The sequence below is a fragment of the Hydra vulgaris genome, chromosome 14 (assembly GCF_038396675.1).
Source record: "Hydra vulgaris chromosome 14, alternate assembly HydraT2T_AEP".
In the NCBI taxonomy this organism is placed as follows: Eukaryota; Metazoa; Cnidaria; class Hydrozoa; order Anthoathecata; family Hydridae; genus Hydra; species Hydra vulgaris.
In genome coordinates this window covers 6,219,924-6,292,012 of record NC_088933.1, presented here as the reverse complement: position 1 = coordinate 6,292,012, position 72,089 = coordinate 6,219,924, and the positions used below count along the sequence as shown (strand labels likewise).

The window sequence follows — 72,089 nt, the reverse complement described above, 5'->3', positions numbered from 1 at the left end:
AATCGCTAAATAAACAAATAAACTAACCTTGAACATTTTTTATGTTTATAAAAGTTAAATTATAAAACAAATCAAATTCATGCAGTTTAATTTCCTAATACATTTATACTAAATTATTTTTCATTATAATGAAAATTATTTACCAAATAATTGAAGTCATTAGCTTATTAACATTTATTAATTCAAAAGTACATCACATTGCTGTAAAAAGATTGCAAGAGAAAAGTGCATTTTTTAGATAGTAAAGCCGATTGCCCAAAGCAGCTAATCTTGCAAACATTCCAGAAGCTGCCAAAAACAAGAAGGATATGTCAAATCTAGCCAATAGTAAACAGCCATGAAAACAACCTCCATTTCACATGCACTGATCAAGGGTTGAACATCCATCTCGACACATCTACGACTCCTTACTCAATATTTCGTTTTATTATAGATAACTTGTAGACCATACAAGCTTGGCACTCTTAAGTATTCATGTATTGAAAAAATAGTATTAATACAAGATAAGTATTACAATCATAAAAGAAGAAACTTTTATTAATACATTAAATAAGTTTGAATCAATGTTAAGCCTATATTTTACAGAACTTAATACCAAATAAAAAAACGAGCAATACTGAACCCATACTGAAAGTCTAAGGAGCAGCCTTAGACTTTCAGTATGGGTTGCGAATCAGGAAAAATCCAACCCAACATCTTTTAAATCTTAAGAGACGAGTCCTTAAAAATAGGGTACAAACAAATCTTTTCTTCTGGCATCAATCTAGGAGTATTTGTAACTCTTTTCAGAAATACAATATAAGTCTCGTTATTAAAAAGATGTCTATTTAGTAGAGATGTGCCGGAGACCCAGTAATTCGGCGGTTTACACCGGGTGCCCGGAATCAACCATTTTGTAGATGTCCCCGGCACCTGGTATCTTTAAATATATTTTTAACAGACATAACTTTAAAGTTCTGTTACTAATAAATAATACAATAAATTTCGTTTTAGTGTCACTTTAAATTGTGTCAAAATATTATTAACCAGATAAAAAATAATGCTATAGCCAATAAACTTCTTCATAGTTTCAGAAGTTGATAATTCTTATGTAATATATTTTGACGAGTCTTACTTAAATTACGTTTTCGAATATATATTTTGCTATTTTATATTGCAAAACCTTGATAGCAAATAATATTGCAACAAAGAAACTAATTTATACTGATATAAAACTGTAAAATAAAACGAAATAATATGAGAGTACGAAAAAAATAAAATGAAAAAGAAGGAAAAAAAAACAACAAGTAATAGCTTCTTTTCATTGCTTAGAACGCAAGATAAGGGAAGATTTTTTGCTATTTTTGTTGCGAAAAATGAATGAAAGTTTAATACTTAACGTAAGTCATTTTTAAATAAAGTTTTTGCTAAATAATCGCTTACAATAAATAATAATATATAAATATAGACACGGTTTTCAAAGAGAGGGCAGGGGGGCGCACTACCTCATTTCAAAAATAGTTCTTCAATGCCTTATAAAAATCGTCAATTTCTTTAAAAAAAATAACGAAGTTTGACGCAAAAAAAAGTAAAGTTGGGCGTGGCCCTTTAAAAACGAGAGGGGACCTACTCCCCCTTGCATCTGAGGCGAGCAATCTACCACTGCCGAGATGGCGCATTGGTAGATTGCCCCAGATTCGAATCATTAAAAACAAAGAAATATTGCATAGTTTTAGGTGGTTTTAATTATTTTTAAAAATCCTACTTCTGTTCAAATAAAGTTTTTAATCAAATATTGTTGGAAAAACTACTTGATCATCTACTTTTTATTTATATTGAATGCTGGTAACGTTTTTCATTTATCACTAACAAAAAATCATAAAAGAAACTAAAACAAAAACCAGCAAAAAAGTTTTGTCTAAATTATTTTTAATTAGTTTAATTTTTTTTATTCTTACTCTTTTTAATAGACTCGGTGCCGGGTACCCGGTTTTACCACCGGGTACTCGAAATCAGGGACCTGGCATATACTGGTCCGGTACACTCTACCGTTTAGAATAGACAGTGTTGAAAGTGATAGCTTTTTCTTATTAAATTTATTTTAGGAGAAAGAAAGACTTATGCACATTCTTCATTTTATACCTATTTAATAAAATAAAATAATGAGCTGACACTTAATATTAGTTCTAGCATTTCTAAATTTTTTGCGTCTATGTTTACTTAATTAACTTATAATTTCTGATATTAGAATTAGAAACCATTTCTATCCAAAAATTGTTAAACACAGAAAAAATCTTACTGCAACATCTTGTAATATTTGTTCTTTATCTACAACTGATTCGAACAAAATTAGGTTTACTGCTCGGCTCCTATTATTGATGGAACTATTCTCAACAGAAAAATGAGGAAATCGCTTTACCTTTACCTTTAAACTATGACAACTACTAAATTGTCTTTATTGATAATCCTAATAGAAAACTAAAAACTTTAATTCAATAAGTCGAGTAAAACAATTTATGTATGCAGCAGCAAATTTGAAAATCTGAAGTAAAATATAAAAACGATGGAAAAGGAAAAAAGGTCAAAAAAGTATATTAAAATAATAAATATCACCAATTTTTATAAAAACAAATATTATAGTATCAAAGACACGATTCTTACCCATTTATGGCTGGAAGAAGGATATAAAGAAAATGCAAGTGGACTTTAACTTTGCAAAGAATATTTTCCGTAACAATACTCTATTTTTGATATTACAATGAATAGGCATATGCGAATAGCACAAAGCTAATAAATATGACATTAACTCTCTAGACATCACCTTCAATTGAAGAAATAGTTTGATGTGAGATGGAAAAAGATCAACGAGAGTTTGTTTAATTTCACCATAAAAAGAAATTCTGTTAATCTAAAAATTATTGTTAATGTAAATATTCAAAACATAAAAGGAATAATAAAAAACCTTTAGTTTCATCTAGTAAAAGTTGACAAAATAAAACATTTACAACTACCAAAGTTGACAAAATAAATAAAAGAAATCAGACTAAAGCAATCATATTTATTGCAAAAAATATAAAATTTTTATAAAATTAGTTTTTTTTCAATGCAACTATATGATAAGGACTGGCAATGCTGAGGGTACAACAAAGAAAATATCCCCTTCTTTAAAATAAAATGCTGGCCAAGAAAAAGCTAATCCCTCAGCTGCAATAGTTTTAAAAGAAACTGTATTACCCTAAACGGCTGTAAAAAAACTTCGTAACACATTGTAAGCAAGGCACTGAAGCTATGAGGTAATAAATACTGTTTTTTCTCCTTTTACTTGTATTTCTTTAATAATATAAATAGAAGATTGAAAACTTTCATGAAACCATAAAGACGATTCAGGATAATACTTAATACCATTAATCCGGATGCAGCTAATAACATTTTATTTAAAAGTAACTTGATTTGATTCACAAAGAACTCCATCTATTTTCTCCAAAAGAATTATAAAAAGATGCAACCATACTCTTTATAGCCGTAAAAGGCATATTTTTGAAGTTAAAATGCCTATTGTTTTTTATTACTTGGTGTTTCCTCTTAAAAGCCATACACATGTGGTTTTGTAGTGGACCAAATTTTCTAGATTGCTGAGTATAATGAGTAAGAAAATGAAGCTTTGGTATAAACTTATCTGGATGTAAATTCATAAAAAGAGTATGATATCCTGAAATTGCTTTTTTTAAAGAGATGAAGTACTCCTCAGTGGTAACTAGGGAGACACATTTGAAGAATACGCAGCAACTTAATAGGACACGAGAAATGACAATCAGTAGTAATACTTTAAAAAAAAATTGGCAAAATACGACAAATAGGAAGAACTTGAGCACTACCAACTTTTCCTTAATAACCAAATCTACTTTTACAGGTAATTTTTCACTGTCTTTTGGGTGTTGAAACAATTTTACAAAGTCGTTCAAGCTATCTATTGTAAAAAACCCTTTCAAAACCCCATGATTCAAGTAAAGTTCTGTCTGCAAAGGTATTACATCTTTCAACAAATCATGCATTGGATCAAAAAGAACTTGCTTTGTCACATCAAAATCCTTAATTTCAGATAGAATACTGTTAGATTGAATGCTATTTAGTTTTGACCATTTTAAACGTTCAACTCGGGGAAGACAAGAGTTAACTAGTTCTTTAGCTCTCATCTTGTGTTTTTCTAAGTTCCTTACTTTATACTGAGAATGTTTATTATAAACTAACATTTCTGACCTGTTTGAATTACAAACTCTGTAGCACTTCACCACTCTCTTGCTAAAAACCTCTTTAAAACAAGCAGTCGCATTGCAAGTTAATGAATCACCAATAAAGTGTTTTAACTTTACAATAAACTTTTTACCATTAGCATTAGTTAAAATTTGACAAATAAATCAATGATAGTTCATTTAGAGAATGTACCAAGTTAAGAAGAAGAGATTTCATTAAGCTTTTTACCTTAACATTTTTAGAACCAGTTTTTACTATAAGAAATATTGAGAAAAGTTTTTTTTTAACAGCATTGCGGAATGTTTAACAACTAAAAATATGAAACCCATAGCTTGTGTTTTCTTCTAGATTTTTCTATTGGATTAGTTACACCTAAATCTCTAAATACAATGAGAAAGATATTTCTGAAGAATACTCTAAAAAACAATCATATTCATATGATTTAAAAATAAACTGAAGTATTTCTTTAATTGGAATAAAACATCCATGTAAACTATTTTTGGACACTAACTGAATTTATGGCATTTTAAAAGCAGTTTGAAAATATCTTGTTTTATAATACTCCGTTGATAGTTGTTTACAAATTGTAGAAACCTCTTCGTTTTGTGATTTATTATTAAAAATATTTTGCAATTTTGAAATAATAATGTTGGCCACATTTCCATTTTTCCATTTTTCTTGCAATTGAAGAGCTATCGCAGCAAGTTGATCTTTTTTATTCTCATTCAAAAATTGGAACTCGTCAGGTTTTTTAATATTAAAATCAATATTATTATTAATAAATACTTTAAATTAAGTATAAAAAATGAGCACAACAGTTTTTATTGTGAAGTTTAAAACATTTGACACTTTTAATTTTTGAAAAACAGATTACACATACAACTGAACCTTCGTGACCATGTAATTTAAGATGAGATATCATTACACATTGTTTACTTATTTGAAAACTACAATTAAAACAAGATAAAATTACTTTTTCAGATGCAGGTGGTTCAGCACTTGATTTTTGTATTTCAGCAAATTGTGAAGCAGTTGATAATAAACTTGAACTTGAACTTGATAATAAACTTTTGTGATTTTGAAGACACATCTAAATCCTCAAGCACATTTTCTTCATATTTGGAGTCTTGGTATAGTGTAGATTAGTTGGAATATTGCTATTACAAGCAAAAACAAATTTTATCTCACCAAGTTACTTGACAACAACAACATTTGTAGAAATAAGTAATGCAGTTATTATTACTTAAAAACTTAAATTATACAAATAATATATTTAACAATATTTAATATATACAATATAAAAAAAAATAATTTTAAGAATAGTAATAAGTAACAACAAGTAATTATTAAACAATTAGTAGTAAAAACATTATTAAGCAACATACAAATACAGTGAACTCCCAATATCTTGAACCTCCAAGGGATCAAGAAAATAGTTGAGTTAGCAATATTATCATAAATATTTAATAATTGAAATATAATATCTATATGTTCAAAAAAGTTGTTTTTTCATTAATTTATAACATTATTATAAATTAATGAAAAAACAACTTTTTGTTTTCCTATTATTGTTTGGACAATAATGGGAAAACAATAGGGACAATTGCAAAATGTGGGAATATTTTTTATTAGGTTCTATTATTATTAGGTTCTACGTGTAAATTATTTATTAAAATAAATTAAATTAATTAGATATCCCACAACATGAGAGTCAAATGTTATGGAACTATTTTAATAATTAAAATGAATTAAAATAATTAGATATTCCACAACATGAGAGTCACTTGTTATGGAACTATTTTAATAATTAAAATAAATTAAATTAATTAGATATTTCACAACATGTGGGTCACATGTTATGGAACTATTTTAATAATTAAAATAAATTAAATTAATTAGATATTCCACAACATGTGGGTCACATGTTATGAAACTTAATTTCTAAACTGACGCTACTACCTACATTCTTAGGATCACTCCAAAGTTATGAAAATATTGCAACAGTTTTTGATATTATAAAATACTCAAAACTATAAATTGTTGCAATATACTACAGGACCTCCTATAGAAGATTATTTTATTACATATTTTGTTATTTTTTTACAAATTGTAAGAAAATTGGTAGAGTTAGAAATGGCAGGTTGAAGGTTTGGTTTTATTGAAACAATTAAAGTTAAAATATTAGTTATAATATATCACAGTACTTTTCATTGGTCAAAATATGCTTACAATATCGGTTAAATTTAAACAATCTCTTACATCTGCAAAATAATAAATTGGGCCTTAAACTTCTAAAACAAACACTAGGAAGACTAAAAAGAATATGCCTAGAAATTAAAAGTTAAATTTTAAATAAAAGAATTGATTTATATTATATAATATAAATCAATTCTTGATATTATAATTTTATTACCATAATCAAATGTTTTTTTTTTTTAATGTCCTTATATAGTTAACTTTGAAGTTTAACCATGCCATTAGTTATATTTTATAAATAGTTTTATTATAAAACCAACAAATGAATTTATTCGGCTTTCGATAATTAAATATACTATACATTTACTTATATAATATATACAATGGTAAAGCTGCTAAAATCAAATCAAATAATAAAGAAAAAGGTAAATTATTGATAATTATTGAAGATTAAATATATATATATATATGTGTGTGTATATATATATATATATATATGTGTGTATATATATGTATACATATATATATGTATATATATATATATATATATTTATGTATATACATATATATATATATATATGTATATATATATATATATATATATATATATATATACATATATATATATATATATATATATATATATATATATATATATATATATATATATATAGGGTAGTTCACTTCTACATCTTTAACAAATCTAGACAATTACACTGCCTACCTTCAATATAGAATAATTCGTGGAGGTGGTGTAATCATATATGTTAGAAAAGATATACCTTCATTTGAATGCGAGTTCAGTGATAAACAAAAGGGTCAGCAAATATGGTGTCAAATTTCTATTGGAAGTGATATTTTGTTAATTGGATGTATTTATCGTCATCCGTTTACTCAAAATTAGTCTAATTTGCAAATTAATAAGTCAATCAAATGTGCTAAAGCTGTAATTGATGGTGGGAAATTTACAAGTGTTCTGATTGTTGGTGATTTTAATCATTGTGGTATCAGGTGGAGTGATTTGGGTGGCCAATGCTAAAGTAGAACACAGTCTTTAGATACTATCAATGATTAATTTCTACCACATTTTGTCACTGAATTAACTTTTATCAATAATACGCTTGACCTAGTGCCATCAGATAACCCTGATTGTATTCATAGTGTTACAATCGGTACAAAACTTGGATGTACTCAGAAAAATTATTTTTAAAATTCACTCCTATGGGATTACAGACTTGAATCATTGACTAAAACTTCCAGACTACACAAAGTAAATTATATCTATAACAAAGGTGACTATAATGCAATCGATAAGTGCCTGAAGACAATCACTGGCCAAACTAGTTCTCAAATAAATCAGCTGACGAAAGCTTTGAATTGTTTAAAGATGCACACATTTTTTTTATCGAACAGCACACTCCAAAGTTCAATGTGTCGTTTTGTTTGAAGTGATCCAAATTGGTTTAATTCTTCTATTAAAGCTGCGACAAAAGAAAAATTTAGACTATTAATGAAGACTGTATTTGAATCTTGTACAACAAACGAAATCGTCTGGTCAAAAAACTTGTGGCTGATGCGGTATTAAAGTTTGAGAGTAAAATCATCTTTGCTTGCAAATATTACCCAAAAAAGCTCTATTCTTATGTAAAAAACCACAAGTCTTGTAAAAGTGACATTCAAACTCTCTTTGACCACAATTGAACACAATTGTTTGATAAAAAGTCTATAAAAGACTGTCTAAATTATCAATTTTTTAAAGCCTTTTCATCACCTATAACTCACTCTCAATCCCCTATTTGTCCTCTAAGAACCAAAGCTGTTTGTTCTCTAGTCTCAAGCTTTTTGTTTAATTGTTCTAATATCGAAAAACATTTATCTGCCCTTGAAATTTCAAAAGCCGCCACTAATGATGGAACTCATCCTCGAATGCTCAAAACTTGCTCTAAAGTGTTCAGTGTGCCTCTTTCTCTAATATTTATCAAGTCCGTTGATTCTGGCCAAGTGCCATCTGGGCGAAACTTGCTAATTTAACGCCCATATTCTAAAAATATCATCAAACTGATCCAGGAAATTACAGGCCTATTTCAATCACCTCAGTAGTTGGAAAAATAATAGAAAGAATAATGCGTGATGTTAGATTGAACACCTAGTAAAACACAATTTGTTATCTTGGCATCAACATGGTTTTGTCAGATATAGATCCTGCATTACAAATCTTCTTGAAGTGCTGGATATAATTACTGAAGCTTTAAGCGATGATTGTGCAGCATTGCTTATTTTGCTAGACTTTGCTAAATCTTTTGATCGTGTGTCACATGTTTTGCTTCATCTCAAGTTGGCTGGGTATGGTTTTTGCAATAAAATTCTCAATTAGCTCAAAAAATTTTTTGAATGTAGAAAATAACGTCTTGTTTTTGGCAATTTCTTCTCTGAAGGATGGATGTTCTGAGTAGTGTTCCTCAAGGATCGGTCATAGGACCTCTTCTATTTTTGCTATTTATAAATGATATGCCAGAACTAGTTAAAAATACTTGCAAACTTTTCACCGATGATAGCCAATTGGTTGCAAAAATGAAGTCAGTTATGGATTTGGCTTATGTTCAGGAGGGCATTGATATTTGAGGTGATTGGTCAAGACTTTGACGCATAGAGTTTAGTATAAATAAATGCAAAGTTCTAAAGTTTCATAGTGGTTCCTCAGAATTTGACATTTTCCTGACAATGTTAGACGCAAATAGTATTCGCATTTCTCTTGAAGTTGCATTTGTCGAAAGAACATTGGGTGTTCTAGTTAATAATAAACTGAAATGGTCAGAACAGATTAATCAAGCTAATAATGATAATAGCAATAATAATAATATTATATATAAATATATATATATATATATATATATATATATATATATATATATATATATATATACATATATATATATATATATATATATATATATATATATATATATATATATATATATATATATATATATATGTATATATATATATATATATATATATATGTATATATATATATATATATATATATATATGTATATATATATATATATATATATATATATATAATATATATATATATATATATATATATATGTATATATATATATATATATATATATATATATATATATATATATATATATATATATATATAGAGAGATTTGCACAAACTCCGTTACTTTTTTAGAAAACACAAACCATCTTGCCATTATTTATATTTTTTCTAGTATAACAATGACTAGACGGAATAGTAAACATGTATGTATGTATACATATATATATATATATATATATATATATATATATATATATATATATATATATATATATATATATATATATATATATATATATATATGTATATATATATATATATATATATATATTTATGTATATACATGTATATTTATAATAAATATACATATATGATATATATGTGTGTATTTATATAATAGAGATAAAACCCTATTATCATAACTCCACGATATGTAAATATAAAAAAAAACTTCTAAAACTGAGCTAAATACGCTGAATATTACGATAATGATAATACACTTATAATACGTTGAATATGTAGAGTTATTTAAAAAGTAATATTAAGTCTAGATATCTCCACTTAATATTTGTTAAAATAACATTTAAACTTTAGTCACTGCCAGATGAAACTGTTTTAATATTACTTAAGAGAATATTTGCACTAAATCATTTTTTTTGCTTTTTACTTAAAGGTAAATTAGTGTTCTTCACATCAGGCTTTTGAAATTCGTCCTTTTGACCCTTGGTATTCGAACCAAAAACGCAAACCAAATTATCTCCAGCATTATTTAAACCAAGTGCATTGGAATTAAATTTAATTAACAACGGATTGTCATTACAACCAAATCGCATTTGTTGCTTACTAAAGTATTCCTCTAACATATCTTGAAGAACATTTTGCACAGAATCTATTTAGCTCCTTCTACAAGCAAAAACTTTCCAAGGGTTGTTAAACGAATTCACCAGAAAAGAAATCAATTTTTTATGAACTAATTGTGGTAACCAAGTTTTTCAAAAATACACTATTATAGAAACCTTAAATGAGGGCGGCTTCAAAATATGTATGAACAATATTTTAATATTTATATAACTGAAATATAATAAATATAAAATGATTTTATCGATAACGTTTTCTGCATATATAGAAAGCATCTAACTATTTATATTTAATTGATTAACGTGATACAGTAGAAGTCCTTTAACCAGTAATTCGAAGCCCCTCAAGAGTTTGTTTACTTTAGCAAAATCTGTTTTTTTCTGCTTGAGACAAAAAAGAAATATTTTGGCATTGTTCTTCTTGTATATTAGCATTGTTCCTCTTTTCAAGAGGAACAATGCCAATATACAATTCCAAGATCCCCTTCATACAATCTGATTATTTGATCTCAAGCAGGGGTATTAAATAATCAGATTGTATGGCTCAGGTTGTATGACCATCTATCTAAAATTTACCAAAAAATATTAGATTTAAAATAACAAATACCTAAGATAGTAGATGAAAAGCAGGGGCAAATTTATAATTTTTTTAAGTGTAACTAAAAATTTTTGAGCAGCGTCATAGTCAAAACTATTTTATAGGTCAACCTACGTCAAAAAGACGTCCTACAGTTACAATTAATTTTAGTATGCTTTTTACTAATTAAAAAACATTTCTCGCTTCAAATTATGCTTATTAAATTCCCATAGTTTTCCCTCACTTTCTACAATATATTCAGGTTAAACCGGAGATTTTACACTTATCCATTTAAATATATTTTTATATTTGACAGTGTAAAAGTTTTACATGAGTACCAAAGTTTTGCAAATTCATTATCATCTGTCTTGACAGTTCTTAAAAAAACAGGTTTTTCTGGAATTCATGGCAAGACTAAAAGAGTTGAAGAGCTTCTTTATCTTGAACCTAGATCAGTTTACACCTATTATATATTAAGTGCTAATACTAATACTTAATTTGCCTTGGCTAATCTGTTCATAAGTTATACATACAACATGAGTAACTTACTTAACGAATTGCACCAACTGGAAGCTAAGCTCTAGGACTTTGCACCCCATTGGTTGGTTGTAATGTTGCCTAAGACCTAGAAAACATTACAACCCTACTTTTTCTTGATAGGCAATAATATATAACTATTAGTAATATAGCATAGGCTTATACTAATTAAATTGAATTTTTTAATTATCGAAAATGAGTGCTCCTAAAATATATGGAACAAACTAAAATAGTAAAAATGCTAAAGCAATTCAAACATTCATCCTTGTTAATGACATTAAAGAAATTACATCCTTATTTAACAGAAATTTAACAGCAAAAATTGAATATGTTGTTTAAAAATACGTATTAGTGTAAAAACATATACATACCATAAGACTTCAACTTGAAGAGTTTCCATGTGACTTTTTGAGGTTGTTTCTAGTGGTTTTTATCAAGTGAGGTTTTCATCACAAATAAAAAACAACTTCCGGTCTAGGGAATAGTTTCAATAAAACTTTAAAAGATAAATTTTTTGAATAATATAATGTAGGTACTTTGATAAAAAAGTCAATATAATAATACAATTACAAAACTTATGCTGTTACATAGAGCTTAACCCTTTCGTGCCGAAGGCGCACATATGTGCGCCTTGGACATACCAATCAAAACACCTCTCTAAAAGTTAGTTCAACCCTTTTTAGTCTTAAATAATAACCTATCGTGCTTGTAGACATACAAATTGAGCTTAGGAAATTTGGAACTTTCAATTCACGGATAGTTTTCTTGTTTAAAACACTAAAGATAATTGACAAAAATATATGTAGTTGTTAGACGTTTTCAGCGCAGATGGCTTTGAGAAATAGGATTATAAATGATCCGAATGAAGCTCTTCGAATCCTTGATGAAATTGACAATGTTAGTGATTTGTCTTCTGAGTCTTCAGAGTCTGATGACAACGAATTCCAAGAGAATAAAACTGATATTTGCTCAACAACAGCTCCATTGACTATGGCATTGTCAGCAAGTCAGTCATCATCATCAGAAAGAATTTAATCTTCATCATCTGAAGAATATGTTTGTTCCAAAGATGATTCAACAGAAAAAATAGGTGCGGATTTTTCTATTATTAATTCAGGAGCTAATAATAAAGGACTCTATACAATAGCATTTGCTGATAACAATGGTACTGTAAATAACAAAAGAAAAATCCGTAAACAACAACAAGTAAACAACTTCATACCATTAAGACTAAGAAGCCTAATATTAGTAAAGATAATAGAGAATGGAAAAAAGTTAAAACTATTAGAACTATTATTCCATTTATAGCAACACCAGGACCAACATTTAGAAGATCTGCAATACCTAATTTTGATGGAAATATCAAACCAATCCATCTCTTTGAATTAATCTTTGATAATGATTTAATACAAAAACTTGTCGCTGAAGCAAATAACTACCATTCAAGAAGGTTACAATCTTCTCCGATAAAGCATAGAATGTTATGGGTTGATGTTACATCAAATGATATCAAAGTATTTATAGCAATCTGTTTAGCCATGGGAATATTAAAACTTCCTCGTATCCATGATTACTGGAGACAAAAGCAATGGTTTTTTGCTATTTCATCTTTTAGTGAAGTAATGTCTCGTGATCGATTTAGACAAATTCACCGTTACCTTCATTTTTGCAACAAGACAGCTGCAATACCAAGGGGTAATGAAGGTTACGACAAACTTTTCAAGGTACGTATGTTGCTAGATGACCTTTGTCCTAAATTCAGAAATCTTTATAAACCAAAGAGACATTTGCATTGATGAGAGTATGATACCTTTTAAAGGAAGAATCTCTTTCCGACAATTTATTCCAAGCAAACGTACAAGATTTGGAATAAAAGCTTGGGTAATGGCAGAGTCAGCTACTGGGTACATATCAAAATTCTTGATTTACACTGGAAAAGATATTGATAGACTAAAGGACCATTATCTTGCAGGAACTGTTGTCCGTCAACTAACCCAACATGTTTTAAAACAAAGATACCATCTATGTTTAGATAACTATTACACCAAAGTTGGTTTGCTTGACTATCTTTATGAGAATAAAGTTTATGCAACAGGTACTGCACGAGTTGATCGCAGCCAATTTCCCAAGGAGATTATAATGAAAACAAAAATGAAGTTGCAACGCGGGTATAGTGATTGGTGAATGTGTGGTACAGTTTTAGCGCAGGTCTGGATTGACAGCAAACCTGTTCATATACTTTTAACAATTCACTATCCAAATTATGATGATGAAGTTGCAAACAGTACGATATATGTAAAGCGGAAAAGAAAAAAAGAGGGCAGTTGGTGGAATAAATGTTCCATGCCCCCCTGGAATTAAAGATTACAATGCCAACATGGGTGGTGTAGATTCAGCAGACTAAATCATGAAGTATTATAATTGTGGAAGAAAACCAAGTAAATGGTATAGGCGAATCTTTTACCACCTATTGGAAATATGTGTTCATAATGCATTTGTATTAGAGTCTTGGTTTACTGACCAGCGTGCCCGCAGTCATCAAAGTTTTCGTGAGGAACTTATTGATCAATTAATAGGAAGTACTAGATCTAAGAATAGTGGGAGACCTAGTATTTTAAATGAACACATTACACTACGACATACAAATGTTGGAGTTCATAAACCTTTGGTGAACGATAAGCCAAGAGATTGCAAAAATTGTTCTGAAAATGTTCGAAAAACTACTTTAGTTGATCAGTCCCAGCGCCATTCAAAAGGTATTCGTAGATCACGTGTTTTTTGTTCATTATGCAATGTCCATTTATGCCTTGATTCAGTCTCTAATTGTTGGAATATGCGGCATTCATAGTTTATAATTAAGAGACATTGATTCGTGTCTCAGTAATATTGGTTTTTAAACTCTTTTTTTTGCTATGAAAATTGCTCCACCCTACTGCATAAGTAAAAAAACGACTGAGATAATGTAATAAAATTTAAAGCAGTGATTCATCATTAATAGATATTTAATTTATTACATTTTTTATGGATCAAATAGCTTATTTTCATCTTATCAGATACAAAAAACAAAGTGGAGTGGGGGTGAATTTTGACGAGGATGCAATTTAAAAATTATTAGCTCACAAACTAAATGCAAAGAAGACTTATTTTTCTAAGGTATATGACTCATTACATTAACTTTATGTTTAAGGTACAAATTACTAGTCTGCTGAAAGGAGGCTTATATAAATATTAATTATCAATATAATATTGAAAATCTTTTAAAATGGAGTAAAATTGACAACAACATAAAGTTAAACACAATTAATTATAAAAAATGATACATTCAAAAGAACAAAAAAATTAAAATACATAACTAAAATAAAATACTATTGTAAACATTTGTCTAATATTTAAATACCGGTAACTAAATGTAGAACCTGAATCAATGGAAAACTAAATCACCAAGAGCAACGTCAGCCAAGAGGCTATCTACTGGTATTTTAAAGTCTTCTGCGTTATCTTCTTCTTCATCCTCTTTCCAATATGCAATTCTAAAACTAACAACTTTTCCAGTAACAGGTGGTAACTTCATAACTATTATTAACTTCCCTTATAAGCTACTTCATTCCCCTCCTCATTCCATAAATGTTCAACTCTAGCTCCTTCAATTTTAACTGGATCCTCATTTAACATTTCTAATACTTTGACTCTTTGGTATTCTGAGAGCGAAGAGAAAATGGAATTATGTACAATATCTAAACTATTTTCTAAAATAAGTTTTTTTCTCTAGCTAATCTATTTCTCTGTTCCATTTCTCTCTTCTGACCTTTTTCTTTTACCCGTAACTTTGCCAACTCTTCTCCTCTCAACCTTCTCTCTTTACTTTATTTTCTTGAAACTGCCCCCCCTAGATATACAAAATTTAATTATTTTTTCTTGCTCTTTTTTTGTATTATCACACAGCCAGTCCAGAGATTTGTTCACCTTAACCTTTGTCTTGCCATCTAAAAATGAAGTTTCAGCATTGGGTGCCTGCGAGTAAAAAAGTCTATCATGCCAAGGGTTTTCTCAGCCCAAATATTATTAACAGGGGCACTAACTGCCTTATCTTGCATAAGCTGGGTCAGTGTAGAGAGTTCACCAGTCAAGTACCTTGACAGGTGCCTTTTTAAAATTGTCACTGTAGCATTAGCTATTATTTTTAAAACAGAAAGCAATTACTTCCCTTCAAAAATGCGTAATGCAACTAATGTCTCATCAGAAATCAGTGGGCGACCAAATGCATCTAACTGTGACGACAATAGAAATTCCGGCTCATCACAAAGTATTTCTACAACCGTAATTGCAGACTTGAGATACTCAGCCTAAAAAGAAGTTATTTTTTATTAGAAGTTATTTTTTTAAATCATAAATTAATACATGCATTAAATGTTTAAATTACATTGTAAGAATAAAAAAAATTGCATACCAATTCAAAATGGTTTCTTTGTTTTTCCTCTGCATAAAAAAGGGCCATCCAAGGTCCAGTTAAGAATTTGCCCCAGAGTCCAAGGGCTTGTAGATGGATCATTATCTCCTCATTCTTGAAATCTCATAGTAGAGATGTTCTCAGTAAAGTCGCGTTGTTGCAGTACTTCTCCAGATAGTTGACTAGTATTCTTCTGTGCCTAAAAACAGAATAAAACAAATTATGCATTTGCTATTGGAAAATCAAATGCATGGACTAAATAGTTGAATACCAATTGTCAGTACCTGCATACAATGCCAGCTGAACAAAACAGTAAGTGCAATCGGTTGCCAACATACCTTTGAAAAGTACTGCAAGATAATCCACTTTGCTTGAGAAAAGATTTAAATCCATGCGGATCTCCTTTGGCCTTGTATCTGAAATACAATAATGCAGACTTAAAATATAGCAAGCAATTAAACTCTGATTTTATAAAAAAAGTAGCAATATGCAGTTTGTTTTCATTATTTGGATCAAATACATAATTCAAAGATTGACCTTAACTTTGAAATGCTGTACAAAAGATTTGCAGCTCTGCAATCTTACCCATAAGTGGTACTGGGTATTGTATCATTCAGCTTTTGAAGTGCTTTCCTGGTCTCACTGGCTAATCCATCAAGTGGATGCAGATGACAGTTTAACTCTAACAGCTCTGTTTCAAGTATGCTGTTTAGCTTCACAACTGCTGCATGGTTAACCGAGGCCCTATCTGTCAACTTTGACATTATTTTGCCCATTAGTTTTTTCCTTACATCAGCAATCTCTAATTTATAATATGCTGCATATGTGTTGGCTAAATCCTCAATGGTATCAGTAATGTGTTTTACATAGTCCTCTGCCTTACCTCCTGGTAATTCAGTGATGCTGGCTGTAAGGATTTGTTGCTTAGTAGCAAAATGAATTTTATTTATGTGAATGCCCTTAATTGTTGTTGCATTAAATGCTAATGTCACAACATCAGCATTTATTATTGTTTCTGCCACTTGTAGCAGAGCAATTACTCCCATTTCTCTAGACATTTGCGCAATTGTTGACAGATTGGGGAGATCTTGAGGCTTCAAATTCAGGTTACCAAGGCTTGCACATGACTCAATCACTTTAGGTATGGCATCTACAGGCACGTTGCTTTCAAGACAATGGTAAACAACCAGACGCAATGAGGCATTGAAACTTTTCTTTTCTTTTGTAAAAATTGAACCCTTTTCAATTTGATTGATGTCGCAGTTTAACTGGTCTATGGTAATATCACTTTTTTTCAATGCTAGGTCTTGAGCTCTAAGTTTTTTTTCTAAATCTAAAATAGTATATTCTAATGTAAGGATCTTCTTCTTACAACTTTTGTTTTATTTAACCAAACTTTTACATTTGAGGTTCAACTTTTTCAAATATTTTGTTAAAGATATAACATCAGCTTCATATTTTTTGGCCTTCAACTGATATTTTGAGATCCGGCGTGAGGTTCTTTTAATTAGTTGGTTCACTCTCTTAACTTGAAAAGTCTTACTGATTGTTGTTTTCTCTTTTTTTACTGTTTTGATCACTGTCCTAAGCTTTTTGTTTTGAGTAAGTAAGGCTTTATTATAAAGTTTCCTTTTTTCACAGGAATGACATTCTCTGTTAATTCTTGTCTTTAATAGAGACACAGAAGGAGGTGTCTTTGGCTGAACTGGGAGAAGTGATGCCCTGGCTAGCGGAAACTTGAAATCTTCACTTAAAAAAACAACTATCCTATACCAGCTATAATGTATGTGTCTTTTAAAAAACTGGATTTTTTCGTTAACTCTCAGAATTGATTGTGTTAATGATGAAACTTTACATTCATTTTTATTAAATTGCTGAATTAAATATTTAGCTGTTTCTGTAGCATTTCTGTTCTGTTGTAAAAAAACATTGTACACAAAACCATTTCAAAGTAGTTTATATCTGTGGGAACCAAGAAGATCTTCAAAGTCTTTTGCCTTTTTAATTATTTGCTCCATGTCACAAAAAAAAGTTATTGTAAAAAACTGAAATAAAAAAAAAGGGATTTGTATATTTAGTAATTAACAAGGCAACTTAATAAAAACAAAGAAAAACTACTAAATATTTATTTTTAAATAAATCTTATTTATCGTAGATTAGCAACTAATCCACGATAAAAAAGACATTTCAATTATATTATTATTGATTTATTAATTATTATGCCATTTAAGCTAAGCACAATTTACTACACTTTATTATAATTATAACTAAGTAAAATAAAATGTCAAATTTTATGAAATTAGAATTCAACCATATTTGAAAAAATAACAATAGTAGTTTAAGAAACTTGTGTTTAAAACGTTTATTCTAAATTGGATTGTGCAACACCACAAATGCCCATTATCGGTATTAATAACCGGTTACTTGTGGGTAAGTTTGTTGGGAAGCATTTATTTTCAAAATTGGTTAATTTATTTACATAAAAAATACACAAAAGTAAATTAGATACATACATCCTTATGCAAATTTAATAAAAAAATGACTATCTAGCACAAAAAGCAAAAAATTTCGAAAATAAAAACTTACCTTGTTTTGAAAATCAAACTTTTCACTAACAACACACTGGATGAAGGATTTCCAAGTTATTTATAAAAAGATTAAGTATTCAATGTTGAAATACAAACAAGCCTATTTTAAAATCAAGAGAATTTAAAGAGCAGTCTGGTTTTAAAAAAACACACTATCCAGAGATGACTAAAAATCGGGTTTATATAATCATATGAAAAGCCAAGTGTAATTTCCGACTCAAGTTACGGCCGATATTAAAGTATCTAATTTAAGTGGATGTTCTTAAATCAAATGTTTTCATATTTTATATCTTTATTACATTTATTATAAATGTTTTACTATAAGCATTTAATATGAATATTTATATCAAAAGTAAGTGTTTTAGTTTAAAGTATTTTTGATATAAGATTGTTATATTTTTACTTAACTGAATGTATAAAAAAGTATTAAATTGCTTCAGATTTCTAGGTGCTGTAAATTGAAGATTAGTTTACAGCACCTCAAAATGCTCAGCAATTTAACATTTTTATATACATTTAGTTTTTAAGTAAATATAACAATTTTACATAAAAGTTCAAATACAATAATAAGTCTTTTAGAGCTAAATAAGTTTTATATAACAACAAAAGTGTTGGTTATGTGTTTAAATAAATAAAATTATCAAGTTTTTGTTGAATTAGTATTAATTCACTGAGTTAAAAAGCCACGTTTTACTGTTTTACTGTTTACTGTTTACCACGTTTTACTCTTTTACTGTTTACCACGTTTTACTGTTTAACATCGATTTAGATGAAAGCTAAAATATGAATCGAAAGATATCTAAAGTGCAGGAATATTTTTACTAAAAGAGAAAAATGCATTCTCTGTGGCATTGAAGTTTATTGGTCGTCTGATAAATTACGCAGCCATAAAAGAGCTAATTGTGATGGTTTATCTGACGAAAAAAAACAGTTTTTTTTTGATAAACCCGTAAGTAATATAGTTGGTATAAGTAAACAACTTAGTGGTGCTAATTTAATATGTAAACAAAGTGGAAGATCTGATATTCCAAAAGAATTTAATAAAAATGCTACCATAATAAATTGGATGGACACTTTAAGCAAACCTGAGCAATTTCAACATTATGAATTATTGTCAAACTTTGTTTTTCGAACTGGAATTTTATTTAATGTTATAAACTCTTCAGCTTTTAAAAACTTTATAGGTGCTCTGAGACTGCCTTATTTAAACCATATGCCATCAGAAAAAGTTATTAGAACTACTCTTTTGAGGAATGAGTATGAAAAGTATTACAATATTGGCTTAAAAATGATAAGTGAAAGTCCTTATTTTTCAATTACAAGTGATGGTTGGTCAAATATATGAAATGATCACCTTGTAAACTATGTTATCATAATTCCTGGTAAACAACCTTTTTTTTTTAAATCTATAAACACTAGTAGTGTTTCTCAAACAGGGAAAACTATTGCTGAAGGTATTTTAAAGTTTGTACAAGAATTAGGAAGTGATAAATGTGTTTCAATTATAACTGATAGCACAAGTTCAATGAGAAGTGTATGGAGTATTATTGAATATAAGTTTCCTAAAATTTTTGCTAATGGATGTGCTGCTCACGTTATTAATCTACTCATAAAAGATATAATTTCTTGACATCTGCTTTACAAGTTGTCTTATTAAAAGAATACAATTGCTTTCATATAGGTTTAATGAATTAAAAAAACAGTATAAGATTCAAAATACCTTAGTGATTCCTGTTTACACTCGTTGGTATACTCATTATAATTGTTTATCAAAATTAATGAAGTGATAATTATGATTTAGCAAACATATACAATGATTTTAAAAGACTCCTCTGTCATTTTGAAAAACATGATTTAGATTCAGGAATAACTGTCAAGTTGTTAAATGAAAGGTGGGCCTTTCTCCATACAGAATCTATGGAATTTGCTTTTGTTTTATCACCAATATATGCTAGGGATGAAATGATTGGTTCAGATAAATTAGACAATTTGAAACAATTAAAATAATATTTTACAATATTTTATGATTCAAAAGAAGAAATCAGTTTAGCTATTTTTGAGTTGAATAAATATTTAACACAATTTGTTTTTGTGTCAGACAGTGTCAAAGAAGAAATTTTTAAAATGTCAAATTTTCAATACTGGGCAATTGTTGGAAAAAGCAAATTTCCAAATTTATCTAAAATTGCAATCAGGTTATTCACAGTTCCGACATCTTCTGCTTCTAGTGAAAGAGTTTGAAGCACATATAATTTCATTCATGAAAAGAGAAGAAACAGACTATTAAATGAAAATGTGGAAAAGTTAGCTTTTCTTTACATTAACTCATCTTTATTAGACAAGGAAGATAAACAAAATTGTTTATGCGATGAAAGCTATATTGAAGAAGATGAAGAAGAAATGACTTCATTAAGCTCTTTTCAAGATTTGACTTGGTGACCACCTTTTTTAGCAGAGAATATATATTCTTGAAGTTTCAAAAATTTTCTTATGTTTTATGCAACAAATTAATCTTTGTAACTATATTTAGTTTGAAAAACAGGAAAGTTTAGTTATTGAACAACAAAAAATTATAACATATTTTTTCACCCACTTTTGTTACTCATTTGTTATTACATTTGTTCATTGTTTATTACAACATTTTTTTCTTTATGATGTTATAAAACATTTATTGTTTAGTTTTTATATTATTGATAAATAAACATTTGTTATTTATTATTCATAATTAAAGTATGCGCTGGGGGAGAAAATGGAATTTACGAAACTTAGCGACAGATTTAAGAAAGGTGTTAAAATTTTGTGGCACAAAAACAAACAAAAATGGAACAGATGTTCTGGTCAGGGTTAGGTTTTTTCCATGTTTATTCCAAAATATGGAAACTAGACGGGAAAAAAGACGTTTTTGACCGTGATTTGACTTTTCCGATTATTATTGGAGAGATAATTTTTTTTTGCAGCATGGCACTAATGAAGATGATCATTTTTATATTGTAACCTGTTAAATAAATCTCACATCGAATAGTTAATACTTTAGTATAAAAAGATTTTTCAAAGAATCTGAGCTAGTTTTTAAAAGATTTATGTCCAAAGGAAAAATATAAAAACGAGGTTTAAATAAAATAATGAAATGAAATAATTGAATTACTTTGAACTAAACTCGGCGTTGAATGCTTAATTGGTACAACATTTTTAAAACTTGTTTGCATGAAATTTCGGAAACTAAACTAACTGAAATTGTATATATATATATATATATATATATATATATAAATTAGTATATATATATATATATATATATATATATATATATATATATATATATATATATATATATATATATATATATATATATATATATATATATATATATATATATATACTAATTTATATATATATATATATATATATATATATAAACTAATTTATATATATATATATATATATATATATATATATATATATATATATATATATATATATATATAAATTAGTAAAAACACTTATCTAATTTTTGTTTTCTTTAACACTGTGTTTCACCATCAGTAGGTTTATCAAGATGAACCTTCTAATGAACTACTGATGGTAAAACACAGTGCTAAATAAAACAAAAATTAGATAAATGTATTTACTAATTTATCATTGCTCTGTTCTTTAAGAACATTGAGCACTTTGTTTGTAAAATACACTAACATAATTTATCTAGCGAGGGACTAATTATGGACCTTTTTCTTCTTTTTTGTTACTGAAAATGTTTTTAAATATTTGTAGGCAACGACAAATGAAATCTGTGCGAGTGTTATTGGTAATGTCAATTCTTCACACAGTTTTATCAATAATAGTTGTAAATTATTTTAACTTACTTTTTTAAATTTTAAAAAAGTTACTCAATTATTTAATAAGTAGTTAAGTTACCTTAAATTACGTTCAAGTAACCTTAAGTTATGCTCAAGTTACCTTAAGTTACCCTAAAGTTACCGCAGTTACCGGTAACTAAAAGTAACTGTTTTGGAAGTTACCATTGCTCTTTTCTTTATTTTCTGTATACTTATTTTCAAAATTCAAGAGCATCTCATTAATTGATCCACTTTCTGAAAAACCCACCAACTTTCCAGTAGATGAGCTAAGACAAGCCCACTTTTTATTTTCATTTCGTCAACAAAGATTGAAACATACCTCTGGTGCTCTTTTATATTCGATAAATCAATTTTTTTAGTCAAGTTGTGCATTACATCTTTATTAAAACAGCCTGGGTCAGAAACGTTGATATATTTCTCAATAGTATTTTTGCAATGTAGAATTAAAAATGGTGTTGAACAAATACGACGATAAGCACTAGGAAGTTTCAAATATAAAATGATGCATCATCTTATAATTAAAGGATGCCACCTTATAGACCTTCTGTCCTAAAGTCCAGTTTGGACTTTTGTTGCAGCCAAAACAATGCTTGGGTGAGTCCACAGTAAATGGATTTTCTTCCCCATATTTTTTAAATGTTTCCTCAATAATTGAGTGTTCCTCCCCTTCAATCTTAATGTCTTATACTTTAAAGTTATCAACTGTATTGCCTTCTTCCATTTCAATTATTCCAAAATCCTCATTCGATGTGCTTTGGAATTTTTTAAAATCAGAAAATTTATTTCTTATTATATATGTATAAAAACTTCAATTTAACTATTAATAATTTTTATAACTTCTTTTTATTATCTCGAATGATAGCTTCGTATCATCTTCTAAAAATATGTACTTTGAAAGCTCATCTCTGACATATTGCAGACATCAAAAATTTTTGAAAACAATAAGAATGTTTGTTTAAACAAAATTCGTGAACTTATTTGTAGAACACGTTTGCTTAACCTCAGTTTATGCATTTATTTGCTGTATTAAAGAGACGCTATTTGAATGCTACTTTGTTGTGAGGTGTTTGAATTTTCTCTCCGACTTTTTATCATACACTGGTGGAAGTAAGTTTGATTAAAGCATTTCTATTTCCAATTTCAATAAAAAAAAAAATTAAAATTATTGATAAACTTATGCTTTCAAAAAAAAAAAATCTGATTCTAGATCTAATTTGAAATAATCGAAGCACTGCTCATCTGTTAAATTTGCCATTTTTTTAGATTTTTGTGCACTTATTGGTAGTCTGGGTACGATAAATAAACTAGTTTCAACATAAATTCAAAATTTTAACCTTTATTGTTTAAAAACAATAGAATCTTGCAAAAACGGCCCAACTGGCCAGAATATCTGTTATAAGACTATGGCTTCACAAATATACATTACCATACTAATGATTCAGACATCATCACGCGTTATAACACTTTCAATATAATTTTAACTTAATATAACGGTAAACATAACGCCAAAATTTTCATATACCGTTTTGTAACGGTTATTTTAGCGTTATGTTTTTTGCTATGTAAAGTAGATTACTACTTGAAGTTGAAGTAATCTCTAATAGAACTGGTGTAACTATGGCTAATACCAGGCATTCTCTTGTACTTCGGTGGAAGGTAGAATAAACTCCTAAGTTAAAAAAATTTAAGAAATCTTGCCAAACCATCGGAGATTAATTAAAACCCAAAATTTTGCCCTAAAAATTTGATTTTTGATCAATCTTTGATGCTTTAAAACTGCAGAAAGTCAAAGTTGTAAATTTTTTGCGAAAAATATTGACCTTTTCAGGGGGTGGCAACATGCCTCGTTATCGTTGCAGAAAATGTACAGAACTAACGCTAATAATTTAGGGAAAAAGGTCTTTTTGTGTGGTGCACTTCTTTAAACCTGGGGCATACCATTATGTCTACTGGATAGCAACTGTTATATTGAGTTATGATCAAGATAAAATGGAGAAACTGCGTCGTATTTGTATATTTAATGAACTCTTCTACGTATTGGGGTGGTAACCGCCCCTTTTTCAATCGATGCACCATCAAACGATCTTTAGTTATGCCATGATCTACACATGAAACCTGACCATAAGCTAGTGAAGAGACCTTTTTGCACTGAACAGGCATCTTTATTATTTAACCAAAAAACTGCAACTTTTTATCAATTTTCCAAGTTTGATGCCATAATTGGAAAAGAAATAAATAGCCAGACAACTGATTAAATTAAAAAAAGACATGCCACTGGATAAAGGAGTTCCATCTTTACCATAGTTGGTTTCATCAAAAAAATTAATGCATTTGATTGGCAAAAAATGTTGGCTCCTGTTCAACCTACTCGGAAATAAAACTGCATTGGCCGCTAATAGAGTGGGAAACAAGTGGTAATTTTCAAGAAGCAGATATGTTTATTTACAATGTCAAAGTTGTTAATAATCTTGCTAAAAGGGCCATGAAACTTATCACAGGCTTTACAAGCATTTTAAACAAAGTTGAATTACAGAATCAAGGTTTGTTACAAATTATTGAAAAACACAGACACAAAGTACCAGATTTAAAAAAAATAATATTGGGAAACAAATAAAATTACTAACTGTTTTTCTTTTTAGAGGCTCATCAGTGACAATTTAGCACATTTAAATTGTGTAATATTACTTTGTTTTACTTTTTTCATATTAAAATATTAACAGTTTTTCTTAATTTAAAAAATATTTTTTTGTTTTATTTTTAATTTTGCAATTTTTTCGTAGCATTTTTAATGTTAACCAATATGAAAAACATTTTTTTGTGATGACATTATAATATAACATTCATAGCTTATTTAGTAAACTTAGCTTAATATATTTTACAACTAAAAATACTTTATAGTTGCTATTGCTAAAATAAAAGCCTATATAGTATATTACACTCACAAGAGAAATATGCATTGTGGAACCAAAAATGTTTATAACCAAAAATGTTATTTAGTAGGAAAAAGCTTTTTTCTTTTTTCACAAATTTTTATCAAATCAAAAGCCAGACTTTTGAAAGCATTAAAAACTCACTGTGTAATCAGCATAAAATTACAAAAATATAGACTGCAAAATTATAGCACATGATAATACATTTTTACTTGTGAAAATATGACATGGAGGAAAACCATTTGGCAAATTTTTGGTAAGATGAAAAGTAACTATTATAATGCATTAAACCACGGTTAACTTTGAAGTTATAACTTAAAGACTAGCAGAGGCGATTCTTGGAAAAATACGACGGGGGAAGTGGCTGAAATATGTTAAAAATACCGACTCAAATATCCGTCACGTGATATTTTGAGAATTTGTTTTGTCCCTGTATCCATTATTCATAAGCACATTTTTTTGAACGATACATTAAGACAATAGGCTGATAAAATCTCACCAGCGAATCTTTCTAGTCGACTAAATATTTTGAAATTTGAATTTCGCAGTAAATTGTTCACTAGTCGACTTACCTTTTTGGGTTAAGTGCAAAAAATTTAGTTTTCAAAAAAAGTTAACTTACCAGGCTAAATTTAGGTTACCAGTTATTTAAATATTATTAGGGTACCTAATAATATTTAAAAGACTTTTCGAAAGAAAATTAAAATTACATTATAATGTTCATATAATAATATGAAAAAGTAAAGATCTAGAGTTTAATTTTTTCAAACTTTTATTCTTCTTTGCTTAGCAGAAGATCATTTCTTAACAACACAATCAATATCAATTTTGTCATTAATAACTTTTTCACAACTTAACATCATTAGTGAACTTAATCTTTCAGTAGTCATAGTAGAGCGCAAACTATTTTTAACCAAATTTAATTTACTAAACGTACGTTCATTTAATGCTGTAGATATTGAAGCTGTTTAAGCTAGGCGACATAACTGATTTGCCCAAGATAATAAATTCTTCCACTCGTGAGATTTCTCAATTAATTCCATTATTGTAGCTAAACTTGAACATTGATGACAAAATATCTTCCATTCAGCTGCAACTGCATCAAAGTCTAATAAATAGCCAGCTTGACTCTTAGGAGGAAAAAGTGAAAATGCTTTTTCAAAATTTTCTGGTGAAGCAGCTGTAAACTTTAGCGGAATATGAAAGATACTGAAAATCGGCTTAAGTTTCTCAATGAAGGCTTTAAGATTATGATTTGACAAACTTAAAAGAGTATCTAAAACTTGATTAAATTGTTTTCGATAAAAAGTTAACAAATCAATGTTTGCAGAATTATCAGAATTATCATCATTTTTTTTTGGCATACCTCTAACTCTGTGATATCGTTTATAATCTGCATCTGGATCAACTCCATACAATTGAGCAGTTTTTTTTGAGCTTATAATTAAGTTATTCCTACTATTAGAATCTGATCTTATATTTGTTAAGGAAGAAACAGTACTTTTTATTAGTACTATTGCATCACATATATTCAATTCTTTTGTTTCTAAATGTTCGGTTAAATATTTAAGTTAGTTCATGATGTTTTTCATGAACATTAACGATGCAAAGAAATCAAAACTTAATATCTTTTTTTTTAATCCAAGAGCTTTAGTTTTTGTTAAACTGTTAAATTTATCTGAAGTTGTTATGTCTTTTAATGTATTAACAATTGAATTTAGCGATGTCCACACAGATTTTATACTTTCTGCTCGAGCAGCACATCTTGTTTTCGATAGATTTCTTAGCTGTAAACTTCCTTCAATTTCTATCATACGGTCTGTTCAATCTTTGAACCTTTTTGTACTGGATAAAAATAATACATAAATATTTTCAAGTACATTTATAAAATCTCCAATTACAGGATTAGCATCAACTATGCTCAAGAAAGGTATTTAATCAATGTACTTGACATGGTATATATAGAACAGTGTGGCCGACAAATTCAGTAAAGCAATGCTGAGCTCCTTTAATATGTCCGCTCATATTGTTAGCAAAATCATACGATTGAAACGCTACATTATCAGTGTTAATTTTATGTCTTACTAGACAGTCATAAATATATTTAGCATTTTCATATCCAGTTTTTGTACTTAATTCAATAACATCAAGCAACCATTCATTAGCTTTGCCGTTTGAATCAATATATCTTATGCATACAGCCAATTGATCTTTGTTAGATATATTTGGTGTGGTATCAGTCATAACAGAAAATAGTTCTGATTTGGAAACTTCTTGAATTATAGTTTTTCGAGTTTCTGCAGCAAGAAGATCTATAAATTCATTTTGGGATTGACATCCAAAATATGTAACATGGTGAGTACGCATATTTTTATCACTAAGCCATCTTTTTATGATTGCATTGTGTCTAGAAAGTAAAAGAACTATTTGATAAAAGTTGCCATCTTGTGACTCATTTTCTTTATCTTTGTGGCTGCGAAAAGCCAACCCTTGTCTTCCTAAAGTGCGGGTCACATCAATCAAAATTCCGAATGCTTTTCTATTAAACTCTTGTTCATAGTTTTCACGCATTGCCAGTTCTCGACTTATTAAAAATAAAATCAACACCACTTGATTGGCTAGTAAATGCACAATAATCATAGCTCTTTTATGAGATACAGGTGAAAAATGTTGACTCAATTTTCCCTTTTATAATTTTCCTCTGCTTTTCATTTTCTGCCATTGGCTTAAACCACTATTAACCCAAGCATTGTTTTCATTTATTTGAGAAAATAATGAACAGACAAAACAAAATACAGAATCAGCTACAATGCTATACTCCAGCATTAATAATTCATTAAACCATATAGAGTAAAGTGTTGTTGTTTATTTACTGGAATGTTGCTTTCTTTAGGATATCTGGCCAGTTTAGGTTAATGGGGTCCTAATGATATTAAAAATTGTTGTTGTAATATTGTTAATTGTAAATACGTTTACCTGGATCATGTTCTACAAAACTATCTTTTGCACTAATGTTGTCATGTTCATTTCCAATCATTAAGTCATCTAATGCTTTTGTGGCGTAACTTATGTAATCACAAATACCATTTGTAATACTTGATATGTATTCTATACTATTGATCAAAAAGAGTACAGGGTTATGAAACTTTGAATTCTTAACATTCTTTAAAATTTCATTACATTGCTCAAATTCTTGACTTCAAATTCTTGTCCAATACAAGATATCCATGGGTGTTTTTTGTCTCCACATCATCAATAATTTGTTTTTCATTAACTAGTTGGCTTATATTTTTAACTTCAACTAGAAATTAAAAATGAAAGTTTATAGTTAAATAGTAATAATTTATATAAAAATAATATGCATATATATGTAATAATATACAAACAGTCAAACCATTTCTTGCATTCTTCGAACACTACTGAATAACACTATTACTAGATAATAAAAATAATATGTCAATAATTATTGAACGAATGAAAAATACCTTTTTAACTTTTCTCAATCTATTTTGTTAAATGCAACTTGTTGATTAATGACTTTTTTCCACAAAAGTTTAAAATCAATTGGATTTTTTGGTTTTAAATTCTGCATAACTAAAGATAAACGATAAAGTTAAAAAATCTAAAAAAATCAACATCAAAACAATCAAAACTCATTTAAAATCAACCTTTTATTATACAGACTCGTAAAAATTTACTTGTATAGTTCTGAGCTACATCATTTATATTTGAACATGTTACTTCCATATCAGAGTTCGATAAAAGATTGGTTTCTGCAAGTGACTCCTGTAAAACAATATATAACCTAAGTATATAGTTATCTCGACATAGATCTCTGTTATTCGATGGTTATACATAATATAACTGCTAATTATAGTAGTGATTTGACAATAAAATATATAAACTTCTGGAGTTAATTAAAAATTATTCAATAAATTATAAAGCTCAGGGACCAAAAGCTTGACTTTGTTTCTATTTTATTGATGTTGGTAATAGAGCATTGATATCAATAAAATAAAAATCAGGAAAATACTGAAATATTGTCATACATGTAAATATTAAAATATTAATGTAATATATTAATATTAAATTGCTCACTCTAAGACTTTTTTTAATAAATGGTCTTAGAGTGAGCAATTTAGATCTAACACCAAGACTTGATCTGAAAACACAAAGACTTGATGAAGACAAAATTTTTACACATATAATATCTTTTAACTTTATTTATGCAATATTATGCAAATTAAGAAAAAAACAACAGATACTTACAAAGCTGGGTGTTGGAGCTCTCAGCTTTTTGGCAACATCAAACGGATTTCTAGGGACTCCAAAATGTTTCGTCTTCATTTGTTTTCCATTATGAACGACACGTGGATGTTTTAACTTGTAGTCGTTATTAAAAACACTGCCACAATCAATGCATTCAAGCTTTATTGTTTTGCTTTTGGACGTTTTTGACATTATTTCAAAACTTTTATTAAGTAAACGCCAGTGATATAAACACAAATAATAACACTATTAAACGTAAGTAAGCAGTTAATGAAAAAAGTAATTTAAGATAAGTAGCTCCTTTCACTAGCTCCTTTGATTTATAATCGTGTATATAATTAAACTTTGACGCTAGGAAGTGGGAAACATTGTGTTAATTCAGCAAAGTTTAACCGACCGTGTTCAACCGAGTTCAAGTTTAGTCGGCAGTAAAATGTTCCGAAAAAATAGATATCGCCACTGTAAAAGGTAATTATATCGCAACTATCGTATATAAGCAAATTTTAAAAATACTCAAAAAACTTGTTGTTTTTAAATTTTATAAAAATCATGTTGAAAAATCGTCCATGAAATTTAACGACTATAACTTTTATTTAAAAAAATACCAACTTTAAGTCTTATTTTACACTTGCCAGGGGGTGTAACACCCCCCTACACACACACACCCACCGTAAAATCGCCCCTGAAGACTAGAAACGAATGTACCGTTCAGCATCCTTTTTTTTTTATACTTGTTTTTAATAAAACTTACTACAGATGACTTGATTTTGTGCCATGTTACTACAAAAGTAGCCAGAATATTATTTCACTTATAGATTTATTGCAGAAAAATTTTAGCCAATAAAAAACTAGCTACCTCTGTTGTAACGTGGTCCAATGAATCAATCTTTACAGACAAATTAAAAGAATTTAAAATAAACATTTTTTTATTAAATAAGATTAACTTGTTTTGGTTAAAAATTTTTTAAATCTTAGAATAGAGATTTTTTTCAGAATAGTAAATAAGATCCTAATTCCGCTTTTCGACGCATAGTTCGATGTGATATATTGCTTAAACAAAAAAGTCCATCAGCCAATTTTCGTAATCATAGAATAAAAAGACTTCAATAAACAAAAAGTCAAAGTCTTATTATAAGCTCTTTAATACCTTTAATCTTCATTCAAAGTTGAAATATTGCAATTCATTTCCATGTAAAGTAATTGTGAGATAAGATGAAATTTAATATTTAAAAAACATTTTATATATTTATGTAAAAAAAAAAATTCTGAAAAGTTTTACTCTTAATGAAAATAAAACTTTTTTTATATACATAAAATATTTTTGTTAAAAAATATTTATTTCATTCTAATAAACTATTACTTTCTAAGGAAAAAAATCACACAAAATACAAAATAAGAGTCTTAATCGGCAATAAAAGTCGTAAATCTCAACAAACGTCTTAAAATCTCAATAAATGTCCTAAAAGGTTTTTTAATGTTGATTTAAAAAATAATTTAATCATACAAGTTTGAAATTATTGCACTGAAATTCAAGCTCAACGTAAGTAACAATTCAATTGTAATTAATATAAAGTTTTTTTTATCTATCTCTCTATAAAATTAGGACCACACAAAACTATTAACATATATATACAGGGTGCGAAAAAAGGTTCCCCTACAAAAGCATAATTAAAAAAAAATTATCTGTATGGTGTTTTCTTTTAGAATATTGTGTGTTTTTAGTATTCTTTTGTATTCTTTCGTATTCTTTAAGTATCTTTAAGTATTATTTTGTTTTAAATTAAAGTGTAATTTGTTTCTCGTCTTGTACAGGAGCTTTTGTTGGTTTCGCTGTTTATATTTTTTTGCGGTAACTTTTACGCACCCTGTATATATAGTCGGAGGTTTAAACTAAGGCTTTCAATTCACAGTTTAGAAACAACTTTTAAAAAATGTTTCACTTAACTTAAGAATATCAAAACAAAGTTGTTTTCATAAGCTTTTAATTTCAATGGAATGCGCTGCGCTTTCACAATTGATTTTTGTTATAAGTAATGTAAATATAAATTACCAGAACTTAAAAAAATAAATCAAAACGACCTATCGAAGCAGAAGTCAAAGCTCCGAAGCATCTTTTTTTTAATTCACATTTTTTTATATAACAACTCGATTCTAATAAGGTAAACTTGAAACTTTTTTTACACCTCCTTATATATATATATATTTATATATATATATATATATATATATATATATATATATATATATATATATATATATATATATATATATGTATATATATATATATATATATATATATATATATATATATATATATATATATATATATATATATATGTATATGTATATATATATTTATATATATAATTATACGTTATCTTTATTAGGTTTACAAAAAAATTAATATAAAGTCCCATTAGATTAGTTTATAATTTACTTTAAATCTCTCTTAGCGACAATAATCACCAAACAGCTTTCTACTTAATGACTTATCCAATTTCTTGAAGTGAATTTTATGCAACTAACTAATAAGTCTTCTCCACATCTTGTATATCTTGACATTAGGTAAGGAGGCCCTACTCGATGCTAGTTTCCATGGAATTTGATTAGTTTGAAATTATTTTTAAATTGTACGATTATTTTTTTTACAGTCAATTTTATGCATCATTAGATCAATTGTGTGAAATTCAATAGGTTTGAGAAATATATATATATATATATATATATATATATATATATATATATATATATATATATATATATATATATATATATATATATATATATATATATATATATATATATATATATATATATATATATATATATATATATATATATATATATATATATATATATATATATGTTTATATATACATATTTTTTTTGAGAGTCGTCCGGTATTTATAATAAAGCTAAAAGCCTATATTTGTTTGCAGAAAAATTTATTTATTTTTGTAACGTTGGTGCTGCACCAAGCAATATTTGCATTGTTTAGGTAACAATGTATAAATGAAAACCAAATGTATTTCAAACAAGATTGGTTTAAAAACTGTTTAGCTTTATACAGTATACAAATTTTTATTACGCCCAAGAATTTTAATGATGTTTCCCTTTTTATTAAATTATGATCAATAAAAAGATTCGGTGGTTTCTGTGGAATATCTTTTTTTTTAGAAGCATGATGGAATAATGTGTATTTAGTTATATTAATGTTTAGAGATAGTCTATTGCATTTAAACCATTGGCTTAGTTTATCAAGTTCTTTGCTTACTATTAAAAATAAAATATTAATATCTTCATTGGAATAAAACAAGTTAGTATCATCGGCAAATAAAATTGAGTTTAAGATATTAAAAAAATTGTTTAAATCATTAATATAAACTAGAATTAAGAGGGTCCTAGTCATATAATTAAAATATTATTTTGTACTAATTATTGTACAAAAAAATATTTTTGCTTAAGAAGAATAGAGTCTATTATACATAATTCGTTCTAGAATTTTTGAAAAACATGCAAGAATTGAGATCAGCCAATTATTAGTAACGTCATAAGGATCACCTGATTTTAAAATTGGGATAACTCTAGCGATTTTTAACTTTTCCGGAAAAACTCCCTTTTTTAAAGATAAATTAAATATATACAAGAGTGGGATTGTAATGAGTTTTATTAAATTTATAATGATACTATTACTTATATAGTCACCTCCTATACCTTTATTTGGGCTTGATTAAAGCAACCGCGACTAATAATTCTTCTTCAGTAAGTTTTTCATTAGACATAATATTAGTGTTATTATAAACCAAGTATGCATTAAAGCTGGTTTGTGAGGATTAAATTTTTGATGCTAATGAAGGACCAACATTTAGAAAAAATTCATTGAGTGTTTCAGCTATTAGTTGTTTTTTTAAAACGTAGTATTATTAAATTTGAGTAATTTTGGAATAGTATTTCTGTCAGAATTATTTCTACAAATGACTTCTGTAATAATACGCCAAATACTTTGAAGATCATTTAAGTGCTTTTTTAACTGATCTGAATAATAATATTTTTTTGATTTTTTTCAATTGACTCAAAGAGTCGTTTTTAGTTTTTATAATTAGTTTTATTTCGAATGGTTTATTTTAAAGAAATTTGTTATATAGTCGCTGTTTTTTTTTAGAAGATATAAGAATTCCCTTAGTAAATATATAATATATAAGTAATAATATAAATAATATGTAAATAAATAATATATATATATATATATATATATATATATATATATATATATATATACATGTATATATATATATATATATATATATATATATATATATATATATATATATATATATATACATACATATATATATATATATATATATATATATATATATATATATATATATATATATATATATATATATATATATATATATTATAATTTAACATTCATCACTTATTTAGTAATAGCAACTTAATATATAAAATATATTATACTCACAAGAGATATTTGCATTGTTGAACCAAAAATGTTTATATTTCGCAGGAAACAACTTTTTTGTAATAAAACCTGTTTATTTTACTTATTCCAAACAAAATCAAAGTTAAAGTTGAATAACACCAACTTTTTTGAATTTTGAATCAATTTTTTCAAAAAATTTATTGGAACTTGTACTGAGTTAAATAACATCACACAATAAATATATAAATAATAAAAAAGTTGTTAAATTTGCATTTTAAAAACTAAAACTTTTTAGCTCTGAATTAACCCAAATTAAAGATTAAACCCTAAACAATAGCATTTAACTTAAAACTGTGACTAGTTGATGTTAAAGCATAGACTTAGTAGCCTAAGATCATAGAAGTAGAAACTAAAATATATTTTACATATTCGTTTAAAACATTTCATACATTGACGTAAATATGCGTCACTGCATTAGTACCGTATGTGCAATATGCATTTATAAATTGGTGTCGACCGATGTTCATTTTATTGCAAAAATTAAAAAATAACTCGCATGCTACTAAACTTAAAAAGAAATTCCTGTTAAGAGTAGCAAGTAGGTTGCTGCCTCAGCCAATGCTCCCTTCGTTAATGTAATTAGAGCTTGTAGTGTTTAAGCTTATAGTTCTTTTTAACAGTTTAGCAATGCATCTTTTTATCACAGGGTCATTTTAAATGGTAGCAATTCAAGAAACATTGTGCTGTATGGAAAAATATCTGTTACTCTTGGCCCACCAACACCAGGAACTTTTCTTTTTATTTGTAAAAAAATAACGTTGTTATAGGAATTTTATTGCGTAAAATGGCTTCTGATAAGAAAATTGCGTATTATTGATAGCTTATTAATTTTTCTTTGTCAGTCTTTGTTTTTTTTTTTAACTTCAATTATTATTCTATTAAAAAACGTAACCGTAGCCGTTTAAAACTATCATAAAATAAAACTAGCAAGTTTATAAGTTTTTATGTTAGTCGTTAGTTAGTTTTTAAGTAAGTCCTTAAAATTCTAGTACAATACTGTAAGTAAAAAATTGTTGATAAATAATTGGATGAAACAAAAACGAGTTTCGCAACTAATATTTGGCCTTGCAAATTCTATTTAGAATTTGAAACATTATAATTATGCAGAAAATTACAACATTTTAATTATCTGACAATAATTGTTTATTTTTATTTCAGAATAAAATTTCCATCGAATTGCTCATGAAACAGTGTATCATTTATTTTATTTTTATTCATTTAAGTCGGATGAAAAAGTGTTTAACTTGCAAACAAAAAACTTCATGGTTTTAATATATATTTTTAAAAGTTTTTTTCAATTCATATTAGATTTGTACTCCAATATGGAATATTATTATTATTGTAATTATTGTTTTCATTATTGTTATTGTTGTTATAATTGTTATTGCTACTATTATTATTATCATTATTATGCTAGACTATAAATGTATAAAAAAATATTCAAGAAATAATTAAATTTCTTTTTTTTTTTAAATAGTAAGTTTTCGAAAATTTTTTTTTTAAAATAAGGTAATTTGAAAAAAAATTTAGAGAACAAAATGAATAAAAAGTTGCAATTTATTATTCATTTTTTTATTTTAAAAACCGCACTGAAAAAGATTCAAGCAAGAACAGCAGCCGTATTTTTATCTCTTCGTTAAACCCTGCGATAACGCATCTCTGGTTAAAAGTAATACGCCATTTTTAACGCCAGCCAAAAAATAAACTCGTACAGTAATGTCTTTAAAAAACTAAACTAAGTTATCGGAAGACTAGGAATTAAGTTATCGGAAGACTAGGAATTAAGTTATCGGAAGACTAGGAATTAAGTTATCGGAAGACTAGAAACCTACTCTGAATGCAAAACTGTTATCGGAGGATTTTTCTGTAATATTAAGAAAAATAAAAAAAAGTGTCCAATCAAAACGACCGTTAACTTTTTTTACGACAAAAATTATTTTTACAAAACAAATTTTATTTTTACAATCAAATTTTATTTTTACAAACAAAATTTATTTTTATAAACAAATTTTAATTTTAAAAACAAATTTTATTTTTACAAAGCAAATAAGTAAAGTTTTATAAAAAATAAGCTATGATATATACAACATGTATATATATTTATATACATATACAGTCACGATCAAAAGTTTGGAACATTTTATAAAAAGCCACAATTTTTATTAAATTATTAGTTTGTTTTATCAAAATATATTAGTAACCATTACAATTGACAAAAATAATATCTTTGAAACAATAGTAAATGTTTGTGAATTGAATACTTGAAGTTAATACTTACTATGATGTCCTTTAGCATTTAAACAATTAGCTGGGCGGGTAAGCGTAGAGTGAATGAACTTTCTCAAATATTTAGGAGTCATAAGTTGAGTCCGTACCTGCCTAATTTTTTCTTGTAAATTATCAGAAGATGAGGGTCTTAGTTTCTGAACTACATTTTCAAAATGATTTCAGCATTTTTGAATAAGATTGAGGTTGGGTGAGTTACCAGGCCGGGGGCCAATGATCTCAACCCCATTCTCACGTAAACAACTGCATAGAAGCTTGGCCCTGTGAAAAGGGTGCTCCATCATGCTGAAAATTGTGGTTATTTGTGATATTAATGAAATTTTCAAGTTTTTTTTAAGTATTTGAAGATAAATATGGCTGTTAATTGTGGTGTTAAAAGGCATAAACCATAAACCACCACTTTGATTTGCTGTAATGGCACCCCATATCATAATTTTAGGACAATGTTTTACAGTAGAAAGCAAATACTCGGGGTTGTATCGTTGGCAAGGTGGGCGTCTAACACTTGTAGAATGACAACCAAATTGTTAGATTAGTGATTTGTTGCTAAATATTACATCCTCCCAAACTTCCGCTGACCAGTACTGTACTTTTGACAGAAGGCAATACGGTCTCTAATATTTTTTTGAGGAAGGCAAGGTTTTTTTTGTCGAAACATGGCTATTTAAGTTAAATTGTTTGCACAAATGTCTTCTAATTTTCACAACACTTGGTGCAACACCATTTGGGAATATCTAAGATAAAATTACAGAAGCACTGGCAAACGAATGTGCTTTTGCATAACAATGAATGCAGTTATTTGCCCTTTGAGTAGTCACCTTTGGTCATTCTAGCTTTTCTTATAAAATTACAAGTGTCTTGATATTGGTTTAATGTTTTTATAATGCAGCTATGTGTTACATTAAAACGTGCAGCAATAGAAGTCAGGGTCAATCTTTGTTCACATAGAATAAATGAGCACGTTTTTTTATAGTTAACTTATTAGTATTTTCCATAATTATTATTTGATTTTTTGCTAAAATAACAACAACCTATAACTAAAACAAATTTAGTGGTTTATAACATAACACTTTGCATGTATATAATAATAATACTCAAAATTTTCAATGTAAAAAAGTTTTTTAAACTAATATTTCAAATTTTCTGCAAATTTCTAAAATGTTCCAAACTTTTGATCGCGACTGTATATGTATATATATATATATATATATATATATATATATATATATATATATATATATATATATATATATATATATATATATATATATATATATATATATATATATATATATATATATATATATATATATAAATGTATATACAGTGCTTCCAGAAAGTATTAGCGCACTCGTTTGTTGTTATAATCAATTTTTTTATTATAGACAACTTTAATTTTGCAATATTTTTAATTTATTATGCAATTTTAATTTTGAACTTGTTTTTTTGTAAATTAAAGATAAAACCAGTTAAATTTGATTATAATATCTAATATTGTTTTATGAGTTAATGAGTTAATTAGAAGTTTAATGACTACTTGGAAAAATGTCTAAAGTTGAGCGTGCAAAAGTATTAGCTCACTCATTTAAAATGTGTTAGCACACTTCTTTAATTCCTTTGAGAAAAACTTTTTTGGTTAAATTTTGTTTCTCTGCTGAATAATAATTGTCAATAAAAAATATAAGAAGAATAAATTAAAGTGGCAGAAATATTATTTGAAATACAGTTAGTTAGAACTTTAAAATAACAGCAACAAAAATATGGGTTTAAGGAGCATTTCAATTGAAACAAAGTGGTAAGTTGTTGGCCTGAAAAGTGGTCTCAGCAATCGAGAAATTGTACGTCAACTTGAAATCAGTGAATGCCGCGTTAGAAACGCTCAAAAACTATAATGAGTCAGGAACAGTCAAAGACAAAAATCTCTCTGGTCGTCCTAAAAAATGTCAGAAAAGGACAAAAATAAAGCAATTACGCTCGCTAGACGCAACCCAAAAATGAGCATAACCAAAATCGCCTCAGACCTGAATACAGCGTTGGGTGCACATCAAGTTAGCCGATCAACAATTAGCAAGCTTATGAAGAAAAAACAACTCAATTCATACCTTGCAACAAGGAAGCCACTATTAAGTATCAAAGACTGCCTCAAGAGTAGAAAGTGGTGCAAAGAGAAAGCTGCATGGACTGTAGAGCAATGGAGAAAAGTAATTTTCTTGAACGAATCAAATTTTGAACTTATTAATTGCAAGAAAAGAGTTGTCATGAGAAGATACAAAAACAAACAACATAATCTTCGTTTTATCATGTCAATAGTTCAAAGAGGAGGAGGTTCAATTGGCATTTGGGGTTGCATTGCTCGATCTAGCAATGGACTGGCGAATCTTTACACTGATTGCCTTATTCAACTTTGATACAGAGAGATATTAAAAGATTATTTAAGGCCATCAATGGATGTTTTAAAGGCTGACTCCACCTGGCAATTTCAACAAGATAACGCTCCTTGCCACACCGCACGCTCAATGAAGCAATACATGGAAAAAACAGTTGAATCTAATGCCTTAGCCCGCTCGCTCACCTGATTTAAATCCTATTGAGAATCTTTGGACTTGGATGGAGTGCAAATTAAAAAAAAGCAAGCCCACTAACTTAATGAAGCTCAAAACGCAAATGCAAGAGTTGTAGAATACCGTGCCACAAGAATTAATCAGAAAACTTATAGAATCTATGTCGCGTAGAGTCTTGCTATGCCTTAAAAACAAAGGTGGTTTGATAAAACATTAAACTTTCTTAGAATCTTTGAAAAACTGTAAGTGCGCTAATACTATTGCACACTTTTTGATTATTATTTCTATCACTCTTATTGTATTCTAATTAAATTCAAGATAATAATAAAGAAATATCTTTTATATATTTGACAATTAGTATTTCTGCTTTATTTTATGAATAAGTTAAAAAAAAAGTTATCAATCAGCCTTTTACTGTTTTCGAATAACAGTCATTTGAAGTTCACCTAGGTAAAAAAACTTTCTGGAAGCACTCTATAGCACATTATAGCACATTATATTTTTACTGAAAAAAGCTTTTTATGGATACAAAATATTACGTAACTCGTTTGTATCAGCATAGTTCATATGTCATAGTTTATTATGTCTGAATGCGTCAAATTCTACATTTTCTCATGTTCCACTGACAAGAGAACACAATCCCCAACACGCTTTAATGTCAACCGATTTGCTAGACGAGTTTTGAGAAGTTTCAGTTTGCTGAAAACTCTCTCACACTCTGCTGAATTTGTTGGAATTGTACTGAATATCTTGTATAGAACTGAAACAGAGGGGAATACAGCATCTAACATAGTCTTCAGCATAAAATTATAAATGGTGAGGAAAGAAGGCAAAGTTTTGTTATCATTCTCAGCAGCCTTTCTGTAGACTTCCATAAAATCAACGATTTTAGCAGCTATTTCATTTAAACTGGCACCAATTTTGAATTTTTCAAGCACTGATTGAATTTTTTCTTGTGAATTAGAGTTATAAAAATTATGACTAATATTCTTCAATAAAAAGATGTCTATGCTTTCTAAAAATGTGCTGTGAAAAAAAATCCTGTCAAGAAAATTTGTCAACGAGAACTGCAGTTGCTGAATCCACTACAGTGTAAAACACTTCTGCTAGCCACTGATCTTTAGCCTGAGTAAGCCGCTCATCTTCGGTTTCATGGAAGTCCAGTCGTTTCTTTCTGGGAGTCCTTTTCTCAACAAATGTTTGCTGTTCAAGCTGAGCTTCAGTTGAAATTTTAACAGCAGATGTAATAGCATTTTGACCAGAACTATCCCTTAGTACTTAAAGCTTTTCCAGTGATACATCAACAGACATTATAGCAATGGAAAAATTAAGTCTTTCTCCTTGAAGAATTTTATAAAAGGAAAAGTAAAAATTTCTTTTAAGAGACATAAAGTCACAATTGTGTCATAGTATGAATTAGCTTGTTTTGTGTATAATTAGAAAGTTCTGTAATTCTAGCACCTCTTCCAGCAGAATGTTTTTGAGTACTGCGAACGTTTGAAAGTTTTTCATTCAGCACCTCATCATACTGAGTAAATATAATAAATTTAGAAATTTACCTATACCACATTAAAAGAATTCACTTTTTTCAGAGTCATTGTAAAAGTCGGCTTCCTCATTTCCACATAAAAAAATACTCTCTGCGATTAAATACCGAATAGCATCAAAAACTCGTATAAGGTATTGATGTAGTTTCTCCGCTTCTTTACGTTTTTCGTTCAGATGTCTCATGGTTTCAATATTTAATATTTTATCAATTGTGGAGTCTGATAATGCAAGAATCATAGCTTCAGCAGCATTTCGACGATTTTTCTGGGTGCAATGCCTTGTTATGCTGTGACTTTAGTTTGACCAATTATCAAACCCATCACGAATTTGTGTCCTCTCTTAATCCAAAGCATAAACAAACAATGCAAAAAAATGTTTCTAGTGATAGAGAAAGCCATGAACTTTTCTGCACAATTTCAATGTCATTAACTTTAACTGATTCAGTGTAATACTTAGATAACCTTGAATATTTTGTTGGCTGATTTGGCCCTAATACAATAAATTGTTTTTTATCAATCATCTTTGCATTTTTCAGCTCTAGAAATTTAGCTAGATAATTTTTATTGATATTTACAACGTTGTTTGGTTGCTTCTGATAATCTTTTCTGATAAAGTTAGGTCCGCTGCTGCAGTTACAGGCACTTCATAATTACCCATTTCTACAGTCACTCTCTCAGTTTCAGTAATGTTTCGGTTTCTGAATGTTTCTGAATATTGTAGTTCTGCTCTTTTATCAGCTGGAATTATGACATCTTGACTATTGTCTGTTTCTTGTACAGATGATTGGTCACTAATCTCTGTTATTGGCTCTGTTTCAATAATAGGCTTACTCGTGATATTCACAATTTATGTTGATGTTAATTCTACATTCCTTGTTGCTGTAAAAGATGTTCCAGCTTTTCTCTGTTTTTATGACACTTGCATTGACGCAAAACCTGCCGTTAACTTTAATTGTTTTGGATCATTACCAGCTGCTTTCAATTCATATTGTCGTTTTTGAACTTTTTTTGCAGCACCAGATTTGTATTTCCATGTTGCCTCTTTCTTTTTTTTTCCTTCATTTCACCTGAAACATAAATAAATATAAAATTAAAAATATATTCTATGATAGAAACCAGGGCATTGGTTTCTTTTGTTTGAGTTATAACTACTATTGGTCCATAGAACTTATAAATAGTAGTAATATTTATAAATTCCATGGACCGATAGGTAGTGGAGTGGAGCTATTGAGTATTAGTGAATAAAAGTAATAACAAAAATTCATTAAGCACACAATTATATTTATCAAACATATATTTATGAATATTTAACCATATTTATCAATGCAAAGTAAATGAATTCATGCATTTTATATATTTATTGTTTTGAACTTTCCAATAACAATTTTATCTTTTTTCTGTTGATGTGATGCTTAATTTCATCAGAAAAAGAGGAGAACATGGCTTAATTGTTGATCACTTCAATGCTTGTTTTCGGTATTCTTTTCGTTTAGCAATACGTCTGCGTCTACCTTCTTCTGTTTCAGCCGCCCTTGCCTTAATACATCGTTCTCTTCGTTTTTTTAGCCGAGATGCTCGTTGTTCAGCGAATTCTTTTGCTCTAGCTTGAAATTACTGTTCTCTTTCTCGAGCAAGAACTGCTAATCGATTAATTTCAGTTTCGAGCTTTTTTTATATTTATCTTTTTTCGTTATTTTTTTAAAATTTTTTTTTACTTATTTACTTTAAAAACTTTATTTATTATTTTCAATTACTATTTGTAAATAAAGTATTAAAGCATTACTTACTTTTTTACAGTATAAAATCTATCAATTTAAGATCAACAACGTTTTTTTTTTATTATTATTCAACAGTGATTTTATTTATTTACGGTAAACAAAGTTTGTTGTTTTTTGTTTGTTTTAATTACTTTTCTTAACAATTTTTTTTATTTACGCCAAACTAAAGTTTAGCGTATTTCTTTAATTATTAATGCTGACCTAGTTTTTGTTTTGCGTGAACACCAAACAAACAAACAAACAAACAGATGTGAAAGCAAGTTAAGTAAAATGATGTAAAAAATGCCCTAACAGAAACTTTTAGAACTAAAATAATTTTTTCTGTTTGAAGATTGGAGGCCCAGTTTCTTTTTAGGGGCCCTGTTTCCTGAGCCAGAATCAAGGACTAGTACAAGTCCTCGTACCCTCGTACTAGGCCACCACGTCCCTGATACATATATATATATATATATATATATATATATATATATATATATATATATATATATATATATATATATATATATATATATATATATATATATATATATATATATATATATATACATATATATATACACATATATATATATATATATATATATAATATATATATATATATATATATATATATATATATATAAATATATAAATATATATATATATATATATATATATATATATATATATATATATATATATATATATATATATATATATATATATATATATATATATATATATATATACATATATATATATATATACATATATATATATATATATATATATATATATATATATATATATCTTAAGATTAACGTGTAAAACAAACAGTCATAAAACGTCGAGTGTCAAACGTATTTTAGACGTCTATTAAAGGATTACTATATGTATATTAAGTGTTTAAATTTTCTCTAATTTACGTTTAAATTTAGTGTAGTTAACATATTTAAAGCGATTAGATTTAGTTTAAGTAAACTTGTATGTTAAACTTTTAGGTCTTGTCTAACAGTTACTTTGATTTAGTTAACGCAATTTCAATTTATATAGGTTTCATAACTTACATAAATTAAAATCATGTCATAATTTTTAACTTTATATAAGCGATAAGTGCTATATAGGTCTTGAAATTTATAAATAAGATATAGTTATAAAAGTAATGAAACTTATAATCAAAAGACCTGGTCTCGATTCTTATATTTTTTATAACTATTATAATATGTTTATAAACTTTTATACTATACTACTTATACTATACTTTATATTATAAAAATGTATATAAATCTATGAGCTCATACAAAACATTTTTATATAGTGGGGATTTAGAAAAAAATATTCATGTGCTATACTTGTTTATGCTTTAATAATTGAAAAAAATTAAATGATAAAGCATTTGGAAATTTTATAGTAATAATTTGTATCAAATATTTTTAAAATTAAATCTCATAAACAGAAAGTAAAAGTTTACATTAAAATTATGTTTATAGATTACTAATAAAATTACTAAACTCAAAAACATTTGTCCTTGGATTATTATTTTTTCTGATTTATGCATTATCTAAAACCTAATAGTATACCGTTTACCGCTTGCTTGTTATGGACCTGTTCTTAAGCAACATCATTTTCTACCTTCGTATCTTCATCGTCTAATTTCGTAACCTGGTTTGTAACCGCCAAACACTTGGATGATATAGTTAGCATTTTAAATGTACATTTAAAAATCAAAACTGGAATTACCCTTCAGAACTTTATATATAGAGGATATTCTGAATGGCAGTTTTCCAAAATTTCCTACACCATCCATGTTTATTTTTGGCATTAAAAAATTAGTAGCGCTGCGACATAATTTATGCAGTGGTTTTTACCAGCTGTGTTTAACCAATTTTCTTTAGCAAATGTAACTAAAATAAGCTAAAACGCATCTAAAACAAATAAATATTTAGTTATTTAGCCTGTTGATTATAGCAAAGATGAATACCTACTGTTTAACAATCGTACCTGCGTTTACAAAATGAATTTAAACTGCTCAGTTGTTCATAAAACTTACAAAAAAAGTTCTTACAGCAGGACTTTCATAACAAGAAACCAACTACTCGTATTTTTCAAGTGTGTCAATGCGTTATTTTAAAGTTCATTTTCAAGTAAAAACAAAAACAAAAAAATAAACAGTTAATAATGTTAAAAGTGTGACAAGCTATCCTGCTCTTCCTTATAGTAAAGAATTAGTTTATAAAAAAATATTTTACGGCACGTAGCGCGTGACATAAAATATAATTTGTATAATACACCGGTTTAATTTTCTTTTAAACTTATGCCAAGAAACTCCATTTCAGTTATGCTGTTATGCTGTTTTATTATAATTTTTTAGTTTATAAGCAACCTTATATTAAAGTTTTGTAAGAAGAAATTGTAAAATTTGTATCAGAATATCGGCATTAAAAGTGGTACAGCTAACAAATTAGCAAATAAAATCATTCTGAAAAACAGTTAATTACAGCAAACTAAAAAATTTGAATGCAAAAGCAATAGAACATGTTTCTATTAGCAATGTTGAAAGTATTATATACTTGAAGTATGGTCAACTAATAGATATTTTATCATTTGTCCTACATCAGTCTGTCAATTAATATTGCAGAACAATACTAATGTTTATTAAGTAAAATTTTTTATTTTTTCTATTGATTATTTTAGTTGTTTAAAAAACATAAGAAAAAACTAGTTTTCACACTGCTATAACTCTCGCTTACCTTAAACTTTTGCAGTCTAAGTCAAATTAAATTCAAGAATAAGGGAATTAGTTTTCGTTATAAAACGCACCTCTCTTAATTTAAAACAATAGATTTTTATAGATTAAAAAATATAATTATGTATATAATTGCATATATACATTATAGATAAAAATATTTTATGTGTAAAATTGCATATATACATAAAATAATAAAAACAAATAATAAAATAGAACTTTTTTGCAATTTTTTATTTATCCTTTATTTTAGTGAAAAGTTGCGCAACGTTTACAGACAAGATGTTTCGTGATTTTAGGAATAATCCGTTGTTTCTAAATGAAATATCTAAAATAATTGGTGAAGACTGGAAAATCCTAGGACGCCGCTTGTCAATAAGTGAGACCGATCTTGAAATAATAGATTATAAAAACGAAAAAGTTCGAATAAAAGCTTATGATATGTTTACAAAATTTTTAAACAAAAGAATTACTTTTGAGAACATCCGTAATGCCCTATTGAGTGAGAAAAAGGATGATTTGGTAAAAGAAATTGAATCGTTTACAAGTAAATTCATTTATGATTATATTTTCTCATTTTTCACTTTTTTTCTACAATCAGCTTAGGACTAATTATAAATTTAAAACTAAAAAAAAGGTTGTGTATATTTTTTTACTTTACATTATTTATTACTAACTAATATACAATATTTCCATAAAAAAAAAAAAAAAAGTATGACAATTTAATCACAAAATTATCTATGACAACTCATAAAGAAATATTGATGGCTTTAAAAAACTACATTTATTCCATTCGGTTTTAACACTTTTTATTTAATTCCACAAACTGATTTGTTGGAAAAAAACTGTTTTATCCCTATTTTAATTCATTCTTATCTTAAACTGTTATACCCCTATCCAACTGTTTTATCCTAATCTTAAAAAACCATATGTATTATCCTAATCTTGCGAAAACAAATGTTTCATCCTAATCGTACTGTAGAAGTATTAACTAAAGAAAAACTTCTACAAAATCTGTTGTTTATTTTGTCTTGCTCTTGTATACTTGATTGCAAATTTTTATACATGCACAATCACTTGCATACTTTTGTTAAAGTATGAATATTTTTGATATAATATATAAAGTTTTTTGATAAAATAAAAATTTTTTATAAAGTATATATATTTTTGATAAAATATAGACATTTTTGAAAAAATATAAACATTTTTGATAAAATATAAACATTTTTGATAAAATTTAAACATTTTTGATAAAATAAAAACAATTTTTATAAAATTTAAACATTTTTGATAAAATATAAACATTTTTAATAAAATTTAAACATTTTTGATAAAATATAAACAACTTTAATAAAATTTAAACATTTTTGATAAAATATAAACATTTTTGACAAAATTAAAACATTTTTGATAAAATAAAAACATTTTTTATAAAATAAAAACATTTTTTATAAAATTTAAACATTTTTGATAAAATATAAACATTTTTGATAAAATATAAACATTTTTAATAAAATTTAAACATTTTTGATAAAATATAAACATTTTTAATAAAATTTAAACATTTTTGATAAAATATAAACAACTTTAATAAAATTTAAACATTTTTGATAAAATATAAACATTTTCGATAAAATATAAACATTTTTGACAAAATTAAAACATTTTTGATAAAATATAAACATTTTTAATAAAATATAAACATTTTGGATAAAATATAAACATTTTTGACAAAATTTAAACATTTTTGATAAAATATAAACATTTTTAATAAAATATAAATATTTTTGATAAAATTTAAACATCTTTGATAAAATTTAAACATTTTTGTTAAAATTTAAATGTTTTTAAAAAATTTTAACATTTTTGATAAAATTTAAACATTTTTGTTATAATTTAAACATTTTTTAAAAATTTTAACATTTTTGATAAAATTTAAACATTTTTGATAAAATGTAAATATTTTTGATTATGTATATATTTTAATTATAAAACATATAGTACTAAAGAATTTTAGTCCCAATTCAACTATTATTACTATTATAATGATTGATTAACATCTTATAACTATAAGATGCTAATCAATCATTATAATAGTAAAAATAAATTAGTGTAATATTAAAATAGATGAAAACACAATTCTGTGCGTTTCAAATATGTTTAGCGATGGAATGAAAAGTATAAGTATTTAAATAGTTATGAAAAAACGAAATACTTTTACACTAAAAGCTTTTAAATAGCTAATCTTTGAATTGCATCCAATCATTTCAATTAACAAAATGGATTCATTATTTTCGCAAATACTATTTATCAAAAAAATTTCGGTTTTTTAAACCGTTCTACAGTTTTCAACATCTTATTTAATCAGTATTTTAATTTTTTTTTAAAGTATGATTCGAGTTTTAAAGGATCAGTCGTGTTTTAAAAGATTATTCGTGTTTCGAAGGATCATTCGTGTTTTAAAGGATCATTCGTGTTTTAAAGGAATACTCTAATAGCCATTATTGAAATTTTCTTAATTCAAATAAAATCAAAAGAAAAGCGGTTTAACTAAATACAATAAAAAGACTGTTTTTATGTTCATTTTACTATTCTAGGATCCCCGTATAATCGCACCTTTTACAAGTACTTGTAGAGCAATCTGACTCGTTTAACTACCGTCTTATTAGTCTTCTTCATATCATAAGCAAGGTTTTTGAGTCTTTTATTAACAAACAATAATTATCTCATCTTGAATCTAATAACTTACTTTCTAATCATCAATATGGATTTCAATCTTTACGTTCTGCTTCTGATTTGTTTATGGTATAAACTGATGGGTTTATTGTGAATTAGATAAATGTGGATAGGTAAAGGCTACCACTCTTGAAATTTTTAAAGCTTTTGAGTTTTAAAGTTTGGCATGCTGGTCTTTACCATAAGTTTTCTTATTACGGTATATCAGGTCACATCTTTAAGATTATTAAATTCTTCCTTAACAATAGTAGTAAAAGATTGTCTTCGATAGATAACACTCTTCTTCATTTCCTGTATCTTCAGAAGTTCCTCAAGACTCTATCCTTGGTCGTATACTCTTTTTAATTTAGTTTAATGATCTTTCTGAAATCCTCACATATAAGATTGCATTGTTTACTGATGATACTACAATTTATTCCTGTCTTATTAAGAAGCCAACGCTCTTTGATTGTTCGAAGAGGGCATTTGAGTTTGAAATAGATCCAACAACACCAGGAGAGGGAGGGGGCTGAGGCGCACGTGTGCCATCTGTTAAATTTCATTCTCATGTTGTTCGTCATTTAACTAAGTCGCATTCTATTACTGTGCCTGTTCCTAAGTGCAGTAAAAATTATTATTTATTTAGTTTTTTTCCCTCAAAAATCAATTCTTTGGAATTTTCTCGTTACTTCATGTTTTACTTGTTCATAAAACTTCTATTATTTGTTGTCTGTTAATCGTTATCTTGCTCTATAAATTTGATCTATTCTCTTTCAGTAACTTCCAACTCTAATAGTGTTTGCTTGTAGGCTTGTTGGAAGTGAAGATGTAAAAAAAAAAAAAGAAAAGTTGTTATTATCTACTTCAGATATTATGCTTTACCACTCAATAGTGATTTACAGAATAAAAATATTCCAATGATAGTAATTTACCGAATAAACTTAAATATATAATAATAATATTATTTTTTTTAACAGTAAGCATTTATTAAGATATTCACTTAGACAAAACTTTAAAAATAACTTGATTTAAGCTTACAGATAAAACCTTTTTTAAATTTACTTTACTACCCAACAGAGCCGGATTTACCTTTTTGCTGGGGCCCGGGCTGCATGTTTTGAAACTTAATAGAGGCATAGAATAAACAAAGAAACGCGCAATCTGATAGGCTGATTTTGGAAGATAGACATGAGCGTAAATGTTAAAAACAAAAACAAATGTAAAAAAAACGCATTGTATAATAAAAATGTGAATAACCAAATCAAAAAACCTTAAAAAATACTTAATAACAAAGAGTTATGCATTTTAGTACCTACACTTTTAAAAAATTTCATAACTCGAAACAATTGTGATTTTCAAAATAATTTTATAAAAATAAAGATTTAAGAAAAAAATATTGTTGTCCTAACGGTTTTTATAACTCGAAAACATTAAAAAGACAACAAGTTTAACAAACCATAAAACAGATGGTGAAACTTTACTATGCTATAATCCTATAATATATAATTCATGTAAATATAGTTAATGATTATTTTAAAGCTAACGATCAATTAGCTCGTTAGCCTTAAAATAATCATAAAGCTATTTTAAAATAATCTTAAAAAGCTAGTAGATTGATTAGTATAGTTCATTTATGCCAATCGATTTACTTGCTTTTAAAGCTAACAGATCGATTAGTATAAATGTTTTAAGTATTTGTATATAATTTAAAGACAATTTGTAAATATCAAGAGAATTAGTTTGAATATATATTATGTTGAATTGCATTAAGGTACATGAGACGTTTTACGCTTAACTTGTAAAGATCCTTTTAATGTGAAACCACATATACATTACTAAAACTTTTTAAGTTTAAGAACATTCTTTATTGGTTATTATAGGTAGCCCAGGTAATTTGCAACAATCTTGAATTAAAATTAAGGGTAAACAAGAGCTGATTTGGATTCCACTCGGTATTAGATTGTAATAAAAGATTACAAAACATTGTAGAATAATAAGCTTTAAAAAAAAACTATAACCTGATGTCCCCAGATTTGTTTTGACGCAGTAAATTAATTACCAAAAGGAATTACTCTTAACGTTTTACACCTTTATGAAGAAGTAAGTGTAAAGAGGTAGAAACAAGAAGAATTGCAAACATTCAAATGTTTAAATTCTTTTAGTTGTTCTTTTTAATTTCAAAATTCAATACACACAAATCATATGTTTGTTGGTATATAACTATTAACCTGCATAAGTTATTGGTTAATAACTTATGGTTAAAATAACTCACAACGTACCACACCTCAATGGTGAACTAACGGTAACAAAGTAGAAAAAATAAAAAAATACACAAATACAAATTCGCGTTGAATGGACTATTTCAAAAAGTTTATACATTCAAAACACTTGTTAGATAGATAAAATACTGGATATTGCGTTCTATAAGTAGTAAAAAAAGTTAACCACTTACAGCAGTTTATAGTTAATAATATTAAATAAACGAACAAACTGATAAATTTATACTTTTTACATTATCATATAAAATTTTTTACATTAAATACTTTTAAAGTACAAAAATAAAAACTTTTTAGCTCTGGAAAAATGAAAAAAAAAAAAAAAATTTAATACATAATGATTTTTTGTTCAAGTTGTTTTTTTGAACTTCAATCAATATCTCTTAGTTGGGTTTACTAAAATAAATATAACTTTTTGCAATTAACTAATTCATCAAGGCTACTAAATAATGGCATTTTAGGATAAACAAAAACGCAGAGCCCAAAAAATACAGTCAGACAACTGACTCTTTTTTTCTTGTTCTTCTTATGTTCTTTTTTCTAATAGTTTTATGGTTTTTTCTTTATTACTCTTTTTTCATTAAGTTGTTTAATTTTTACCATCTTATTTGGTTTTTAGAATCATTTTTTTTACAATTGTTCATATAAAAAAAAGTGCTACAATCATTTTATTCCATAATCTACTTCTTACTTCTTGCTTACTTTTTTACTTATTGCTTGTGATGTCAGTGTTTATATGTGTTATTATATGCAAAAAAACTGTTTAGTAGACCATCATAAACTTCACTTCTTTTGCTAAGTTTTTAAATAAATTATTAATATCTAATTGTCATCTTTTTAAATAAGTTATGCAGCCAGCCAAACGTTTTCTAAACCCTTGCAAAGTATTTAATGGTTTAAAAATAATGTTTTATTAGAATTATGTACAAAGAAGTATATCTGCCTTTTCAAAATTAAGGAAGAAAAAAATAATGAAAAGAAAATCTCCTCAGAGTTTGTAAATTAGTATGAAATATCTAAGCTAGTTTTGCAATCAGTACAAATTTTCGTTTTGAAAAATCTTTAATGTTTAACTCTGCACAGTGGGCCAGTGAGTAGACAAAGGTATAAAAACCAAGTTCACAATTTTGATGTCTTAATGGTTTCAAACCATGATATAGATATTATAAAACAATTTAAAACCATTTATATACACTTAAATTTTTAATGAATATACTAATGATGCGGTTGAAGTAGACGCAAATATAAATTGGAAAAAAAAATTGTAAAGAGAAAAAATAATGTTTAAAAAATCGATGGAATTAAATAACATTTACATAAAATATTGCGCTTTTTAAAATATTATATTATAACTCTATATATTATCTGGATTTTAAAAGTTGTTAGACTAATATTGGTAATTGATTAACATGTTTATAGCAATTTTAAATATGCCTAATATCTTATATTTTGTTGTCTGATTTTTGCTTTAAATTGACAAAATATTTTTGTTATTGCTTTATCTTGCTTTTATACTCAGATCTTTTAAAGCTTATATATGTTTGCTTTATTAATTTCATAAATCTGGCAGCCACTATGCGCAACTTTGGTTTTCTTTTACATTTGAACTCTTTTATCTAACAAAAAATCTGTAGTTTTGCTCAAAAGTTTTTGTTTGCACAAAGTTTTGAAAAACGCGGAAAACATATTAACATATTAACATAGTAAACATACTATATCATAAAGTATGTTTATAGTCTATATGTCTTACTCATACTAAACGTATAACTAAAAAAATAATATATATACATACATATATATATATATATATATATATATATATATATATATATATATATATATATATATATATATATATATATATATATATATATATATATATATATATATATATATATATATATATATATATATATATATATATATAGATCTATAGTTTGCTGGCTTTGAGAAGAGCGGAAGGAAAAAAGTGATTCTAACGCCAACACATACGTCACTTTTATTTACTTTTGACTTTCGTCCAGCATTTTCGTGTTGGACGAAAGTCAAAACTATTAATTTAATTACAAATTAATTGTTATATAAAAAAACCACAAAAACGCAAATTTAATTGACCGGAATGTTTTTAAAAACATTCTGAATGTTTTTAAAACATTCTGAATGTTTTTAACAATATAAACAATGTTTTTATTTTTATTTTTTTTAATAAAATGTTTTTATTTTTATTTTTTTTACTGTAAATCATGCGCGGAGTGTTGCTACATCGACTATCTTATAGCCTGACTCGCAAGGGAGTGCTGCTACATCGACTAAAAAATAGCCTGACTCGCAAGGGAGTGCTGCTACATCGACTGACAAATAGCCTGACTCGCAAGGGAGTGCTGCTACATCGACTGACAAATAGCCTGACCCGCAAGGGAGTGCTGCTACATCGACTGAGGGTTTGGTTGGGGCAGGCAGTCTATCATTATAAAAAAAAAAAAATTCCGGTCTTGCATTTTAATTTTTACTTTTTGTCAACAAAATATGGAAAAAACTTTCGGACAACATCTAAGGGTTCTATATATATATATATATATATATATATATATATATATATATATATATATATATATATATATATATATATATATATATATATATATATATATATATATATATATATATATATATATATATATATATATATACATATATATATATATATATATATATATATATATATATATATATATATATATATATATATATATATATATATATATATATATATTCTAAAACGAAAAGACAACAACATGTTACCCGAACGACAAGTTGGAAGCGGTAGGAAAGCAGTTAAGATAACAAAAGAGAAGATCAAACAATTGGAAAAAAAAATCGACCATCAACATGGAATCAGTCAACGTTCTCTTGCTAAAAAATTCAATGTCAATCAATCATACATATGCAAAACGATAAAGCAGAAGACAATCATTCATTATCATAAAAAAATTAAGGCTCCAAAAAGAACTCCTGAACAACAATCTCTTATTCGTCCGAAGTGCTTTAAATTGAATGAAATTTTTCGAAAAAAACAGGTGATCATTGACGATGAATCATATTTTGGATTAAGTAATTGTAATATTTCAGGAAACAGTGGATTTTATTCATCAGATGTTACTACGACACCAAATGATGTTAAATTAAAAAGAAAGTCAAAATTTGAACAAAAATTATTGGTTTGAGTTGCAATTTCTCCGAAGGGATTGTCAAAGCATTATGTTGCACCTTCCGGTCAAGCTGTCAATGAAAATGAGTACATAGACAAGTGTTTGAGATCATATTTGCTCCCATTTATAGAGACTATTATTAAAAATGATGAAATAGTATTTTGGCCTGACCTTGCATCATCTCACTACTCAAAAAAAGTTCAAGAATTTTTGAGGTCCAAAAATGTCGAATATGTGCCCAGAAGTCAAAATATTGCAAACGTACCAGAATGGCGACCTATTGAAGATTTTTGGAATAAAATCAAGAGAGCAGTATATGCTAATTGTTGGGAAGCTAAAAATTTGATTCAACTGAGGAATCGTATCAGCTACTGCTTTAAACATGTCGACATTGAGCGCGTACATCGACTTGGTAAGGAGAGTTTTACCAATGTTGATACAGTTCGCAGACAAGGAATGGAAAATTTGAAATTTTTTGTAATATTACTCTACGAACATTGCTCTTTTTGAAACATCGTTCAAAACTTAAAAAATAAGTCATCTTTTTAAAAATATTTTAGAATTTAGTTTGTCCAGATTTTTTGGAATCACATGTTATATATACATGTATATATATATATATATATATATATATATATATATATATATATATATATATATATATATATATATATATATATATATACATATATATATATATATATATGTATATATATATATATATATATATATACATATATATTTATTCATATATATATATCGTTATTGTTTGCTAAGCTTGTACTACTTGTAGCATACAGTGTCAAAGATTTTTCGTGATTGTGGATGCATGGGAGCAAAATACCTATACAAGTTTAAATTGTTCTTTAGACCCTCGTAAAATCTGCTTTTAAGAAAAACTAATTAATTTTAACTAGAATATAACTTTTTTTTTACAGGAAAAAAAGCTTTTCTAGCAACGTGTAACAGCGCATATAATAACACAAGTTAATCATATTAAACTTAAATAAGTTTTGCTTTCCACGAGCGAGGATCAAAGCAAAGATCTCATAAAAAACACGTGCTAAAGAGCACAAATAAAACGTGGGCAACTAAGAAAAGTTAGTTGTTGCTAAGCAAAATTGGTTATTCATAGCAACTAAATAAAAAGTATATTCACTTTTATCTACATTAATCACGAAGTATATACACAAAATATTTGCAGAATATTTACAATATATTCACAAAAATTTGCAATATGTTTACAAAATGCGCGGCCTCTTATTAGTATTAGTAGATCTCATAAAAATATCTGCAAATACCAAAACTAAATTTTTGCTATCTAAAATTTGGTATCCATAGCAACAAATTAAAAAAATAACATCTATATTAGAAGCGCAGGAATCATATTATTACTCATCCTAATTTTAATCAATATTGTCATAATTTTAAATTAGTTATGAATTTTGTCCAGTGAAAGTGAATTCTGACCCACTATGCTCTGTAATCAACAAGTATAAATAAAGTTCTTCACCAGTTGTCTCGTACAACTGCATATAAATTTTGTATGCATAAATTACTTCACCACTAGTCTGGTGCAAATGCATGCAAACTTGGTTTTAAGTGTGCTTCAATACCAATGGGATATTATACGAGAAACGTATTTATAGAACTTTTTGAGTTTACTTTAACACATACTTTTAAATTTATTTCTTTAAATTACCAACAGATTTTTTTTGATCCCTATAACTAACATAAACTTTATCAATAGTTTGAGATTTTTACAAGTGGAAATTTTCTTGTACAAATATATTTAGATAAAATAATATGAGTTTCCTGTGTTTATGAGAGCACAAGACTTGTATTAACAATACAAGGTTTGTATATTATTGATTTACATTACTAGTGATAAACTTTGATAAAGCTACAGTTAACTATATTAGGCGCAACAAACAAAAAAATAATTTTTTTTTATACGGCTTAACTGTAGCTTTACCATTTAGTGTATCATTTCTTTGATTTTATTTTGAAAAGCCGCTAGTTTTGATTTTAACAATATTTTTTCAACAAGTACGCACATACCTCTCTTTCAAAACCAGCGAATCATATTTCTTCCTATTCTGAGCCTGAATAATATATCAAAATATGCACAAGGGATAAAATTTAATAATAATAATGCATTACCTAAGTTAGTCCATTGATTAATGACATAAGTTTTTCACAACTAAGAATTGTTTAAGTATTTTTTTTCTATGAAATTTTTTCTTCTTTCTCTTTTCTGCCTAGAATCTTTTTAGAACCTTTCTTTCTCTAGGTACTGCTGTAGTGTGTCAGATTTAAATAGTGTCACTTTTATTGTACTAGAAAATCATAAATGTGGAGCTTAATCTCAACATTAGGGAACTCATTCAGCACACACTTTTGGTGTATAAGTGAATACATAAAGTTTTCCACCCTCATGTCTATTTTCTCTTCATCAAGAAAAACCTCCACAAACTCTTTAATTTGCACTAACTTATTACTAAAGAAGGATAAATCTAAGTTGTTCTTTTAAAGTGCAGAAATCTTGTTTCTGGCTAAAGTGGCACTCCCATAATCGATTTTCACCAACATAGAAAAAAATAGGCATATATTCTAGCGTTAAAAGCAGTGTTAGAATGAGGCTCTCAAATTTCCGGGAACCTGGCATATGAGCAGAATATATATTTGTACATTCCATAGGAGTTACTAGTACATTAGGTTCTTGAACAAGCCATCAAATATTTCTGTGTGCAAGCTTTCTTTACTCTCTTTCTCTCTTTTTGTTCAAAAGATTTACGCTTTTGCACAACAATTTTCTCCATTGATTGGATCCTGCTCAATATGCTCCTCAAGTGTAATTTTGGAGTTTAATGTGTTTTATTAATTTTACCTGCTTTTTCTAAGGTATCATGAAAGAATATTGCACCTTTTCCAGTTTCCGTGGCATCGCGCGTGCATAAAGACTCTCAGCTTTCCAGCGTACTTTAGCTAGATTATCTTTATCGATTAAGATAATCTAGCAAAAGTACGCTGCAAAGTTGAGAGTCTTTATGCACGCGCGATGCCACGGAAACTGGAAAAGGTGCAATATTCTTTCACAAACTTTTTAAGGATATATCCTTAATATGTTTGTGCTGCATATCTACAATTTGTAAGAAGCAATTTGCAAGAGCCTTACTGACATATACTTTGCAAAACTAGCGCGTTAAACTTCGTTTTTTAAGTAGACACTAACAGTTGCTATTTTTTCTTTTCAAAATATTGCACAACATCTCATAACAATGTGTGTAACTGGTGTAATAAACAGTTCTTCAATAAAGTTAAAAAAAACTCACCCACTCAAAAAACTCTTAGCTGCAACCACTTGCAACATATTTAAAGAATGTTCAACTCAAGGTCCGAACCGCCAGAATAATCTGTTTTTTAACTTTTGCCTGCACACGAGGTTTTTAGTAAATCCGGCACTGCCATCCATTTAAATTTAATATAAAAATTTAGGAATTTATTATCTTTAATTTAAATAAGTTTTATTAATTTTATTTTTTTGAATTACAGTTGATTTTTTTGTATATTAAAATGGAAATTTAGAAAATAGAAAATCAGTAAAAGACAATTCACGTGGTAATCTAGAAAGAGACAATGCAATTAGTATACAACCAAAAATCCGACGTGTATCGGATTTGCATTTTGCAATCGAGAACTTACTAAAAACAGCACTAGACATGATCTTAAGTTTTGATGCTAACGATAAAATAATAGATATGGGAGTAAAGATTATAAATAGTGTAATAGATCTAGTTATCTGCCAACCAAACTACGAAAAAGACGAGGACTTTATGAAGATGCTAAGGAGTTCATATGAAATTATAGGAGATACTTACACCTTTAACTTCAATTCAAAATTTCAGGGAAATAGTTACAGTAACAAAACTCCAGAAAAATATAAAATAGCAATCGATGCATACGAAAAATGTTTAAAGTGTACTCATTCTTTATGTAATCAGTTTGGTTATAGTTTTGAGAACATTTTAAAAATATTAGTTCAAAAATTAGATAAACCAACAAATTATGGGTATGACGTCACCATGAGAGATACATTAAAGTATGAACAGTATTTCAATCAGTATGTTCCTCTAAATTTTTATGTAAAAGGAAAAAACTGTTTGCTAGATAAAGATTTCGAATATGCTATTTATTGTTTTGAAAGTGCAAAAGAAGAGACTAGTTGCATAGATACTCAAATTAGTTCATATATACTAGTTGCAATGATATTACATTATTACTGCGAGAAAACAAAACAAAACTATGATAAATCAGTAGAGTATTACAATAAAGCTATTGAAATTTATAAAGCAACAAACGATGAAAACTTATGCGCTAGTGAATTTACAGACTGTTTATTTCATTTATACGCATTATTATCTAACCCATCAAATTATCAGTTTGATTCACTTTGGGCTGATGAAAAAAAATCAATAAAAATAAATAATAAGAAAGAAGACTATATGAAAAATAAATCTTATCTTCTTTATATACAAGCTAAAATATATGCTTGCAAACGGTTTTCTTGGATGAATGACAGAAAAGAAAATCTAGATCATACTAAAGTTTTAGAATATTGCAGGAAAGCATTACAGGCAACTGATATTTCCTTAGTTATTGAAACAAAAATTCATTATCTTATGGCGTACACTTACAGTTCTCTGAAGCCAGAGAAAGATTTAAATTGCTATCAAAATGCCATAGATTGTTGTCAGAAAGCGCTTGAAACTCACTTAAAACACAGTAACAAAGGATACACAGAACGCATTTTCACTGAATCTATAACGTTAGCATGCTCACCTAAAGATAAAGGATTTCAAAACATTACCAAAGATGACGCTAAACCTCTTACAGATCTTTTAGAAAAGGTTTGTAAACTAAATGACTCTAAAGTTAATAGTTTCAAAAAAATGTGGGATTCATATAACTCGTTAAACATTCAAGATACTAATATAGATGACTCGTTTTTATTAGAAAGACAAAACAAATTGTATAAAGATATGATCAACGACAAAAGTATTGCAAATAACAAAGAATATAAAGATAGTATTGAAAATGAAAAGCGTATTTTTAATATAACAAAAAAGAGACTAGCAGACATTGAAAAAAATTCTTATTTGTACTGCTACTATTTTGGGTTTCAAAAAACTTTCAGCAACACTTATCACTCAGCCACTTTAATGAAAAAAAGATTAGTATACTTAAAAACAAATAGTATAAATAGTAAATTAGATTCATTAACATTCTGTATTGCTTCTTCTATACCCGAAGTTGCAGCTAATTCTCTATCCGAAGATTTGAATTTGTCGAGTTCTGAGGCTGAAATAATAAATGCAGCAAATAATGTAACAAAACTTGCTTTGAATCAAACTCAATTTGATAATATTGTTATGGATATTATTGTTGGCATAGTTTTTGAAAACAAAAATTTAATTTTAGAAAAAAAATCTCAATCTCAAAAAGCAATGGTGTGGTACAATGAGGTCATCAAGTTATGTAAAAATATTAATGATAAATTTGATGGAAAAGTATACGGTAAAGAATATCCAGAAGACATGCACAAGCTAGGCCATAGAGACGCTGTAAGAATCATTTCTAAACTTATTTCAAACAGGTTTACTTATGGGGAAAAAAATGGCTTCTCCCTGCAATCAAACGATTTTAAACAGTGTCTAAAAGACGAAGTTCAAAATAAAGTTCTTAAATTGAAAAACGTAGTTATTGAGTCAAATGCTCCTAGTACATCAACTAATACAGTTCAATTAAATAACTCAGACGAATCAGAAAATAGTAAATGCTGCTTTTGTTGTTGCTGTTAAAAGTTTTGTGGTCAAAAAAAAAATTTACACTCATTTACTTTAGGCTGACATTTATAAAGACTTTGATGAATACGAGCGTTTTGATTAAGCTATGATCAAAATGCAACTGACTGTGATTTTTTGTTATGACAATACTCTTGATAACTATAGTTTGGATTTATTAAAAACTAATATAAAATCATGATTTTTCTTTAGACGTAGCTGGTTACTGCTGATATGCTTTTTACGTAATTTTGCTTATATTGAATTTATTTGTGATTTGAATAATATTGAAATAATTTGCAATTACTAACATATCGATTAATAGAGATTTAATTAATTAACAGAGACTTATATAGTAACGTCAAATATCTTATATGAGTTTAAGTATTTAGAACTATTCTTCTTATTCTTAAGTAATTTATGACAATTTTTTAATTGAAAAGAAGTTTTAAATGTTGTTGTATAATTTGCTGATATTGAAAAAAAAAGTTTACTCTTATTTTTAACATTGCAGTTTAAAAAGCATGTAATTTCATTTTTTGAGTAAAGCTTGCATTTAAAACAAACTATATGAACAGCATTTTTTGTTAGCTTTTTAATTATCATTTTTAGAAGAAAAAAAAATACAACTGCGCAAGTTCCACTTTAAACTTCTATAACATTATTGGAGAAACCCTGTAAGCTTTACAAAAAAAAATCATCTTATTTTGATTTTTTTTACACTTTAACAAAATTTGCCATGAATCGAAATCTTATTTTTTTAATATAAAAATCTTTTCTTTTAGTTTATATATTCCTACTTTATAAAAAAATTACTGGATTATTACTTATTATAAAGTTGAAATTTTTACATTGTCAACATTGTTACCTTGTAATAATGGTGACAACTTGGTCAATTTTTAAATTTTGATAATGATAAAATGAGGAAATTAAACGTTGTTGTACCAAGTAAAAAAAAGATAATTTAAGCAAAAAAATCTTCAAAAGATACAAAGATGTTCAATAAGTTCATCGAGTTAAAAAAACAAGAATTGCAGCAAAAAGACGCAAAAATGACGTTAGCTGCTCATTTTAAAAATTATCTTCCCCCTTCCCCACCCCACCCCTTCCACAAAAAATAAAATTAAAAAAAGAATACATAAAAAAAGCCTTAATTTTTGAATACGCATCCTCAAAGATTGTTTTATATATGCCACTCATAGAGGTAGCACAGCAGTTTTCAACAATTGAAATATGTTTAATGCAGTTTGTCTTAAAAGATTACAAGAAAATATATTATTAGCAAAATTAAATGTACGTTAGTTCAACATTTAATATTCAGAAATATGATGTTTTTTTAAACCAAATTAACCTAATTTGGTTTAAAAATACGACATATTTCTACTTATTTTTGTTTTTCACTTTTGTTGTTTCGCTTGTTTTTAAATGTTATATTCAAGTGAATATAACATTTAAAATCAAGTTTTTAAATGTTAAATTTCAAGGGAACACTCATCACTTAAAAAGTTAGATTTTTGAGGGAACAACCATCAACATCCATTGCTTAAAAAGCGTCTTAGAAGGCAGCGTTGCGCAATTGATTTTAAGTTTGAGTAAAAAAGGTGTAGAAAAATAAATTAAAAAAAAAAAAAAAATAGTTACAATATAAAATTTAATTTTAAAACAGCAAAAGCGAATGAAATTAAAAATACTGTTTGCAAAACAGGTTATGCTTAAGATTATGGTTAAGTATACGGTCGTAAATTTAATTACTCACTTCATTAAATAAGTTATTGATATGTGTTTCAATAGCAAAGTAAAGCCGACTAAACAGTTTATTGCAAAAACTACAGTAGTCGTCGTTACCATCACTAGATTTTATTTCCCGCCACCAATTTTTATGCATTCAGAAAATTAAAAAATATTTTAAAATCCTATAGAATACAAGATCTGCAAACCTATTTAGTTGTATGACTGTGTTTAAGTTTTTGAAGTTTTTAATTATTTTGTCAAACGTAGTAGAAGTTTAAACTAAAGATACTAGTTGGAAGATCACGTGTATAATAAGTTTAGACTTGGTGAGGGGTTGGTTAATCAAGAACATAAAAAGATAGACCTAAATAACAAATAATAAATTGATGATCAAACGATTCATAATACAATTGATTACTTTCTTTATAAGGGTTTTGGTTAAAAACGCGCTTTTATTTTTAACTAAAAAACTTGTTAATTGGCAAACTGAGGCTAAAAACAACAAAATTAAAAAAAATTTTAAGATAGAAACTTATTAGTAGGAGCTATTGAACAGAGTAGCCGTGGCGTAGTGTTTGTGCACTTGCCTCAGAAACAAAGAATCCTGGGCAAGTTTTGCGACATCAATTAGGAAGGAGGAGTGAACTCCCAACTAAGTGCTCATCCGCGGTGCTCTATGATAAAAATGTAAGGACTTCTTGGGGCACTTGAAATGAAAATTAAAAAAAAACACAAAAAAAACTTGAAACCAAAAGAACTAACCACAAATTTTACACGAACGGACTTTTTTTTTAAACTTTGATAAACTATTTTTTATTAATTTTTCTCAAAAAAGTAATTCAATTTCTGCATAATATACTTGTTACTACAATATTAGACAAAAAATGGTCTGTTTTGGAAAAACAATACAAGAATGTTCAGCACGAATTCAATTCGAATTGATGCTAAAACAGCAAAAAAAAGATTTTCTTTTGGTATTATAAACGGGTACTTAAAATTGTTTTTTGTTATGGTGTATTAATAAATACTTTTCAAGCTTGGATTAGAAAACGTAAATTATATTTTCCGTGAAAATTCACGGAAAATACGAAGCAATTTTGGCTACTTTCCGTGAAAATGACGTACTTCTGAGTGAACCAATGAACGTTTAAAAAATAAAAGAATATAGAAGACAAGTATTGTAGTGTGTGAATATTTATAATATACTTACAATCGATTTATGTAGGATTAATTTTAATATCAATTGACATATATTGTCAATCAAAACTAAAATCAATTGAGATATATTGTTTCTAATAGTTTTTTTGATGTTGAAACAAAACAAGTATTTGTGCAAGTATTTGCTTTGTTTTTAAAAGGTTTAAGTAATTTTCGCCAAATAAAAAACTTCGTTTGCTTAAAGATTAAACAAATAAAGTTATATTAAAAGTTCTTTATGTTTAATAGATAGCATAACAATTTATCAAACACAAAGAACCTTTAGTAAACTATTTATTTAACACAAAGAACCTTTAGTTAACTTCGTTTGCTTAAACTTTACATATATATATATTTATATATATATATATTATTATTTTTTTTTTGAGATGATTTTTTGCAATAAATGTTTGGTCAGGTCATAATGATCACCCTGCTATTGGTAACATCTAGTCCAGTACAACCATGTGACATGGTTATACTAGATGTTACATATCCTGCTGCTTTGTAGAGTTTGCTTTTATAAGTAAAGGTAGGGGAAGTTAACTCTGACATAAAATACCCCCTGCCTTAGGGCTCTTGGTTGAGGAGAAGTTAGAGATAGTATCTCAAAAAAAGTACTCATATTAAACATGTTTAAATTACACCTGGCTACTGTCTTGTAGAAGTACTTCTTTTGCAAAAACATTACAAAGACCATTCTTTATTTATTTGGCTGCCATAGATGTAAACTTATGTTACGTTGTTTCCTGCTTATGACGATGAGCAGTTACATTCAAAAGAATGTCACCTCTCTTCTGTGGCAGCTTTTGGCTTAATGTGACTAGTGATTTTTAATTCTAACAAAAGTCAGTTGTTTACTGCTAATAACTTTGCTGTATCCTTTTGTTGATGAATGAAAACACTTTTACTGAGTCCTCTAATTTTCATCTTCCTGAGCTAATGAGCCGTAAATCTTTTTTACAAATCATTACAAAGTATCTGATATGGCTGACTCTTAATTGTGCTCACCATTTTAGTTATGTTTAATAGATAAGATAACATTTTTATTCTATCTATTAAACATAAAAAACTTTTAATAGTACTTCAATTGGTTAATCTTTAGGCAAGCAAAGTTTTTATTTAGCGAAAGTTTCAACTCCTAATTGTGAAATTTTACTAAGCGAAATTTAAAACTTTTAATTGTGCTCACCATTTTCTTACATCATATTCCATACTCTACCTTTATAAATCTCTTAATCATCCCACTATGGAAGACAATTGCCACATTTGGACTTGTTCTTCTAATGATTCCCTTTCTCTTCTAGACAAGGTTCACAAATGTTTGTAAATATAGTTCGATCTTCTCCTGTTTACTAGGTTTAGATCCTGTCCCACCGTCATATGACGACATCTATTTTTCTTTTTTATAAATACTAACATGGTCTCAGCTTCAGCAAGCTATTTTCTTTTATTCCACCAACTGTAACTCAATCTGACATTAGTCGTCATTTAGCATATTTGCATCCATTTACTGTATCTGTTCCTTCACGCTCTAAAAATCTTTATTCATCTATTATTATTTCTTGTACAGTAAAGGTTGGAATTCTTTCCTGTTCTCATGTTTTCCTAAATCATACGATTTGCAATTTTTTAAACTTGTCTTTTTTTTTCTTAACTTTTTTTAACAATTCTTGCTCTTTTAATTTATCTTTTTTTGCTAAAATTAACTTTTTTACTTTGTTTTTATCACTACCAACAATGCAAGCAACACTATTTAATTTAGTAGTTTTTGACAATAACCTTTGCCTTTTTTTTAGTTTGACAAATGAAAACTTTTGAAATGTCTTTGACTCTAATTAATTCCTAAATTAAATAGGTTTCATTTTTTATATCTATATTGCAAAAGGTTTCATTCAAGAACAATCTAGAGAAAAAAAAAATGTTTGTTCTCTCAGATTGTTCATGTTTAAAAAAAATTTGAAAGAAACAATTACAAATAAAAATTGTAACTTCTTTGGAAAGTGAAAACCATTGGATAGAGTGAGACACGATTAGAAACTTCTACAAAACAATTACTTGAGGCAGTTTATGCCTGCCCATGATGAATACTTTTGTAGATATACTATCTCTAACTTTTACTCAACAAAAGCCCCTAGCCAAGGGTGTTTTAAATCTGAGTAACATTCTTTACATTTATTTCTTACTTTCCCTATGAAAGCAAATCATACAAGGCAACTTGATATAGACCAGATCTTGCTTTTCTCAGCCCTTTACCTCTCTTATCTCTATCAGTCCTTTAACTCCAAAACATAAACTTTGATGTTTGCAGTGGAGAGATGAGTTGAGCTCTGTACTACCAGGAGTCTTTAGTCATTCAGGAATTACTTGGATTTACTTAAAAACAAGTCAACTACAGCAATATGATTATTGTGTATATTATTTGTGTATATGTGTCTTCTTATCCACTTTTGTTTTTTAATTATTGGTGTTTGCAAAAATTTGTAGTGAGGTCTGTTTTTGAAATAATTATTTGAAATAATTAAAATGGTGTGGGCAACAGGCTGTGATACAGATAGCAATGATGCATTCCTGAGAAGCAATGCTATCCATTATTTATCAGGCTCTCTGAAACACCATCGCCATCTCCGAAATCACTATCTCTAAACTGAAATACAAACAGTTAACTTCATACAAACTTTATATACTTTTATAGATATAAATTTTGAATACATTTTTGTTTAAAAAACATCATCAGTGAGATACGATTTAAAATTGTTTGTAAACTGTAATTAAATTTATTGTTGCTACTTCCTTGTTTAGGATTTATGTTAAATAAACTTAGTATTATATTCAATCATTAAGGACACGCTATATTTACTGATGGTATTACAAGGAAAAATTTGAAAGTTACAATAAGAAAGTGAAACAAGAATCACAAATTAAAATCAACCTTTAGATTTAATCAACCTTTAGATTCATTTTGCTTTTTTTACATTTTTCTGCAAAAATTTTTTTCTCTCACTCTATCCTTTTAAACTTATGTGATTAAAATTTTTGTTTTCTCTTACAATTTTTTCTCCCTCATCTTATCTCGTCCGTTCATTCTCTCTTTTTTTTCATTTTTCTTAGCATTACACCTTTATACTTTTGTTCTGATTCCAACTTTTTAATTCTTTTGTTCCTATTACTTTATTTTTTATTACTTGTATTAATGTAGTTTACTTTCTTTATTATTTCCTTGTTTTAATATTTCTTTATTTAATTTGTTTATTTTATTAAGGTGTTACTTAATTGGCTAGTTTTTAACTATATGAGTGACACCGAACCTAACTTTGTAAATTATAATTAAATTTGTAATTTTTGATTTTATGGTTAAATAAATGAACAAAAAAAAAATTAGAGAAAAATTTCATGTAAAGTTAATGAGTAACGTATCGTTGTTAGAATTATACATATAATATATAACCTTTTACTTCCGTTATTGTTGTTGTTTTATGATTAATAAAGCATGGGCACTTCTGATTTGAAATAATAAGTAATGTAGCAAGTCAAACCCTATTTTTTTTTTTGTATTTTTTTTTTTTGTATTTAATATAAGTTTTTATAACTCATGTGTCAGAAAACTGTCCAACCTGCAACAGAACTATCTGGCTTTAAAGGTACACAGAACACGGCAACAAAAAAATGACAGGATGAAAGATGACATGTTTAAAGATGATCTTGAAAAATCATTTGATATTGTCACTAAGGGTCTACGTCTTGAAATAAAAAGTCTTGTTAATTTCATTTTAGCAAGACAAGACAATACCAAGACAAGACGAAACAAGACCATTTCAGCCTTGTCTTAAAAAGCCTTGAATGAATCAAGACCAACCTTATAAAATAACTAGTAATTCAAGAAATAACTAGACTTTTCTTGGTATTTTTTAAATCAAGACTAGACTAATCAACCTGAAAGATTTCTAAGATGAGTTCACAACTTTAATCTTGTACTAAGGGGTCATCAATAAAGTACGTCACATAATTGGGGCGGGGGGAGAGGAAGCAAAGTTTTGTGACAAGGAGAGGGAGGGGGTTAGTCAAATGTGACGTCACAAAAATTATTTTAGAATTATAGTTTAATTACTGCGCGTTTAATTGAAGGAGTGTTTTTGATTGTCCAAATTTTTACTCCTTCTTTTTATATTTATGCGTATTGGTGTATTTTAAATAGTTTTAAGTTTGCAAAAACTGCCATCACGTTTTTGAAAACATTAAAGCGCAGCAATGCAAAATCATTGAATTAAGAGCTTAAAAAATAAGTTTAGAATTTTAAATTCAGGGTTTAAATAAGTAAACATTTAAAAAAAAATTATAATAAATAACATAATAACATGTAAGTTAATTATCTTTTATATTATTTACTTTTGTGATTCTTATGTTTTTAAACATTAGAGTTTTAGTTCCGTGCACATTCAAGCAAGAATAAATAATAATCTAAATAACTAAATAAATATATAACAACTAAGTTAAATAGACTTGCTCATGTTTTTTTTTAATAACATTGCATCTATTTCCGTTCTGTAGCAAGCCAAATTTAAACGCAAAAACTGAATTGTTTCAGTATATTATTTCAAAGAAACAGTAAGTGAAACCATGCCTCATCCACATGGAATTTTGTGGGAGCACTTTGAACATGTTTAAGAAGTGGCTACGGCAAAGTATATCTCCATGAAGATAATGTCATCCCTGGGTCAAGTACTGATTCATCAACCATTAATCAGTGATACGGAATGTTAATCAGTTCAAGTTAAAACTAAACATTTAAATACTGAAAACGGTTCTATGATTTTTTGTGAAAAAATATGATAAATAAATATTTTGAGAAAAAAACTAAATCCATTTCAAATTTTTAAAAGAAAAATGCACTTAAAGTCTTGTAATTTAGAAAACAATTTCAAGACTTAATTTTTGGTCTTGAAAAGTCTTGTCAAGTCTTGATTTTCTTGAAATTATTTTTATGTAACAAGACCACTTTGAAAAAGTATTGATATGTCTTGAAACATTTCAAGACTATAATGGAATTATCTAGGTATTGGTATTGAAATAAATTTTTTACGAGACGCAGACCCTTTATTGCGACATTAGATGTGATGACAGAAATGCAGAACCACTTGGAGTCTGAGCCCCTCTCAATAACAGAATTTTTTTCAAATCTGAAGACCTATTCGAACAAGACTGTTGCCAGCAAGGCACATCAAGCATTTTCAAAGAACCCCTGGTTTCTCTATGTATGTATTATATATATTTATATATATATATATATATATATATATATATATATATATATATATATATATATATATATATTTATATAAACATATATATAAATATATATATATATATATATATATATATATGTATATATATATATATTTATATATGTATACATTTATATATGTATATATATATATATATATATATATATATATATATATATATATATATATATATATATATATATATATATATATATATATATATATATATATATATATATATATATATAATTAGGTTCTGCACTTGATGAAATAAAGACAGTGCTTGATTTTCCAGGAAGTCTTTATCACATTGATGCTAATTTAGGTGGACAAGTTGAATGCATAACTTGGACAACAACTGAGCAAATAATGCTTCTGCAAAAATTTCCCGATTTAATAATGATGGATGGCACTTATAAGGCAACTTATATTTTTTCTTTTTCTCAATTGGTTTTTTTTTCTCTGTTATTTTACAAAATATAATGCATTGCTTTTTTATTAGAAACTGATTTTCACATAAAATACTTAATTCCATTAACAAATGTAAAGGTAAATATTCTCTCCATGCCTCTATACACACTTGCTGTAGTAGATCAACACGGGATGGGGCGACCTGTAATACAATCAATAGTGTATTGTAAGGATCAAGCTCGTCTTAGAATATTTCTGATACGATCACAAGAATGGGCTGGTTTTAATACATTTTCAACATCCATATTTGTAATTGATTAGGCTCAAGCTGAAATTTCAGTGTTGCAGGCTTTTTTCCCAGATAATCATATTTTGCTTTGTCAATTTCATGTATCCAAGGCATTTGTACATGAAATAAAAAAAAGTAATTTGATAAGTAATGTCAAAGAATCTTTATATAAGGTTAGTTCTAAATAGTTCTAGTTAATTGTATTGAAAAAGCAATCAATAAAAAAGTAATAAAAATTAAAACAATGCTTTGAAAGTTGTCAACTTTTTTGACAATAGATGTTCCATGACTTTGACAGTCGTGGAACACTAATGCTTATTTTATGCCTTGTATAAATACAAGTAATTTTATTTTAATTTCATACATTTATTTTATTGTTAATTGTTTTTGAATATCATTTACATATCTTAATTGTAAGGCTACGAAAATGTTGTTGTATGGTAACCAGCAAACATGTGATGAAGCTTTGTTGAATATGCAAGAGACATTCCCAGAGTTTTATACATACTTAACAAATAACTGGTTGATGATGGCTGACATGTTCATGGGCTACAAAAGAAAAGGGCTACTTCAAATTGATAATCACACCAATAACAGATTGGAACGGTTTGATGATTTGTTTTCTGTTTTGTTATAAGCTTAGTTGTCAGTTAATAATACTTTACCAAATTTGTAGGTAACCACAGAACATTAAGAGATGTTGGTTTGACATCGCGTATATCACCAGGTAATCTTATTAGCAAAATAATAAAGATAAATAGAGTTCAACTTGAAAAATCAAAACATGCTGATTTTGATCAGCGTCTTAAAATAAACACTAAGCTTCCAGAATGTTTAAAATTTTATGCTTATGCAATTTCGTCATACATTTTACAACATATGGTTGAACAGTATAGTTTAAGCCAAATAGAAGGATATAGTTTACAAGAGGTAAGTGTTTTTATTCTTTTTTTAAGATTGCTCTGATTTATTTAGGAGTTTTATTCATAATAAATGCAATTTGTAACAAAAGTTTAAAATTGATTTTTTTTCTACTTATATTAATTATTATATACTTATATTATTATATACTTATATTAATTATAGATACTTATATTAATTAAGATTAATTAAGATTAATTATCGATTAATTATTTATAGATTAATTAAGATTAATTATATAAGATTAATTAAGAATTATTATAGATATTTAAATTAATTAAGATTATTTCATACTTATATTAATTTTTTTTATACTTATATTATTTATTTTTATACTTATGTTAATTATTTTTATACTTATATTAATAAGTACGATTTATTTTATTCTAACATGTTATAAAATATAAGATTAAAATATTTTCAGGAAAATAATTGCTTGCAAGCTAGATGCAATGATTGTTTGTTTCCCCTTCAAAACTGGACTTGCCAATGTGATAACGCTGCTGGTTATGGAGTTCCGTGCTCTCATGCTTTCTTTGCTATTAGACCAAAAAATAAGATTTTATCTGATCTAGATCTTATTCATAAAAGGCACTAATTGTTTTTGGTTTGTACTAATAGCGGTAGTATGTTAAAAAATATTTAAAATGAATAAAATAATTACATTTGCCATCAAATGGCAAATGTAAACCAAGGGGACAATTTATCTAATTCATGCATGACCTTTTTAATTCAACCAGTGGCATTATGCAATTCCACTGTTAAGGAAAGGTATAATACAGCTTTGAGCCACTTGCAGCCTTTGGCATCTATCTTGTCTGAATTTACACCAAGTAAGTTTGATTTAGCTATTAAATGGCTGGAATCAGTTTACCAACAATGCATATCTGGAGAGTGGGAACTGCAGGTAAAAAATAATAAAATCCATAATTATTTTAATAAATAATAAATCATTTTATTTAATAAGTTAAATTAAAGTTATACTTGCACAAGGCTGGAGCCAATATAATCAAGGAAGCATTTTTTAATTTAATTTTTATTGTAACTCTCTCAACTCTGAAATACAATCTCCAAAGCTGTTAAATAAAGATGCAAGTTAAACAGCATATTTCTAGGTCGTGTTGAACTCTAAACCACTTGATAATGAAGCAAGAATCTATTATACTACCTCATTAAATCTCCAGATAAATCATTTACATTTATTTTCTTTATGTGCAATTCATCATGACTTGTAATCATAATGCTATTTAAATTTTATACAGGTTTAACAGCACCATTCTAAAAATGATGTTATTTCAGAAAATCTTTTTCAGACAAATGTTGAAATATTTACCGAAAGTTCTTCTGCAACATTAGAATGTGTTTTGCCTGTATCACCTCAAGTTTCTCTACAAACTAATTCTGTAGCTACATCAAACATTTCCCCAACAATTACATGCGAGACTCTTCATGTTGAAAGATTGCAGACAAATGTTGAAATATTTCCTGAAAGTTCTTTATCTGCAACATTGGAATTTGTTTCGCCTGTGTCACCTCAAATTTCTAAACAAACAAACTCTGAAACTACATCAAAAACTGAAACTATATCAAAAAAGGGTCGACCAGCTGTCGACCCTTTTTTACAATGTAACAAAACCTCTTGAGAAACTTGGGGTTTATGAAAAAGATTTTATTCGTTTAACTTGGTTCGTCAAAGATTCTATTGCACAAAATTCATTACAAAGTGGTAGTGAAATCTTAAGTAATGATTTTTCTCTTACTGTACCTTATATCATTAATGATAAAAGAGCTAATTTACATGAGCTTAAACAATATTTTGATGAGTCTGCTTGGGCTGAAATTAAAGTACGATGTAAGAGCACTTCATCTGATAGTTGGCCATGTTATCATTGTCAACAAATTCAATCAGCCAGTTAACTTCAGAAGTGGATTCAGTGCGATCACTGTTTATATTGGTACCATTACTATTGTGTTGGTATTTTAAGAAAACCTAAAGGTCATTGGTTTTGTATGGATTGCAAAACCTAATTGAAAACATTATAGTTATATATATTTATATATATATACATAAATATATAACTATATAAGACTGTATATAGCTGTCTTGACTATTAGCTAAACTCTGTGACATAAGCGCAACTTTGAGGTTCCTTCTAGAAACACTTTATTTCTATTTTGTTATTGGAATGGTTATAATGTACGCTTTATAATGTATACTAAATATATATATATAATAAATTTTATAAAAATTATATTATACTAAATTTAAAATTTAAATTTAAGTGTAAAGTGAATAGAATAATTCTTTAAGAATAGAAATTTTCGTCATTTGAGCTAACTTTATTGCTAATTTAATTATCACAATATGTGATTGTCAATCATGTTGTTATGACATTGAAACTGCTCCAAAGCTAATAAAAATAAACTCTATTAACTATAAACTATATTATCTTATTATTATTGAACTATAAACTATATTATTTTATATCTCTATTAACTATAAAGTAATAAACTATAAACTATATTATCTTAATGTGCGACTTTAAGTTAGCGCTTTATCAAGCAAGCCATTCACCTATTAAAATTATTTCCAAGTATCTATTAGTTAAACTTTCCCCTTTATTAAGTTAGTTTTTTTTCTTCTCCATATTAAAAAGCCAAGGATTGTCGACTGTGTTTTAGATATAGATTTGTACACTTATGTTCATTTGCTTAACATAAGTGGTTAAACTTCCTCCATTTTCATGGGGATCCTACTCCGCATACACATTTTTGCACCACAAATGTGTATCTAAAGAATTTAGTGCATTTAAACCAAACAATATTACTACCACGTTCTTTACAATTTACTTATTTCTCCGTGAACACACTTTTGCAATTTTTGGTTACCACTTAAATTGTCGAAATTACTTTAAATCCTTAGCGATGACTAAAAAAGTGTCCTAAATAAATTAAAAAGCGTTTGCAATATGGTTTACATTGTGACAAGAGATATTTATTAGAGATACCACGAATATTCGGCAACACTTATTATTATATTGAGGGCTCCGACCTGCTTTGTTGTAGTATATAAGTCAACTACTCTATGGGCATTTATGAATAGGTTGTCTCACAGCATACATTATTTGTTGACTGAATACTTTAACTATAGTTAAAATATTCAGTATTATTTGTTGACAAATATTTTAACTATAGCTATGCCTAAAAGTTTCATACTCTTCAAACCATTTAGAAAAGTTTAAAAATAACCAGC

General features: G+C 27.3%; 3 protein-coding genes across 4 annotated transcripts; 2 read left to right on the top strand and 1 right to left on the bottom strand.

Annotated features, from left to right (window-relative positions):
* Positions 1-26,086: 26,086 nt before the first annotated feature.
* On the bottom strand, positions 26,087-28,877 carry LOC136090728 (uncharacterized). Its single transcript, XM_065817599.1, has 2 exons — positions 28,775-28,877; positions 26,087-28,590 (listed from the first exon to the last, which is right to left on the bottom strand). Exon 2 carries the CDS (start codon positions 27,927-27,929, stop codon positions 27,228-27,230), a length of 702 nt encoding a protein of 233 aa, XP_065673671.1. The 5' UTR covers positions 27,930-28,590; positions 28,775-28,877; the 3' UTR covers positions 26,087-27,227.
* A 2,552-nt stretch (positions 28,878-31,429) lies between these two features.
* LOC105844859 (uncharacterized) lies at positions 31,430-59,574 on the top strand. Of its 2 annotated transcripts, XM_065818590.1 has the most exons (4): positions 31,574-31,717; positions 32,012-32,123; positions 45,216-45,509; positions 56,751-59,574. In XM_065818590.1, exons 3-4 carry the CDS (start codon positions 45,245-45,247, stop codon positions 59,021-59,023), a joined length of 2,538 nt encoding a protein of 845 aa, XP_065674662.1. In that variant the 5' UTR covers positions 31,574-31,717; positions 32,012-32,123; positions 45,216-45,244; the 3' UTR covers positions 59,024-59,574. The 2 variants fall into 2 exon arrangements, with proteins under 2 accessions (XP_065674661.1, XP_065674662.1); XM_065818589.1 differs by lacking the exon at positions 32,012-32,123 and having other exon boundaries at positions 31,430-31,717.
* Positions 59,575-65,607: 6,033 nt separating this feature from the next.
* Positions 65,608-69,434, top strand: LOC136090864 (uncharacterized). The gene is made up of 6 exons (XM_065817840.1): positions 65,608-65,686; positions 67,718-67,764; positions 67,948-68,088; positions 68,334-68,521; positions 68,602-68,845; positions 69,261-69,434. The coding sequence occupies exons 1-6, from the start codon at positions 65,608-65,610 to the stop codon at positions 69,432-69,434; spliced, it is 873 nt and encodes a 290-aa protein (XP_065673912.1).
* The last annotated feature ends 2,655 nt before the right edge of the window (positions 69,435-72,089 follow it).

Bases quoted from the DNA above. Each gene is read 5' to 3' on its own strand.
- LOC136090864 (XM_065817840.1), top strand. From the start codon at position 65,608: ATGAAAGATGACATGTTTAAAGATGATCTTGAAAAATCATTTGATATT. The intron at 67,765-67,947 runs GTAAATATTCTC...GTAATTGATTAG, and splicing joins TTCCATTAACAAATGTAAAG to GCTCAAGCTGAAATTTCAGT. The intron at 68,522-68,601 runs GTTTGATGATTT...AGGTAACCACAG, and splicing joins ACCAATAACAGATTGGAACG to AACATTAAGAGATGTTGGTT.
- LOC136090728 (XM_065817599.1), bottom strand. From the start codon at position 27,929: ATGATTATTGTGCATTTACTAGCCAATCAAGTGGTGTTGATTTTATTT.
- LOC105844859 (XM_065818589.1), top strand. From the start codon at position 45,245: ATGTTTCGTGATTTTAGGAATAATCCGTTGTTTCTAAATGAAATATCT. The intron at 45,510-56,750 runs GTAAATTCATTT...ATGGAAATTTAG, and splicing joins AGAAATTGAATCGTTTACAA to AAAATAGAAAATCAGTAAAA.